The sequence below is a fragment of the Liolophura sinensis genome, chromosome 13 (genome assembly GCF_032854445.1).
Source record: "Liolophura sinensis isolate JHLJ2023 chromosome 13, CUHK_Ljap_v2, whole genome shotgun sequence".
Taxonomy (NCBI): domain Eukaryota; kingdom Metazoa; phylum Mollusca; class Polyplacophora; order Chitonida; family Chitonidae; genus Liolophura; species Liolophura sinensis.
The window spans coordinates 8,131,211-8,203,299 of record NC_088307.1 but is presented as its reverse complement, the minus strand read 5'-3'; the positions used below and the strand labels follow the sequence as shown (position 1 = coordinate 8,203,299).

Genomic DNA, 72,089 nt, shown 5'->3' with positions numbered 1-72,089 from the left:
ACCAGGCCACTCCCCACAGCAAGATGTATCACCCGGTGTGCCTTCTAAATCAAAATCTAATGAGGCACAAGTTGAGCAGGATCTCAAATCTTTTATACAGGAATCTCTGTCTTGTGTGACAAACTAGTTATAGCATTAGTGGAATATACTCTAAATAATGTGACAAGATGGCAAAACTTACTCCATGAACGTCCAGTAAATCTAGAGCATTCAGAGAGTGAACTTAAATCTAGTCTCGAGCACACGCACTCTGACCTTGCCGACATAAAGAAAACAGCTAATGGATCCCTGAAACCTGCAGTAAAAGCCCTTACACATTCCTTGAAATTAGTACAAGAAAACGCTGAACTAAAATCTAAACTTGTTGACCAAGAGAGATACAGCAGACGATATATCTTCCGGTTTTGAGGTGTAAAGTGTAATCCTACTGGAAGATAGCCCGTTTTATGTTATCGAGGACATAACTATGGCGGATACACTGTTAAAAGACAAATGTAAGCCCTTAATGCAAAACTGCTTTAGGGAATGCAAAAAGGTGAGATTTTCCCGTGGTAACGTGTATGTCAACGGTCAAGAGGTGACAGAAGGGGACATGAACGTGTGAGTTGTGCTCATTTCAGAAGCTCAGTGTTGCTCTGTGTGTTTCCTGTTCTTGCATGTGTTTTGAATCTGTCATTGAATACAACAGCGTACTTGTGTGTGTACTTCTGTATGCGTGAAATACCTTCTCCGTGTAACAGTGTGTGAAATCGCTTGATCTGTTCCTGACAGTCTTCTATTGTGTACTCGAGTCGGTACATCTACTTTTGTTGGAGGTCATGGAAAGCATATACCGTGACTCTGACGCATCGCTCTGTGTCGATCCCTAGGTCATCAGTTACATAACTGTGTGTGTTCCCTTCTCAATGGCGTCCTAGTGCTTTTGCTGCTTTGACAGGATACCGTATGCAGATTTCTCAAATCAGATCCTATTGAATATCGTCTCCAGTGTTTTGTCTATGCCATATTCCAATGAGTTATACTGCCCTGACTTCTAATGTAAGAATGGCAGTCCCTCTCTACAACTTTGCAGTCAGTTCACCATTCGCCAACATGTGACAAGATAGCTCTGTACTTATCTGATTACATAGCTCCGAAAGTTTAGTTAGAATAATGACATGCCAAATGTAGGCCCACCTGTTATCATTTCTACAATCATTGTAAAATCTATCTGTTGACGTTTATGGTCATATTTTCTATGTTGTTTCCCTTTCCTTCGTTTCAGTCAGCTATAGTACCACGTATGCAGTCCTATTTGTCACAATTTCCAGTAATTATTGTAAAATTACCTTGCTGAGACTAGTCACACACATGTTTGGTTTTCGTCTCACTCGGCTAATGAATACCCTATAGTCCCAGTTCCTCTATTTCTAATAATTATTGAAATCATATCTGTTGCCGCTAATTTACATATACGTGTTTTTCCGCCATAGTCAGCCTCTTCCCGCAAACAATGCCGCAGCATTTACTGTCTTGTTCTTTATATGAGTCTTCTCCTTCTCTGCTCTGCTTATTTTCTTTTCTATTTTTGTGATTTAACGTGCCTGTTCGTGGTATTTGTTTTTTTACCCCAATACATATATCTGCCTGGACTTACTTGCTACACAAAACTGACTTGTACCCGTAATGGATAATATTACAAATACCGGAAGTGCTCCACTCCCGAACCCTCTTTGCATCCTTCCTTTCCACAATGAATCTTCTCTTCCCGAATCCTCCTCTAATAACCAAACTCTGCTCTCACGTGGAGTTAGACAACATGTGCTTTAACCCCATTGGCCTCAGTGAATCACAATCATTACGAAAGATGATATTAGAATAAAATTGCCTATCGTCAGTGTAGTTATTTCACTCAAACTCAGTTTACTTCAACCTTTATTGACAGCAAAGGCCTATTCTCTGTCTCTCACTTCAATATACGTAGCATGAGGAAAGACTTTGATGAAATCGTTGGATTCTTGCAGAACCTTAATTTTAACTTCACTGTGCTGGGGTTCACATAAAGTTGGCCAACAGAATGAAATGAATCCCTGTATGAAATCCCCGGTTATGTAATGTTCTCGGAGTCAGGTCAAAATAAGAAAAGAGGAGGTGTTGTACGTTAGCAATACCGTTTCGCCGTGTATGATAAGACACGACCTGTGTGACAAAGCTTTTCGCCGTGAATATGAATCACTGTTTTTAGAAATTAAATCTGAAGTTGAGGGCTAACATCATGGGCATCATAGAGAAGGCCCCATCCCGTAATATAGGGATATTTACCGAGCTTCTTAGTTTAACGCTCAGAAACATTGTATTATAAAGGGCAATTTTAATATCTTTTTCACACTGATAAACATGTCGCCTCCAAGGAATTCTTGGAAACCATGAAATGTAATAATTTTTCCCTCTAATAACTAAACCGACTAGAGTGACAACCAGCTCAGTAACCTTGATCGACAATATTTTCCTAAACTTTCACGATTCTGACATCAGGTACCCTCTTGACTGATATCTCTGATCATTTACCTGTGTTCAATATTTTTTAGATAGGCTTAGATAGGTCATTTCAAAGAATTAATTAAAAACGTTAACTGGGATGAAGTCATTTCAAAAACAACCTTTAACGAAGCTCTTGACATTTTTGTAGAAAGGTCTGAGAAAGTTTCTGATGAAGTTTTCCCTGAGCAGACTGTCGCCGCTCCCTGTCAAAGAATACGCAAACGATAGATAACGCCTTCTCTCCTTACATCAATTGATGAAAGAAACTCTTCTGCGAGCAACTTAGGTCCCCCCCCCCAAAAAAAATAAAAGCTTTAAATAAATATACAAAATACAAAATAAGCTGAATAATATGATTAAATGCTCTCGCAAAACATTTCGAAAATAAGTTTGTACAGTCCAAAAAAGGCCATAAAGGCCACTGGGAAAGTTCTAAATAAAATACTTGGCACAGGTAAATCGCACTCGCTTCCGAAAGCTTTTATTATAAACTCTGGTGATGTGTCTAACAAAGAAGACATAAGCGACAATTAGTCAGTAATTATTTTTCCCCAATGGCATCTAACCTTGAATGAAATATACCGCATACTACATATGATTTTTCTCAATACCTGTTCCAACCAATCTCAAATACGTTCCATTTCTCTCCCGTCTCACATGCAACCATTTCTATAAACTATAAAATACCCCTGAACTGCCGTAACATGTTTCAAAAACAATCATTCATACACAGTTATCCAAACAGAACACAGTGTCTTAACCTATATAGACCCATCCACTCTTCCAGCGTGTCTCTCTTCTCCATTCGAAATATTATCCCCTGGGAATAGAACAGGCTACCGATTTTTCTCAAATCTATTGACTCACTTTCTATGTTTAAGTCCAAAATAAAAGATTCCTTGATGAAACAATTCTGACTTTTTTCAAACATATAAATTCTTATAGCCATGCACCACAGCATTTCTTTTGGCACCTAACAATGCTTTGTGTTTTTCTTAAACATGTAAAACGTTTACTCTGTTCTTATTTCCTTATAATTCACCTACAACCAGCGCCATATTACATACTTGTACTTTCCCAGGATAGATGAAGCCCTTTGTGACTTTATTCCTGGCATTCTATTTTTTTTTGTAAACATGTTTTCTAGTTATGCTTATGGTGAATAAATACAATACAATACAATACAATACAATACAAAAGTATGCATGGTGATAAATACACTGAATTGGTGCAAAAAGTGACACCTTTCATGTATAATTAATAAAACAGAAGACTTATTATATGATATAGCAAATGTTTTGGCATGTAGTATTGGTATTATCAAAGAAAGTTTAATGCTTAAAATTTATAGCTAAAAGAGTACCGGCTTTTTAGATAAAAGTGCTGTTGACCTGAAATTGTTACATTCGCGAAAATTACTTTTCAGATATTACAGCTAAGTTTAATTTACTCTGTGATTGGCAATATCATTATTTATCCTATTTTATGTTACATTTCCTTCACTACACTTGATTTGTGGCACATTGAAAGTTCCACCATGTTTTAAGCTCGTTTACTGAAGAGCCTCCTTTCGTCTGTTTGAATATTCATTGTGATTTCACTGTGATATTCATTGTGATATCACTGTGATATTCATTGTGATATCACTGTGATATTCATTGTGATATCACTGTGATATTCATTGTGATATCACTATGATCACGATTTCCAGTCTCAGCTAGATACGTTCATGTATCGTGATAATCGTGGATTTTAAAGTCTGTGAAAGCCAACACTAAAAATGCAGAGTTTGGGATGTACTATAGGGCCACATCTTCATGGTGGCTTCGTGGCTCTACGCTACCAAAATGTGTCTGGAATGCTATGAAGTAATCTGTTAAAATTGCGCCTAAAGGAGACTTCTAAGCCTTCCATGTTTAACTGTTAAATACTTAAATAACAAACACTTCTGGTCCAAAAACTGAGATATTTTATTTAATCTTAAGCATTGCTCCTTCGTCTAATGTATAGGTTGTATAAATGTTTTCTTTTCTTTTAGATCGCCATACCATTTCAAAATGTGTCTCTATATCTCTCAGTACATTAAATGTGTAATGTGTGTTACCTTTCTAATCTTTCTGGTCATTCTAATTAATACCAAATATAATATCAGTCTCCGTAGTGAAAGAGAGTGATACATCTCTTTCATGGGAAGATACTGGTTCAAAGACCAAACATCATCACAATCGATCATTCTAACTCTAATCGTCATCTCATCATTCCTGATACGTATAATATTCTTAGCGATTTCTGCTTGTATGTTTTACTGCACACATGTTGATGTCAGATCCTCTTCGCTTTTTCTTTATCTTGTGTAAATTATTTAGTATCAGATGTACATGTCATTTGAAATTATATGTTCAGTATTGAATTCAAACCTAAGGAATCTCCTAATTACATAATATCCTGTTAGTCTCATAGATTTATGTTTTTGTCCACACTTAAAAAAATAATGTGTTCAATTTACAGAAATTCTGTTGTCTGAGTGATGCTAGAATGTATTTTGTTATTGCCACATATTATTCTGTTATAGACAACACACATATTCCACATGTATTAATTCAGCATAACAGTTCTATGAGACTAACAGGATATTATGTTGAATATAACACAATTGTTTTATAATAACATAATACATTCTACTATAACATAGACAACAGACTTTCTGTTAAGGTGAAGAGAATAATTTTTGGAGTGTACGTACAATCCATTAAAGAGAGTAGCATTTATTGAAGCCTTACATTTATAATTGGAAACCTGCAGTCTGAACTATAACTTTATGTGTAGTTAACATGTCATGGGTCCTATGGACTATGCTTTCTGTTAAGAACTACATGTAGTGTACCAGTGTAATCCGTATATAGCAAGGACATAAATATATAATTACCAGTTTACATCTGAGTTACTGTGTTATTTATTTTATATATTTTATTGTAAATCTTTATTAACAGATCAGTAACATAATAGTCCTTCCGATGGATAATACTACTGTTCCAGTTATATGGTTATTTCTTTATTTTGTTGAATGTAGTTGCAGTGTAAGGTAATTAAACAAGAAAATTTATTTTGCTGGGCTGATTTTAGCAAGTGCTGGGTCTGGACATGTTCCATCCATATTGCTATAATTGGTGTCTTCATATTCTACAGTATATAGGTAAAAAAGATCCAGCCTATACGCATGATATAACATAGCTCTACTGAATAACCTTGAGCGAAATTATAGAACTTACACTAATTTAAATAACGCTAGTAATGTTCAATCAGGTATAAATTGATTTGTTCTCCAGGTCCTGTCTTATTTCCATGCCAATGTATTTAAATATTGAAGTAAATGATGTGGTACATAAATAATAATTCTATTCAGCTGTTGTATTTATTTATTTGTTTGACTGGTGTTTTACGCCGTATTCAAGAATATTTCACTTATTCGACGGCGGACAACATTATGGTGGGAGGAAAGCGGCCAGAGATCGGGGGAAAACAGCCACCATCCACGTTGCTGGAATACCTTCCCACGTACGGCCGGAGATGAAGTCAACGTAAGCTGTACTTAAACACACTGCGACCGCATTGGTTAGAGGCTCCTTGGTCGCTGCGCTTCACTTCAGTTTTTGTAGAAATAGGCTACATACAATCTATCCACATCCGTACGGCCCTTGCCCACACCTCTCTACGGCCGAAATCCTGCATCTTGTAAAACTTACACATGTGCCATTCCTTTTTTTTCTTTCCAATCTATGCGTACAAATTGTGCTCACATTTGGTGTTCTCACATTTTGGTGTACAGTTCGGCCCGCTAAGTTGTGTTATTGTTACATGAATTTTCGTAAGATAGCAGCAGAATGAAAGTGTGCCGAAATGTGAAAAGTAGTATAGCACTTTTATTCAACTTCTCTTGTAATTTTGACCAATTGACGGATAATAAAGGCAAGGTCATCTACTGAATGAGTCTAGAACTTGTATAAATTGGACTTTCCGCTCAGCAGATAGCTCTCTTGAGCTAGCGCAGTCCTGGAAGTTCAGGCGATAGGGAAATTATGTTATCGAGACATGTCGACAGTCAGAAGGATGTAAATAAACGCGTCCTGACTTCGTTATGTATTAATAGTCAGATCTCTAAACAGCAACAGCATATGGTTGAAAAAGATCCGTCTAACAGACCCAAATAAACGTTTTAAAACAGCTCAGCGAAAAAAAGTTATCGGACTACCTTGCTGTAAGTGAGCGTATTTGTATCATAACAGTGACTGGACTTGGCCTATGCTGGGTTTCAATCGCTCACGTTTCACGTTTCTGTTTATAAAATCCCTTCAAGCTGGTGGCGACATCTGAAGTATATACTTGTTCAGTATAATTAGATAATAACATCACTTCGTTTGGGGAAACTTCTTGTCCAAATAGTCCCTGTGTGTCCGTCGTGGATTTACATTCAATCGGCAGACATATGGTTGTTACATATCATTTCCACAAAAAAGTGGGCAAATATAATTTTAGTGTCAATGAGAAAAAGAAAACTATTCCAGCATAAGTTCATCAGTGAATTTTGGTTGAATGCAAAAGTTCGCAGAAAAGAATTAATATTTATTTATTTATTTATTTATTTATTTATTTAATTTGTGTTTTACTCAAGAATGTTTCCCTTGTACGACGGCGGCCCGCATTATGGTGAGAGGAAACTGGGCACAGCCCGGGGAAAATCCACTGCTATCCGCAGGTTGCTACAGATCTTCCCAGGTACGGTCAGATAGGAAGCCATCAAGAGCTGGACTTGAACTCACGGCGACCCCATTGGTGAGAAATAGATGTTTATGAAGTCCTTATATGGCCTCGGTTAAAACCGAATAAAAACTAACTAAAACTACATGTATAGCACTAAAACAACATACAGTGTATTTGAGTGGACAGGTACAAAGAAAGGCTAGATAAGAACTACCCTTGATCAACTGAGTGTGTGTGTGTGTGTTTTCTGATAAAATATTTTTATCAAACTATAGCGGAAGGCAACTGGTCCAAGCAAACTCCATAACTTTATTAATGCCACCAATGCCTCAAGAGAAGAACAAAATCTTGAAGACTCAATTTTTCTCACCATATATTACGGTGGGCGAAACTGTAGTGCCAGATTAGACTGACCTCTGTCACATGGGTCTGGCCTACTACAATTAAGGGGAAACCGACATGATTGTCATGAAACGAACAAACAAACACTCTTTGGATAAGAGGTTAGCGGGAACATTCAAAGGTTGAGACCAGTATAGCCCTAAGGAAACTGGCTATTATAGGAAAGAAGCATGATACGTGTTTCTGATAGTATCAGAAAGAATTTATTTATTTATTTATTTATTTATTTATCTGATTGTTGTTTTACGCCGTACTCAAGAATATTTCACTTATACGACGGCGGCCAGCATTATGGTGGGTGGAAACCGGGCACAGCCCGGGGGAAACCCACGACCATCCGCAGGTTGCTGGCAGACCTTCCCACGTACTGCCGGAGAGGAAGCCAGCATGAGCTGGACTTGAACTCACGGCGACCGCATTGGTGAGAGACTCCTGTGTCATTACGCTGCGCTAGCGCGCTAACCAAATGAGCCACGGAGGCCCCGGAGTATCAGAAAGAAGCTGGATAGAGCCCTAACAATTACAGGGGCGCCCAGGACGAGTCCATACAGGACCATACAATCCACTAACCTATTTATTATACACCCACTTGTCAAAAACGTAAGTAAATAAACTCGAACGCTAAACAAATTGGGTGAAACCGTGCTAATTATTTCATACCACGTAGCAATAGCGCATAGCCGGTTGCGGATGAATATGGAATACTGAATGGAGCACTTTCATTGGCTGACGGAAAACTGGGTCAGGCGCACGTGGCCGAAGCGGTATTTTACAAACAGAAGTGTAAAGAAAAGGCGTGCAGACGTTTCAGTGAAAATCAAAAGTGCAGTTACTGAAAACTGCGCCACCGAACAGATTAGTGTAATCTTTACAGGATGAGTACGAAAGAGAAGTAGAGTTTGCTGACAAAGTTAACTGATTATCCTCAGGATTCTGTGCGGAAGTTCATGGCATCGGAGTCGGGAAAACTTGGTTTGTGTGCACTTGAACTGACCAGCCAGGTAGTGGAAGCACAGGAGATGGTTGACTGAAGGTGCGATTGCCCTGAAGTAAACTTGACATTCGCTTCTGCTCTACGTGATCTAATTTAGAATCATACTCCTGGATGTTAGCAAGGGATTTGTGTCCGGTGACCTGCAAAATTTTATGTGGAGCGACGGCAGATTTTACAAGTGTTTGGACGGTTGTTTTTCGGACCGAGTGATTAGTTTTCCGGCCTTTCAGTCCCCTCTTCATTAGCTCTCCCAAACGATGCTCTCCCATTGGAGTGGGGTAATACCACACAGCTGCATCAGGTTTGAGGCGCCAATTGGGAACATGTGTGGGGTAGAACGGACTGTCCAAATTTTCGGAATTTCCAAAAAAGAGTGAAGACAGGTAGAGCTCAAAGGAAATCGATAAAAGCCTGAAGAAAAACGAGTTGAGGCCAAACAAAACTGAATTAAGCCCAAATGGAACTAGTAAGACCTCTCAGATCAGCGATAGACCACGCACAGGATCAAACGAAGACACTTGAATAAGTTCAATGCATAGATTTTGACAAACTATACAAATAATACAACTGACAATACCATACAAAACAAAACTAATAATTGCAATATATGTATAGTCTATTACTGCGTCTAAACCCAGATGGAATACCCCGGCCTCCAAACGCGAGTCAGTCCACGTAAATATAGAATCCAGGCACAGCACTCTGATGATAGTTTATTCCCCAACTGATTGTGAATGTTACACATTCACAGTCAGGGCGGACGGGTTGACAGTAGCGTCCGTGATGCCGAGCTGTCGATGTATGTTTCCTTCCTCGGAAATGTACACAAAGTCACTTTCAGGGTAAACTGGGATGAAATGTATGTTATCGCACAAAGAGACAATGACTGATACAAGCTCAAAAATAACGTCCCTATATAGAAAATGGAGTACAAAAAACGAATTTCCAATGGCCTGAAAGTCGATATCTCCAAATCCAGCAAAGTCCTTCACAGTAAATGACAATAAACATAACTGCTCTCAAATAAACTTCAGTAAATGAATGCTCACAAGTGAACTTTAACAATTGACAGCTTACAAGTGGACTTGAATGAATGACTGCATGGTTCGTTGCTCATATTTATATCCCCCGTGGGGTTTCCGTGGTGATAAGAATAGGACCTTAGCCCTCTATGCAAGTTTGTCGTAAAAGACGACTAACCTAGAGCTTGTTTGGTTTCTTGAAACCAACAAGGTACTCTCTAATATTCAGTGTGGTTTTCGGCGAGGTAGATCTACCACGGATCACCTTGTTCGATTTGAAACTTTTATTCGCGTTGGCTTCATCAATAACGAACATGTCGTGTCGATATTTTTGACCTTGACAAGGTCTACGACACCACATGGAAATATGGTATTTTAAAAGACCTCGCGGATATGGGGTTAAAAGGTCGATTACCAATATTTATATCAGAATTTTTATCTGATCGTCAGTTTAAGGTACGGGTTGGGTCCACTCTTTCTGACTCTCATGAGCAGGAAATGGGTGTACCCCAGGGCAGCATTCTATCACCAACTCTGTTTAGCATAAAAATTCATAGCCTGGCAAAAACATTAACATTTGGCACAGAGGATTACCGAGCTAAGAATATGAGTAACATCGAACGTCAGTTGCAGCTTTGTCTCAATAAAATCGAGAGATGGGCAACTGAAAACGGTTTTAGATTTTCCTCATCTAAAACCGTCGGGTATGGATTTTTGTAATAAACGGAAACTTCATCTTGGCCCTGAGCTTAATTTTTCTGGTGAACAGATTAAAATTGTTGGAGAAACAAAATTTTAGGTATAATATTTGATAGTAAGTTATCTTTTATACCTCATATTAAAATGCTTAAGCTACATGTACAAAGGTTCTCGATATAATTAAGATCGTGGCTAGCACCGATTGGGGTAACAGGAGAAACAATAGAGAGTTTTCAATGATGAGGTAGTACATTATGAATATTCCAGGGGCGTAATTTTAATCAGTATTCCAATCATTCTGATTTTTGAGTTAAACGTGCATGAAATATTTGTATAGCCTGTTCAATACATTCAACACGATGCATATACATGCAGCATTACAAGATGTATAGTAGCCTAATGGTTTTTCGAGTTAGCCCAGCACAATAAACAGGAGCCTCTCAATAATACGGTCACTGTGAGTTCAAGTCCACCTCAGGCTTGCTAAATACAAGGTGTGCAAGACACAACAGTCTCAATTTTAGAGCGCGCTCTTTCGTTTGGTCAACAGTTTATCGTAGCCCCACGTTAGTGCACATTTTATTATTGGTTTTATGTCTGAAATGCTCACCGGCGACTTATAAGTGAAATACTCTTGATTATGGCATAAAACTCAAATTTAATAAATAATTATTAACCAGAACACACAGGTTTTGATTCTGACTAAAGTATCCAAATCTTCAAATGTTAACTGGGATATAATTACGATAGATATATCAAAACATACTACATTTTCTTGCAGTCTGTTTATATATGAAACCCGTACGTTTCTTCGCATTTCCGTTTGAGATACAGATAGCTTGCATAGGCCTATGTGAATCGACAATATAATAACTGTACACATACTTGCTTTATTAGTGTAGTTTTGTATATTAAACAGTATCCTTAACAAAACGTGCTGATGTATATTCTGATTGAAGTGCAAAATCCAGCAGGTGTGAATAGAGAATATTTATTACTGATGGCACATGTACATAAACACAGCAAAGTATTAAACCTGTCCGCTTGCTTCAACGTAAAACGCACGTTCCATGGGATTCATTCATAATCATTCCATCAGGCTGTCTTCCTGGAAGACGGTGTGTAAACAATGGCGTTTGTCCACAATCCACAACCCTTAGTACAAAAGACATTGTACGGCTCGGATCTCCTGGATCTCATTCTGGCCCCGCCGTGGTAAAAAAAAAATATAATGCAATGTCATGTTTGGGGTTAATCGTCGTACTTAACGTGCAAAGTCATGTGTCAACCAGCAATCATTACCTGTGAGCACAAATACTTAGTTGGTAGACCGTCCGCGAGCGTCCGCTTCGGGGCGGTAGATCCAGCGTTAATCTTGGGTGGGGTCACACCTAAGACCTTAAAAGAGGAAGTTGTAGCTTCCTCGCTTGGGCGTTCAGTGTTAAGGGGATAGTACCACGACTGGTTGACCAGTATCGTATAATGGCTCGGGTGGGGCGCTTTGTTACCTTCAGTATGTCGTCTCAGTGAAGCAGCACTAGATTAGAGCGGTGGAAATCTCTGAAGTATAATCCTGAAGACGCCAGACCTGACACCCCACCCACTCACACCATACTAATACCGGGTCAACCAGACCTGACACCCCACCCACTCACACCATACTAATACCGGGTCAACCAGACCTGACAACCCACCCACTCACACCATACTAATACCGGGTCAACCAGACCTGACAGCCCACCCACTCACACCATACTGATACCGGGTCAACCAGACCTGACACCCCACCCACTCACACCATACTGATACCGGGTCAACCAGACCTGACAACCCACCCACTCACACTATACTGATACCGGGTCAACCAGACCTGACACCCCACCCACTCACACCATACTAATACCGGGTCAACCAGACCTGACAACCCACCCACTCACACAATACTGATACCGGGTCAACCAGACCTGACACCCCACCCACTCACACCATACTAATACCGGGTCAACCAGACCTGACAACCCACCCACTCACACTATACTAATACCGGGTCAACCAGACCTGACACCCCATCCACTCATACTATACTGATACCGGGTCAACCAGACCTGACACCCCACCCACTCACACTATACTGATACCGGGTCAACCAGACCTATATCCTTGTTCTAACCTCAGTATTAGGGGGAAAGTACTTCGACTGGTTGACCCGTATCAGTATAATGGCTCGAGTGGGGCGGCTTTGCTACATTCAGTAAGTGAAGCAGCACTAGATTAACGAGCTGTGGAAATCTCTCCTGCAACAAGGGGGCACATTACATGCACTCTAAAGACTCCTTCGTCGTCATATGACTGGAAAAATGTTAAGTACGACGTTAAAGTCTAAGTACCCAGTCAACCAGACCTGTATCCTAGCTCTTACTTCTCAATGACGAGCGCCAAACGAGGCAGAAAGGTATGTATAATTTTAAAGCCTTTGATATGACGCGACCCGGGTGGATCACAGAGAATATCACAGGGACAATACCACCGATAGTCATCGATTATCCAATAACCTGCGGATGGTTTTATCTTGAGGGGTCCCCCGACTTCGAGATGGACGCTCTCACCACAGGTAAAGCGGTCCAGGCAAAGAATAAGACAGTATGTTACCCACAAGGCAATGCATGTACAGATTAATTATCGTGAAATTCCATCAACGCAATTTCACGTTAGGTGGTTGACCTAATCGACATGAGAATATTTCCTGGATAAATTGGAACACATAGAAAAAACGTCCAGCTGTTTCTGTAACAGCCGATCTCTTGCAAGTGGAAACCCGCCGGCGTGTGTTATAACTTCCGGTTTGTCCCCTCAAAAGTTTATGTTGTGTATGTATTAACTCACTGTATATCCAAACCAAATAGGTATAGAGTATTATTAAAATGAATTTTTATTGTCAAATGAGATGGCAACAGGTATATTAGTATATCTACTCGGAGCCATAATTATTCTTTTCCTTATAACTGTAATAAAATACTAATAACATTAAATAGAATACAAAGACACAACATTGTAAGAAATATGGTTGACAACATCATCTATCTGAATACTGTACAGATATTGGGTATGTTACGTACCCGAAAGTCTTTAATATTAACAAAAATTCAATTTATACCAACAATGCTAGTTCACGGCATACAAGCCAGTTACCATACAGACACACAGATACAATTTCTAGTCCACGTGTGTAAAAAAAGTACTCAAACAAGATCACTATCTTCAGGCAAATGAGATAAGAATTTCGCCCAGTACTCTTCAACTTTTTGTTGCACAATGCATGTCCAAATGAGAGCGATATCATCGGTGTAGCAAGAAAATAATTTGCTAGCTGTATCATAGTGTACCCTAGAGCTAAGAACGCCACTGGCTTTTTACTCTTAAAGTTTAACGATGCAATCTAATCAAGTCAAAAATGCAACATATGTTTCTATACATATATGAGAAAAATCGAATAACCACTAATAGTACAGTTCTCTTCAAAGTATATACGTATATAAACATATACAATGAATGCACGAATTTTATAGCACAAGAACATACAGGCCTACATAGAAGCATCAGGTGATTCACTAAATGTTGAAATCAGTTTGACTGAGTAAATGTCAGAGTTAGTGTGTTTCTTTACAGGTAATTCATTTTCAAAAACTGCATGACGATGGCCTGCCATTCAATTCGAGTCATCCCGTGGGTTTCACACAAGAAAACGGTCAACCTCAGATCTCGTTTGGTCAGGTGATTAACCGGGTACCGCCACATAAAAAAGCAAAACACCAGTTACATGTGTTTAGTGAAGATAGGCCTTTCTTAAATACAAATACAAACACACCGTCGTCGCAGTTCCGGCTTTGTCTTCTAAATTACTGCTTGCCAGAATATACGATCGGTGCAACTCAGAAGTAATCCTTCAAAGTATTCAGTGTGACAGCAGGCAGATGTCTGGGAGTGGTGATGGTTGTCTTGAACAGCTATTTCGGTCTTCCGAAGAGTTGTCTCCCTTACTCTTAATGGTCAACTGCGTTCAGCTATCGTAACGTCAGCCGACATTACGGCATTCGACCAACATTGGTCGATAGTTCCTGGTCGTTCTCCTGTAATCTATGAATGTTGCTATGACCTAACCTCTATATGTGGTCAGTGTGGACCATTTGCATTGGTACATCTTAAGTGACTCTTTCACAAAGGAACTCATCGCGCTGCAGAATTATTGTAATGTTCATGTTCTTCGTGATTAATATTGTGGTGTGCTGACTTTATCGACAGAAACAAATCTTCAACATTTCGAATGTTTGATGTTGTTGTTTACTGCAGGGGTAGAGAATGAAAACAGACAATTCTGACATGCCACATGGCCATTTGCAGGCCCATTAACTATACCTTGCGCACTTCCTTACCATCATTCCTGATTGCAGGATTGCAGTGTAAAATTGGAGCCAGCCCAATCATGTCTGGGCCTATGCATCCCGTAATCTATCCATTATGAAAAAAACAATGCTTGTAAGGAATGTCCATGACGGTCTTGTGACCTGTTCACTTATTCATCTTTGCGTTAAAACTGTGATGCAGAAACTGGAATAACTCTAGTGACTGGTTAACAAGGTTGCTTTGTGATCAATCTGATGAAAATCAGATCGTATGTATACCGTTCAACTAACAACGATCTGATACACTTCCTATCCTCGGCGCGATTAAGGAGTGTGTCTCTTTCAGACAATCACAGGCGCGATGCTCGAAACAACGCAGCAGTCACGAAGAGAGCCAAAACTGGGAGCAACTTACGGAAAGTCACGAAAAGTGAAGCAACAGTCAAGCAACATCTGAGCACAAAGCAAATCGTACCGTTTTATTGATGATGTACTCTCATCTGCTAGTTGTTTCACTATGACGAACTTAAATCTGCAGAACAAACACTCGCTTAAAGGAAAGCGATAATATGTTTTCCTTGGCATGTCAATCATGATGCCGAGCCAAGCTACTTCCGCTGCAAGGAAATGGGAATTCCCCTTTTTTCCGAAAGACGTCGGCCTTTTCCGCGGAAAACGAGGTCTTTAGAAAGCCTCATATTGATTGGTCACTACTGACGTCAGTCACCTCTGGTTGTTTACGTCATCTCAGTTCATCGGGGGTCAGATCGTCGATAGCGAAGCGATATACATACGATCTGATTTTTATCAGACTGCTGTCAAAGTAGGATTGCCTACAAATGGGAAATACTTCATCAAGTGGCTTAGATCGAACTACCATGCACTGGACCAAGTTAAATATTGTACGAAATGGATGTTAGCCTCTATTTACTTCTCTAGATGATACTGAAGAAGTCCCAGAGTTGCATGTCAGGAGAAAGAAATGTAGATTCATGATGTTCTTTGTACAAAAAGCAAAAAGACTGGTCGAACTGGTCGGACTCGGAGTGGGTAAGACACAGGACCACTGTTGTGTGGTGGTCGGTACACGTAGGATACACACTGATAAAAACAACATGCCAAGATGCCATTAGCCCAAAAGCTGCCTCTTACTGACGGATAAAGGCCTGCATCATATCAATGGGCAGAGGAAAAATGATGGTGGAGTTCTTCTCCGCAGAGATGGCGTTGAGCGTCTGCAGGTAGCGCAGCTGGAGGGCAGCGGGCGACTCGGTTATGACGTCAGCAGCTTCTTTAAGGGCGCGCGAGGCTTTCTGTTCTCCCTCGGCAGCAATCACCTGCATTTAGAAATATGAATACCATGGATATTTAAATTTTCAAGAATATCTCACTAACTCTACGGCTGTCAGGATAATGCTAAATAACATCTGTAACAACGACGGAAACCGGCAAACTACGGATTTCCCAGAAATACGCTAATTGACCTAAACTGGTCAAGTTGCTCATTTTACCGGATTATGAAAGTTCTGCTGATCTCAGAAAGGTGTTGATGGGTTTGTTTTTTGAAGATAAAGAAGATGTAGAGGTAGATAACTTCAAAAACTTTTCATAACATTTATTTACCTCTAAAATAATTTCGTGCGAAATTTTAGATCATTGTAGCGTATCAAGCCACGTCGTCAGTGAAGACCAAATGTAGTTCGTTTTAACGTTTAAGTGTTTTCCTTCGCTCTTAAGAGTTTGTGTACCCTTATATATCATGACTGGTTTATGCTTATCCAGCCCACCTTTTGAGAAACTGAATATCTCTTGAACTTGTTCAGCGCTTGATTAGATGTCAGTGACTACATGATTTACCAAGTGACTTAATATTTTACTGGCTAGACCATTGTTCTTATTAGTCTATTCACAAATGAAATGAACATGAAATATAACGTGAAAGTTTGCTTTCAATTCCATGGTTATCCGATTATCACCTGTTGGGTGAAGGATAAGTCTCCTCTTTCCAGCATCATTCATAAAGGTTGTCTGCTTCTTTTTGCATGATTCCGTCCTATTTTCGCATTTTTATTTCTTTGGTGGTTTGTGTTATACGTCGTTTTGGGAACTGGTTTTGCCATTATTGACCTGAAACGTCCTTATTAGTTGAAGGTTGGTATACGAATGTCTGTTTCGACGCATAGATTCATTGATTTCAAACCTCCATGTCTTTTCTCAGAGTTATGTCTTGTCTTTTTTTAACATTCGCGTGATATCCATTCTTACGTTTGAATTTCAACACAAGTTGCTTCTTTGAGACCTTTCACAGTCAATTGAAATGGTGCATTTTCTAGCCTTTGGCATTGCTGATCCAAAAGACACAAGGAGATTTGAAAACCAAATGCCCGTTGCACAAAGCTGTCTCAAAGTTGCCTCAAGTGCATTACCGTGACGACGTATCTTTTCACTGTATGATGTCAAGGAAATTGCGTCAGGCCCAGTTTGCCACTGCTGTTTGGATCCCAGGAGCCTTCACATGATTACTCTTATGTATCCAACAACTCAACGTCACCAACACCATCTAAACAGTAATCTACATATTCCCTGACCAAGGCCAATTCTTACGTTGTGTGTTAGCGACTGCAGGGTATGCACGCGTACCGGCAAGACTACAGACCGTTCTCTCGTAGCTGAAAGAATCATCCGGAAAAAATTTTTTACCCACCTTGGCGCGGGCATCACGGGCCGCCTCGGCCTCAGCAGCCATAGCTCTCTGCAACTGAACAGGCAGACGAACGTCCTTACTGGAATGCAAACACAAGATGTCATATTAAGGTGTAATCTATACATGGAAACGTCATAGCTTAAGGCAAATGCAAACAAAATATATTTCATGTCAATGTATATGAAGTCATCGGACCTGAGGGTGTTTGCAAGCAGATGTTTTACATTAGGGTGCATGTCGTCAGAGCTTGAGATGACTATGTAAACGTTTTATACCCATGATGACGAAGCGACGAATCTGCATGAGCTGAAGATGACTTTACAAAAAATTGTTTTAGAGCACTTCCATATTGATGTACATGAAGCCGTTAGACATGACTTTAAAAAGAAGCCACATGAAGCCATCCGCAGTCATGGTAACTTCACAAAGAAATATCACATATTACGTACATGATGCCGTCAGATGTTCCAATAACTGACGCGCTACTTTGAGATGTAAACGTAGATAAACGGCCAAAGTGAATTTTCAACGAGGAGACAGGCAGAAGCACAGGATTAGGCATTTCATTTTTCTCACGACATGTATTTTGGTGAGTTTTGTCGCTGTCAGGGTAGGTTATCAGATTAACGCCTGGTTGTTAATGACAGTGGTATACTGTGTCATATGTAAAGGTTCATTTTATGTAAGCATACATCATGTTTCACAGAATAAATGGATGTTTCTCGGTGTACATTTTACCCTCATCCACCTCAGAATACTCCAATCTGTAACCTAACCCGCGGTATCAAAAAATTGCTAATAGTACAGGCACAATTTAAATTTACAAAATCTCACTTACACTTCTACTCGTTCCACTTTGATCCCCCACGGATCTGTTGCAACGTCCAGGGAGTCCTAAAGGGTACAAAAAAAGTCAGAAACTGTTATATACTAGGATGCTTGTATCAGTAGCGTTTTAGTGTCGCATACATATGTACAAACTAGGCTGGGTTTACACGATGGTTGAATAACAGCTGTTCAATGCCGTGCTCGAGAAGTTTTCACATCTTTGACGACAGATTATGGGTAGACAAGCCTAAATCCACCGACATAAAGCTGCAGGCCAAAAAATCAGGAAGCTCATGCTGGTTTCCTCTCCGGTCGTACACTGGAAGATCTGCCGGAAACCTGTGTACGTTATGGCTTACCCTTGCGGCTCTGCATGGCTTCCTCCCATCATAATGCTGGCCGCGGAACAACAAAATATTCTTGAGTACGGCGTAAAAACCCCAATCAAGTAAATAAATAAACAAAAGGCCAGTGTGTACATTAAGGAAACTAGGCAGTCCACAGATTAATGTAGAATTTCACCGCATACATGAACGTGACAAAATCCCATAAGGTCCAAGACAAAATGTCCACAACCGACAGACTGATTGGTGGAAATTCACCGTGTTTCCCAAGATCATTTATCATCGGGCACACGGCTTATGGAGATTCGAACCGTTTCCAGAATGTATTCTTCTCCCGACACACGGTTTACGGCGATTATGGTATATTTTCTGAGAACATCATTTTGGAGACTCAACCAATGTTCTCCAACATTTAGCACCTTCACTGAAAACTCTGGTATGTTTACAAAAAATGTTCTTCATGACAGAAATGGCTAAACAAATAATCCTCAACAGAAACACAGCCTATCGTGTTTCTTAATGAGTGAGTTTAGGTTTAACGCCATATCGGGCATTTTGCAGACCGTGGAGAAAACAGACACCCTGGCACGTTCTGGTAAGTTTTTAAAAAAAGCTACAGTTACATCTTTACACCAGACACAAAGGCACTTAAAGCCATAAAGGCTCACCTTTATTTAACTATGTAATATAAATTTCTCTGGCGTCAAAGACACCTTCCAAGTAATAATTTTATAAGGCGACGTGTGTTAATACGAGAAGAATTTATACGAAACTATGATTTTAAACTTTTTGTAAAATGGATCTCAGAGTTATACACGAACTTCCGATCAAGACAAACTTGCTCTGAAGTCCTAGGTTTTTACCTGCATCGAGTTGCTGATTTGTTCCCTATCAGATAGGATCTCGCTGAGATTTTTGGTACCGAGGACGTTGCGGAGCGTGGTCTGTGCCAGCAGGCGGGTGGAGCGGTTGGCATCTTCCACGTTGGTCACCGAGATTGTAGCGTTAGACACTCGGTAATAAACCACAGCATCCACGGCTACTGTCACAGAGTCCTTGGTCAAAACCTTTGATAAACACATGTTTAATGTTTAATTAACTGGAAGATGAAGGAGTTTATATACACTTATATACAGGTATTTTTATGATATGGTAGAATAATAATTAAGGAAAACTGTGAGCCTGTCTCTTTTTTCAAGATCTTTACATTCCAAGAGGAGGTTCGAAAGTGTTGTTCAAATCAAGGTATGGCATGCAGATGTTCGCCGAGCAATATATATATGGGTGAGTCTTCATAGAATTAATGGTCGCTTAGACAGTACCTGTCTTTTATTGACAAGGATTTTTGTGAAATATAACAATTCAGTTCCGTTTCCTTTAGAACTGTGTATGTGCTGTTTTTAGTCGAAGAGTGGATAATTCAGACGAGATTGGATTATAAATGAGCGATAATATAGCATTCCAGTGGGACAGAGACATTCACTCAAGAGATGCCTACAAGATTCTCTAACCATATTTTTGTTAATATTTCCTTTTAATCACTTAAGAATATCGAGTTTGCAAAATCTCAACAGAATGTAATAAAGTTGTAGGAAGAAGTACATGTGTATATGTGTGCAACTAGCCTCAGTAGTTTATGGATTTATTTTGGGTTATTGTTCAATAACCGTTGCTACTGCTGCAAGGCTGTAATGGGATATATAAAACGGCGACGGAATGGAAGCAATAATAAGGTGAATGGCAATTGGAAAACCAGCATTTGCCAACAGTTCCCCAAATCTGGGAGTAGAATATCATATATATATTTATGTCTACATGTAGATGCTAGTTACGAAATATGCTGTCGAGCTCGAAATCGTACTGAACGAAGAGCAAGTCAAATACTGAACGTATAACAAACTCCTGTTGTATTAACTGCAAAATTCTGGACTATTATTATATTTGAAGTAAAAATTGGGTGTGTTTAAGCTATGTTTTTCTGAAATACTGATATTATATTGACAATGTTGTTTGTTTTTTTGGGCTTACCTCTTGAGGGGGCACATCAAACGACACGGTCCTCAAGTCAACTTTACTGTATGCATCAACACAAGGGACGATGAAAAACAAACCTGGAAAAAACCGGCAGATTTTTTAAAGGTATGTGTATAACGAATGACAAAGAGTCAAGTGGTAAATTTCTTACATTAACTGACTTTATTGACAGTTTGGTTGCTGTTAAACGCCGTGCTCAAAATTTTTTTCTCTGGTCAGATTTATGACTGGATGAAACTTGAATACAACTACAACATTAAATATCATGAAGTGCGAGTAATGTTGCTAATATCAGGTGCTTGTCTTACGAGACCTTGTTTGGTCTTCTGGCCCACAAGAATAGCCAAGATATTATCAACCATAGTTAAGAAATATAAACAAAGTGATGACCAAAGATCATGTGGGCATTCTTTGATAATCGGCCTACCTGGGCCCTTGGCTCCGCCTGTTAGGAGTCGCCCGAGTCTGAATATAACCGCTCTTTCGTATTCTTGAACCACCTGGTGAAGATAAAAGACAGACACATAGTCGTCATATACAGTGGGGAGTGGGCGACGGACGGGGGCTATGTCTATATGGCAATACCGCCGATAAGCAAGGAGTCAGTTTACACTGTATGTATTTGTGTTTCGAAGTCGGAGGTTTCGAAGTCGGGGTCCCGGGATCAAACCCGGCTCGGGTCATACCAAAGATTTTCACGCTTAGCACTCAGAAGTTAGAGCATGGACACAGAACTGGTTGTGACTGGTTGGGTGGTCATGCCTGATGTCTTCGGCATGATGCTTCAGTGGGCAGCCGCACTTTGGTGTTATAGATTTGCCTTGCCACAAGAAGACTCAGTGTATGTACACACACACACCCCATAACTGAAACATTGGTAAGCACGACGTGAAACTCCAAGCATACACACACACACACACACATATTTATCCCTTTCTTATTCTTGAACCACTTAACGAAGACAAAACACACACACAGTAAACACACACAGGGTGGAGCATGTCTCCATGGCAATACAACCAGTTAGCAAGGAGTAATTTTATGTCCTGCGCATTCTTGAACCACCCAGCGAAGGAAGAAAGACACACACAATGTATCTGTAAGCACTGCTACCGGTTGGCACATAGCCTGATTTATATTTATGCCTTCTTCCGCTTAACCCATGGCTAGGGGACATATACAGGTATTCATCGTGTTGAGTAACATCACCACCATGAAAACACATACAGTAGTTCTCAAGCGCAACTGATATACCGAACAACGATATAATCTGATATATATATATATATATATATATATATATATATATATATATATATATATATATATATATATATATATATTCGTGAACTGTCGCTAAGGTTGCTTTGGAAATGTAGTGAGAAATAATGCGACAAAAACACTTAGTACAACATGATCCTATTTTACTGAATTTCCGAGTACTTTCCCCATCATCAGGTAAAGTGGCAACTGCAAGTGTGTACAGGACTGAAGAAATATAAAACACGCAAACAGATCTGCCTGTATGTACAGTGGAAATGTTCCTCGCAATTATCGACATGTAACACCCTTTCGCTAATTACCAGTGTTGCAAGAATGATAGACATATCGCTCAGACCTAATGCGAAATGGTGGTAGATAGTGCGCAGATTGACATATTTCGTCAATAAATGCTGAAACACCAGGAACAGATCTATTTATTTATTTGATTGCTGATGAACACTATACTCTAGAATTTCTCACTCATACGACGACAGTCAGAACTAATGAACATGCTGAGGATCAGTTATGCGTTGTGTTCTGTAAAACTCCCATACAAGTGTCATTCAGTACAACATATATGCCTAACACCTTGATATATGATCGATTTTGACACGAATTTATCATTTTCCCCTCACTATGAATGAACCAGCTGCTCATCTATTGACCAAAAACAGGGCGTAAAGATATTTGTTTGAAAGTCATAAGACGTTTCATCCATCATGCGCAATTTGAAGCAGTAGAAAGAAATACAACAAGGAATATATCTGGGTCGGAATCCTCACACAGCAGGGAAAAGTCGCTTCCGATTTTGTCTTCTAATTAAACGCTGCTTTGAATTAGCCGTGTTTCAAAGCTATAATGGAAGGCAGTATATCAGATCTGCATCGTACAATAGATGCAACCAAGAGGCCGCTCATTCTCCAACTGACCCAGCTCTCAATTACACAAAAGCACAAAAGGGTACTGCCCGTTACCATAATCCCACCGAGATGTTCTCCTAATGACAGACCGGGGATGTAATTGGATGCCTTCGATGTAATGGTGTCAACATAGGTTAGCTATCAAAGGGGAGATAACCCGTGTGAGCGAGACGATACATAACGTTATCGAGTGAAATCAACACGACAGGGTTAGAAAGCACAGCACATAGAATATGCGCATGGCCACGCTGGAGGAAGAGGGGAAAAAACTCCTATGATGAAATTGACCGTTGTCTTGGGAAATCAAGTGTGCGAGTTACCAGACATTGGGAAAATAAATCAGAGGGAAGAAACAATTGGAACTGACAGACAACCAGATATCTTAAACTGATACAGGAAATCAGAAATGCGGAAAATTACTGCTTGGTTACTGTATTACATGAACATGATGTCCTTACAGACACGAAAAAAATACACACAGCCTGCTAATTTAAATATAAAATGTCTAAGTCAAAAGACGTGTCCAAAATTCGAGGTCAATCAACAGCTTTAGCTCTAGAACGAACACTGAATACAAGTGTGTACTTCATATACATGTATTTCTATGCAGCAATTTATACGCATTACACATTTAGTACGAAACACACCAGATGTTAAAGTAAGAGGGGGAATCGTAGCAGCAATTCTGGATACACAATTCAGTTACGGTACTGAAGGCTTCCCAGTAGTATGTGTGTTGTTCACAATAACCATTAATATTGCTTGATAGATTGACTGACTGATCAAGTGATTATTGTTTAATCATAATCATTTCTCGCCTGTATGACGGTTTTCATGTTGGGTGGCGGAAACATCAAACAGAAACAACGCTGTGCGGGATATACTTCTTCAGTATTGCTTATACATTATCAAGTCGTGAATTCATCGTGGTGACATTACACATTTAGAAGCCATGTAGCACTGCAGAGCATCCACAGCAAACCATGTGGCAACTGCTACACTTACACCATATTATTATGCCGCTGTGGTGTATGTACAATGTGTGTTACTTGGCAATCAGCACAATGTAATAACTGCACTGTGGTCAGAAACCAGAGGCTTCATTATTTCTGCAGCATATTTCAGGCTTACCTTGATACAGAGGCAGAGTGAAACGGGGAAGGTGATACAGATGAGGAAGAGTGACAATCCCCATAGGATGTATCCACAGCATCCAATATCTCCATCCTGATTGCCCTCCTGACTGTCTCCTACAAAATATAGATAAATACACATTGAACATTTGCCGCTTCCTGGGACCATCCTCCGACGGCTCTTTTGATATATTTACTGCATGGTCACGCACATATTTTCTTAAAAGGATCATGACGAAATCTGCGCATCAACAGCGGTACGTGTACCAGTGGTACACAAATTACTCGATTCGTGTGTTGCTATACCACAAAAAGTTATGTCACAATGTTCTGTACCACTGGTACAAAGTAGTTTTAGAGAGTAATTCTGCTTGTGCGATTCTACTATGGGGGCGAGCAATTCACTACTATCTGGGCTTAGCCATCAAAATATAGAATAAATTCTTAAATCAGTTAAACTGACAAGGGGCAGGTGTTCACTAATTGCGTTCGATCATTTACCAACTTTCACACTGTTTTCGCTGTTCGGGATTTACTCGTTACACTGTAGTCATTTACACGACGGGAGAAAATCCTCTAACAAATTCTACCCTTTTAACAGGACCAGTGAATCTGAAAAAATTAACCCAATCGCTTTATAAATTGACCAAATCACTTTCACAAACGGTTAAAAATCTAATGCATTTATGTGTATTTTTTTGGAACTTAGAAATTTGTCAGTTTTTACGATGTCGTAGTTTTAAGGACGGACAAAAAGTGCCTGGGGTAAACCAATTATTGTGCGAAATTACCGACAAAAATTTCCTCGCGTGATGTAGAGATTTGCATGAATTATTGGTGGAAGACTATTATGAAAATCGTTTTCATCAAACGTAACACTTCGCAAATGGTCCCCACGAGCGTCACCGATCGCCAAAACAAACAAGAGAGCCGGCAGTTGTCCAGAGTCCACTCAAATACTAGTACAAATGACTATTGATTTGGTGAGTCTCCAGCAAGACCTCTGTATAATGCAAGGCCGCTTTCAGGAAGCTGACAAAACCACTGAGGATATTTTTAAGTCGGAAGAATAGTGTTCTATTAAGTGGGAGGTTCAACTTGCTTATGGGCCCATCCAGACAGTTATAAGAGGTAAGCTAAAGCTACATCAGTGTAAGTCTGAACAGTCTGTCTGCGATAATACTATACACGAAACCAGAATAGCAAAACAAAAGTCTAAATGACATAGGTCTGGTAACAAGGTACATCAACCAGATGCTTACGGCAAGGATTCTCTCAGGTAGCCTTCCGCTTACACGTAGTACTTTATACACACCTCATAGCACATAATATCCGGAAACATTGATAGAATCTTGGAAAGCAGAGCATCACAGCATCAGTCCAAATGTGGACTGATGCAACCAGAAATATTGATAGAATCGTGGAAAACAAAATAGCACAACAGAAATCAGAATCATGTCGATCCAGACACATTATTACCTATGCTGAAGCCAGAACATACGTTATACTGACAAGACAGTACAATGCACACCATTATAACAGATATGTATTCATTTTATGGTTACGCCATACTCAAGCAATTTTCACAAATATGATGGCGGTCAGGTAAATTTCCCCAGGTAAACCGGCGACCTTTTTATGGACACCTTTCAGAAACTATAGATTTCACAAACGGGCACACGAGCTTTGTTGACTGGGTATTATCACCAAGGCCTCATAAACTGTGTATTTATTTACTTGATTGGTGATTTACGCCGTACTCAAGAATATTTCACTTATACGACGGCGGCCAGCATTATGGTGGGAGGAAACCGGACAGAGCCCGGGGGAAACCCACGACCATCCGCAGGTTGCTGGAAGACCTTCCCACGTACGACCAGAGAGGAAGTCAGCATGAGCTGGACTTGAACTCACGGTGACCGCATTGGTGAGAGACTCCTGTGTCATTACTGCGCTGGTGCACTAGTGCGCTAACCGACTGAGCCACGGAGCTGTGTGTCTTAATGAGGGGGGTGGGGGGGATTGTGTGGGGGGATCTTGTGGTGGTGAGACGTGGGGGGGGGGATGTCTGTTTGCGTGTTTTATTGTTAAGTGCCTTATATGCAGCAAACCAAAATCTCCACTAAAGTATCAAAACATTTCTGTGGTTATACATGACGGAATGTTTGTTGTTCCGTGGCTCTCTCCCCTATCATACATGCTTTAACAGCAATCAACGCAGGCTAGTAATGATAAAAATGCATAATTTATGAGACTGTACGCGAGATTTGTGGCAAAAAAGTTGATCACAGCAAATTCAATCGAACGTTCAAAAAATAATCGTCCCGTCTGTGGACGTGTTACCGTTAAAAATGGGTATTAGAGTACCTGTAGTTTATCAAGCGGATCGCATTTATAAAGTTGATATACAACTCTTTCAAACTTTAAAATCATTTTAACACTATAAATAATACGGGTTGGAATCTCCAGTTTCTTGAAAGACAACAAAATGAGCTATTCAAATACAAAAAAAAATTGATTAGGCTAGAAAATATGGACTTTTCCTAAAAATCTCCGGTGTAGCCTCTTTAGGTAACAGGAAATCGCATATCTGAGTTAGCGCTGCTCTTTGTGGGTGACCCCAAAGAGACTGATTGTCAGAGCGATGGTTAGAAGGTGTTTTGTTTTACATAATTTAGTAAAAGTCACAAGCTTATATACTGTCTCAGTGGATGCGCTATATGTCATGCTAATTATAAAATGCACAGTAGCGACGAATTTCCGGTTAAGTCCAATCAGTCCTGAACAGGTGGTCAGCTATCAGCCAATACGTGCTGACGAATGGCTTGCATAAGAACTCTGGACAGAGAGGACCGATAGGCAACACAAACGATCACACTCTCCGCCACGTTCTCTTGCCGTCTAAATCAGATTGTGCATCTCAATTACTCCGTTTATTCAGAGCTCAGGCACTGACAAAACACCGTGGTTTAGGAGATAAATAATATAACAGACTATTTGCTGAAGATCTCGCGGATAGCTGGAGCAATAACGAGTTTATTTTCGATGCTGCGCCGAGATGCGTCAAAATCGCACGGTCAAGTCTAAAAATAGACCAGCCTGAGCTGATCCGGGCCAAGAGCACGGGTTACTGACAAGTGCTATTGATGGGCAGCCATAGAAGCCGCGGCGTGTTAACGTGAGAGTGATCTAGCCGTGCATCGCTAACTAATCAGGCGACAAAACCTCGGTGAGCACTCTACAGAGGTTTTCACACAGACAACACATGCCAAAATGGCGATGGTCAACCGCTTGGATTGACAACCCCGGACAACCCATGTAATATATGAGGTCATAATCACCAAACCATGCAAACTACACGGAGAATAGAAGTGCATCATCCCAAAAGTGTGCTGATAACTGATTGAGTAACTGGCGGCAGTCTGGTTAAAATCAAAGTGCTTAGCAGCGCCATACCATTAAGGTAAACACACACACATCCCTGTTTACATCAAAACCTCTAAGCAATGGACATATATCTCAATCTAAAAAGGACTTACTTTCTGGTCTTCAAGAAAACGTTTTTTACCATTACGTCTGTGTTTTATTTAGTTCTAGTTTGCTGTCATACACACATACTCACGCTGATCGTCTTTTCAGAAGAGAAAGGACGTAAGGATATTTGCGGTATTAACCACTACAGTATCATGACTAGATTTGGGAAGACTGGCATATATGATTTAACAGTTTAAGAACGCCGCGTGCTCTAACAGTCATCTCCGTATACAATAAAAAGACAGCCTGGCTCTTCAAGGTCAATGTGGTTATTCTTCGTAGCGGACAAAATCCAAGCTTAAAGCCTTCTGCAGGTGTACTTTCGTATCAGGTAAAATCCCTTTCCAAATAACACAATCCTTTTTAAAATAAAAATTACGTGTAACAAAATATTTTTGTAACAAATGATTTCTTGGCAAATCATTTTCGAAACGAGCACAATTTTTTATGAGAACTAACATTATTTTCAGCGAACAAAATTTCTGCATAGAGCTCATAAGCATCTGCTTATAAATTTGTACTCACAACTTTTTCTCGTGAATTTCTCATAAGACGATATAATGAGAAGACTATATTACAAACCCACCACAGAATATGCCCATTGCATAATATACCTTACGTTTCGTTGAAATTGCTATGTTAGACTATTAATTTACCTTCAACAGCAGAAAATCGCATTTTCGGTTGTGCATACGTGACATTCATGCTGTCCAAAGACATTGTGTTCTGGTCGTCACTTGGGCGCATATCGGCGTAAAGTGGTTCGTCAGGAAGACGCTTAAACTCGTTAAGATTGCCCTCGAAGCCGATGTCCTGTGTCCAATTCTCTAGCTCAGATGTGGACACATCAGGCCCTGGATTTTGTCGAGACGTAGGAGAAGACAACAACGACCTCTGGGCCGCACACACCTGACTGAATTCAGAAGCCTTGTTTTCTTTCATGCTCGTGCATACCACGCCTGACTGATTCGATCTAACACCTCCCATGACGTCATCACTGTGCGGAACCGCGGTGGACGAGTTCTGAGTGACCTCAACCGGAGGCCACATATCTTCGGTTTGAAGGAGAGAGTCTTGACAGGTGGAATGTCCCCTTGTGGCGGACGCGTGAGATTCCGAGTCGACACGGTTATACTGCGACATTTCTTGACAATCGGTAAAGACGTCTGCGTAATGACCACTCTTCACCCTTTTGAACAGATCTCTTTTATTGCCCTCATCAGCATCGATCACACACTCTTCTTCCGATGTCAGATGGTTATACTGATCTGTTGGAATTGCGTTACATCTTTCGTTGATCCTTTCCACAGACCTCGTAGGTTTGTAAATATTCTCTGTACGCGCAACTTGTTCCTTGGTGATGTTGCTGACATTAGCGTACGTTGGTGTTTCCGCGCTGCCGTCGACGTCTTGATAGGAACCTTGTTGTTGATGGTTTAATATCTCAACCATACCATCGCCAACTACAGCAGTTTCATCCATCTGTTGGTTGACCAATTCCCGTCCCTCAAAGTCGGGAACATCACCTGGGTGGCAATGGGGAAAGTCCCACACAGGGACGACCTCTGCAGTAACTGGCTCTTCGGTCTTGGGTTTAGGTAATGGGTAGTGTTCCGCATCCTTGGTCGGTAAGGTATCGCTTAATCCACTGGCCATGGACAATTCGTGCTCACTCGGAGCCTCCGGAAAGCCTTCATTGGGATCCATGGCACTCCTATCACATACAGGAGACTCGTTGGTTCCCAAACCTGCTGTGTTATGTCCAGCAGAGGTCTCCGTGATCCTTGCTTCTTTGTTCCATACACCGGTCATGAACTCTCTATCTACCCTCAGCCCGAGCGAGACCGCAGGAATCGTCCCTGGTCCCAATACCTCTGTATCACAGAGACCAACGGTGGGCTCAATAATCCCAATTTTTTTTTCTGTTGACTCCGGTGGGAAAACTTATCACCTTCACATGTGAGCGGTGGTAGACATCGGTGGTAGATTTGCGGAATCCCTGTTCTGTTCGTTCAATGTTCTGGTTTCCAGAACACAAGTTTCGAACAGGTGTACACAGCTGTTCTTTTAAGCTGTTGCCACCAACCTCTCCCAGTCCATTTATACTCGGCTTAATCAAATTTTCCCTCTCGTTTTTGGCTATATAACTGTCTGTTTAAACGAAAGGAGATTTGTCAGCCTAAATGACGTTCACAGTAATAAAGCGTTTTCAATCCGTCATCGAGGAAACTTGTTTCCGCCCTGTCACTTCACGATAATGACTTTATCATTTCACAGGCGCTCGTCCTATGATAATTTATAGACAGTATGAAATGTTCCTGGAATACCGTGAATCTTTCGTGATTTCGCCACCGCTGAAACAGGAACGCGGAGAATGTCTTGATTAAGACAAAGCCACCCAAATAATGTAGGATTCTTGTCTTCTTCCGATGTGGAGGAATAAAATTGCCTTTCAAAGAAGATAGGTCTGGCTTGGTTTTTATGACAGTACTAACGGCGGTGTCATAACCAATACTTTGACACATTTCCCACCAACTGCAGGTAAAGTTTTAGTATAAACTTGACATATATTCCAGTACACCATTCACAGAGTTTCGTTTAAGTAAATCTGGAATTTACTTTCCCGATTGGTTCTAATCATCAAATACATTCAAGTCTTCCATATCTTCAGGCAAAGGTTCAGCTCAAAGGAGACCAAAACATAGTCAACTAAATAATGCAATATAAAAGAACTACAACTGTGGTTCAGGCTTGCTGTACGTCATCGTCAATGTCGTCAGCAGAATAAATAAATATATATATGTATATCCAAGTGCTTTGATGTTTGGCGATAGACAGTCGCTTCTAAACCAGCGTCCGATCAATCTCATATGCTAGTCTGATGGCGAAATATTTGGCCCTAATATCACAGTGCTTCAGATACTGAAGCTAGACAAAGACGAACGCAGATCAAAGCCTGCAGTTCTGAGATGAACGTTGTGTGGTTCTCCACGTCACTTCACGTCAAATACTCGAATAGTCTCTGAATTAGGCAAGATTCACCCACCTATCCAGAACCGGTGATGGCCCAATGAGACGTTTCCATGACCACGTGATACACTTCGGTTACCAAAATGAAACGTTCCCAGAATCACAAAAGATTTGTCAGAAATATGATATAAGACTATCCACATAATCTCTTGTATGATTTCGGCCAAGGAAAATGGAAATTTGTGTCTTTGCATTCAAATATATTTGTTATGCAATCAAGGATAAAGGGATAGTAAAGGACGCCGGCCGTGCTATGTTATATGGCGTAACAACTTTACTTTTTCACTTAATGCTAACTGGGATTCTGAGCACAAATGCTAGCCGATTTCCTAAAGTAAATAAAAAGGGACCATAATCCTTAAACTTAATCTAAATGATATAATTATGTATTTGCTTTCCGCCTGACGAAGTCAGAGAATCCACATCGCCGTGATTACGAGTTGTTCTATTCAGAGACAAAAGCCCGTCGGATTTTTCAGGGATTTCGTTTCTCGCATGTCCCTGTTCCAGTATCTGCCAATCAATGTGGTTAACTGGGTTACCGATTAACAAAAGCCTTACGACTTCACTAAAAAAATGTCCCAATTTTAGAAACGTCTAAATGGAATTTACGTCAATCTAGAGCCTGGTTTTGTGTTAGACATGCCGGGATCTGCTGGAGAGTTGAGTAATTAAGAGGCAGTGAGCGATGAGAACATTAGCCTCAAGCCTAGAAGCTCGTTTCCCTTAATCCGCATAAAATTAAAAAAGTAAGAATTCAGACGAGCTGGCTTACAAACTTATTTGTATTTATTTTGTTTATTCTTTTGGCGATATTTTCTGTCTGAGCTTAATTACGACAATAAAGGCGTTCTACTTTTCTGTGTGCTATAGCAATGATTTGTTAGCACTTCATACGGCAGGAAAACACAGGTAAATGCCGTTCTGTACAATCTAACTTCGCCCAGTTTATTGCCGGGTACAAAATAATTTGCTGCTGTTCAACAGTGAGATGCTAGGGTGAGAAAAAAGGATTTGTAGACCCGGTGTCAGTATAATGGGACTGTGTGGACAATGTCAGGTGTCTTCGGCGTGATACTTCGGCGTAAATGTAGCAACGTTTTGCCGGCATACAATTTCCCTTCCTTAAAGATACGGTTTATATACACACACAGAACGACTTCTATGCTGAAAATCTGTCACTATATCCTCTTCGTCATATGACTAAAAATTTACGCCACAAACCCCCAAAGCATACACAGACATCCATTAAAACGTATGCACTCCAGCTTATAGAGTTTCTACCTTAATTTGAAGGTTATCACCTTCCAAACTCGGTGTACCTGTAAATGTTTATATGTTTCTAGCAACAGATCCATAAATAACAGTGTACAATTCCAGTATTTACCGTCTTTGGTCAGGGTTTTAGTCAGGGTTTTAGCCAGGGTTCTGGACATGTTAATGCCAAGGTCCCGCTTCATTAAACCTCACACCTCACCACCTTCATGCAACTGAAATATTGTTTGGTATGGTGTAATAGTCCATAGCTGTGAGATTCCGTACAAAGTCCATTTATCTTTGTTCTCAGGCCCCAGGTAAAGTGAATGGTCCAAGCTGGGAAAATTGAACGTCGGTCACATGACATACCAACTGACAGGCCAACAGAACAGGTAAACAGAGAGATGGACAAACAGACATATCGACTTATCGAACCACGTGTCTCGGTTAATAATATGAACAACTGTCTTTCTGGTCGGATTGCTTATGTGGAAAATACAACCAAACGTCTTGTGCTTTCTCGAAGATGAAATATCATCCGATGATCAATAATATAGTCGCAGCTTTTCTGTAAACATAGAAATCTATATGTAGCTTGTTTCACGGGGCGCGATGAATAGCCGTCTCCTGCAGCGTTAGCATATGTATGGTAAAGCTCCAGGAAACCGAATGTTGGTATCAGTACATAGATGCTTAGGGTACCGTTTTCGGATTCACGTAAAGGATTTCGGATTCAGGTTTATTTCGGATTATTTTGATTTATTCGATGTATTTGGTTGGTGTTTTACGCCGTACTGGGTAACATTTCACTAATTCGACGACGGCAGAAGGCTTTATACGCGAGAAAACTCGGGGGTAACCCACGACCATGGGCAGGTTACTGGCAGGTTCGAGGCTGGGTATTACGTGAATACCATGAGGTAATAGGAGTTATAATTTGGTAATACTCTTATAATGACCCAATATTAATGACAAGTATTTCTCCGGGCTCTGCCCCCTTTCCGCCCACCACAATGCTGTCCGACGTCGTATAAGCGAAATATTCTTGAGTACGACGTAAAACACTAATCAAATAAATAAATCAATGGCCAGTAGCCCGGCATAGCTATTATCAGCCAGATGTCCCAAAAGGCCCTTGGCTACTTAAGGCTCTAGATCGCTAATAATATTGCTGCTGGTTTAACTTCTGGTCGTTGATGTTGAGCACATAAACAATGATATCAGCGCCCTCAATAACACGTCATCTCGTCGTTACATGATAGTACTGGATGAATTACACGATTGCATTGGATGTCTCGTAAATTAATTCGATAGCCCCAGATATTTTTAGAGAATTTTCTGTGAATGTAAAGATCTGAGTGCAATGAGTTTGATAACCTAACAGACAGGTAATAGTAAGCCTAACAAAATGACTTTCAGTCTTTCCGACAGTTATTCATTGACTGATTGATTAAGTCAGCAAATTTATTCATATCCTCAAATTATTTGTCCTTTCACCGCTTTTGAGAGTCTCGATAATGTCTGTGATAAAACTGCTCCATTACCCGCCACAATTTGTAGTTCATTCCTCAAAATTTAAAAAGCAGATGTGTAGTCTTGTACGTTTGTATCCACTCTGATCGTGGATCATTGGTGGCAAAACACCATCGACGGCGCTCGAATGACCGTTTCTATCGTTTATCGTTCGTTGAAGACAGTTGCCTTCTATCACCAGTACGGCTTGCACACATGAGGGAGATCTCCAGTAGCTTGCCCAATGGTCGATGGTTTATCCAACGAATCTCGGTTTTCTTCTCCGATAAGAAAAAACAGACCGTCATGGTATATATTAAACTAGAGCAAGGTGTATACACAACAACCAAATAAATAAATATAGACTACCCTCGCCCACACTCAAATCTAAATCTTTTACATTCTCCTTCTACATCAACAGTATCATGTACAATCAAGAAGATTAACCGTGCCATCTTGAACAACATCACTTGTAAACTTCACCAGTGATCGACATTTCTTCCCCAACACTAGACAGCTCTCACGACTGCTAGTAGAGATACACTAGTCTTGGACACACAAAAGCCACTTTGGAATGCAATTCTATATAGTGGGCAAATAGTCTTTATCTATCCACTCTAATTCAAATCCCGTTGCATTCCTTCCCTCTATTGCCCTTCAACAAAACTGTCTATTCAAATAAATGATATTCGCAAAAGTTGACCTTGGTGTTCCTAATTACCACCAGACTCCGTAACGGTAAATTATACGCGCTAATTCCAGTTGTAATGTTAGATTGCAAATCGTTAAGAAGTAGTTTACGTTGACGATTCAGTTTAACCGTTCCTATTCGACTGAAGGTTATGAAATGCAACTGGCAATGGGCGTCATGGTGATAAATAGCGTCGATCGACAATTACGAGCCCAGAATCGGTTTGACTTCAGATTACTAGGGCCTGTGTAAATTAGTCTGGAACCAAAGCTGAAGAATAAAAATCCTGTCCTGTGACAGGTCATTATTAACTCTAATTCAAGCTTAAAACCAATCAGAAATATTAATAGCTGTTAAAAAATCAACTTAGTCGAAGTTGAAAAAATAAACAAACGCTAATGATTTCCAAAATATATCAGAAATGAATGACAATTATACCTTATACAGAGAGTAAAAACATCAGTTAAAAATCCTCATAAAATAACGAGAGTAAGCGATCAATATATCCTGATTTCCCTGGCAAGTCAAGCTTCAAAATATTGTCTTAAGACGTCACTTTTTTGTGATTGCTAATGCAGATGTTCCACTATAATCTTGTTGCTTTTCCCTCTGCCAGCGTGATCGGTCTGTAATAACATCAGCTCTCATTATCAAAATCCCCACAGAATAGCCGACATGGCTTAAGTTCATTCATAGATTATACATTGTACATTCAATAATTCGACGATTCCACAGCGGTACTTAATCCACATGAAATCCAACGAAAATTCGTCTGTCTCGGAAAATTTTTCCACCGTATGTTCCCTGGCCAGAGAACACAGTCGTCTATATGCTCACTTCTCTAAACTGTCTTCGTATTACATAAAAAATAAGCATTGCTATTGGGGATACACAGCAAACAAAAACCCGACCCTGCCACCACGTGGTTACGTGATGTCTAGTACTAACTGGTGCTTTTAGTTAAAGTTACCAAACTCACTCATCCCTCACACTTCAAAACCTTACCGAGGCAGAGGCCACGAGAATAGCTTATTTCAGTACAACTCACCACGGGCAATTTCTTATAATTCCTCATGTTGTTTACGCGCAAGATGTAAAACATACATGTGCAATGCCTCCTGTGTTCCAGCTGTCATAGCTCGGCTAGACCTTGACTTGGTCTGAAGCTGCGATACTAGCAGGCTTTTCAGTCCGGCTGCCGTGGACTAAAATAGCGTTGTCGAGTCAGACGATGCTATGATCTTTCCGAATATGCTGTGTTCGGTTGAAAATGGCGGCTGAGAGAGATCTAATGCGTTTACCGGACTTAAGCTATCAGATAATCAAATGTGGAGGAGAGGTTATTGTCTTCACTGTCACAATGTGAACCTGTGCAGAAGTCCAATTTTGCTCATAATTACTTCTAATTTAACATTCGCCCTAACAACCCAACGACCCAACTGCATGCTCACGAGAACTCCTATGGACGAGACGGATATAGCTCTGGGCCGCAATTACGTGGCACTGGCGCATGAATATTCTCCACAGAAATGGTGTGGCAATTTTGAAAGTCGTCAATAAAATATCCAGAATTCTGGCTTCAAACTACCTTACGAATTGTACGTGGAAGAAAGGTGAACGGTTTATCAGCTAAGGAAAGTGAACGTGATTTACACAAAGTGGTTCAAAAATTGTGGCATCCAATAGTTTGACAACGACAACATAGCCGATCGTTCCTTGCAGGTGATCGAGTAACCGGTTGGCATCTGAAAGAAGTCCCACAGAAACAAATAGATTGTATGTATAACTTGTACATGTAGCTGACATCTTCACGTAGTCTTAACAGAGAAAGTATGAATATTTCTATTTTCGAATGTCCAATAACCTTTCCTGTTTCGTATAGTGTAATGACGCGAAGTTTCAAAAGAGATCTTGTAAAAGAGGGTCCACCAATAAGTCATTGTGCTAATGTCGGATTAATACAGTTTGCATAAAAAATATCTACGACGTACGCTTCAGTGGACAAAATAAGGGGCAAGAAAAATAAGCATTTCCAGCTAGAACTTGCTATACACGTGCGCTTAGAAATGGATTTGATTTATTTATTTGTTTAATTATTTATTTGATTGGTGTTTTATTTGTTATGGTGAGAGGAATTCGGACAGAGCCCTGGGAAACCCACGGCCATCCGCAGGTTGCTGGCAGACAGAATCTGCGTGTAATTGCCCTTTCAAAAATGCATCCCACGATCGAGAGGGCCTCAGCCACAAGACGGATAGCAATAATACCGTCCTCCCATAAGATATCTTGTCGCAGCCAAAAAGTTATCATAACCTCAGCGAAGCACCCACAATAGTACGAAGAGTTTCTGTTGGGTCAGACCAGTGTCAATTGTCTACCCTTGCCCATTAGTGATACGATTCGCCTACAATTGTTCAGTTAAAACCAGTTTTGTAGCACTGATCCTGAGAGGAAATTGGGTTATGGGTGGATCTACATTTATATATTTATGAATAACGTGTGTAGAAGAATAGTTCTGAGTAACTGAATGATGCATGAGGTTTGTCATTGTACACGGCATACATCCGCACCCACAAATTTCTTTTGCATTTGTGCAAGAAACAATGGCCATGTTCTTTCAGTCCCCTGGGAAATGAACAGAAAGAGGGGGTTGCGTTTTGTAATTCGGCAGTTACATACCCAAACGGTATTAAAATGGCAGGGACGTTTGGGAGTTGGTTATTCCACATAGAGTAGGCCTCCAAATTGTATATCAAGTTTAACCATGGCTACGTCTCCAATTAGTACGCATATAGATTAGTATAACCGAGTTCGTTTGTGAGCAGTTTTACCAATGATAATTAACTACAGGGGAGATTGTGGCTTTGGCAAATTCCTTGTAAATCCCAAAATGTTGAACCAAATGGGGTTTTATTTTCTACTTGTTATCTATACACAGACCGTAATTATACCCCCCCAAAAAATTAGAATTATGGTGGCGAACTGTTCGGTAGTTTTACATTCGTACCTACAGAAATGAACTGGAAGGGCGTCTGGACCGTGCCAGTTTTGTAGTTGTAGTCATACTGCATGGCATGTTATGCTTCAGGAACTGCTAACACAAAGGGATTGTAGGCCTAAGTTGATTGTTAAACTACTACTGTTAATTATTGTAACTTACAATCAGAAATTACAATCGAGTCGAACATGTGGTAAACATTTGTAATCGCCCCCAAAATCAACATTAAGTGCAAATACTTGTCTTAAGTTCCTTAGGTTGACTATTAGTTATATACAGACTGCCCTTGGACCCGGGTTTAGCGGAATTAGACACAATCATGAAGCAGAGCGCTAGAGAGTCTGGACGCTCTGTCCATATTTACTTACACAAGAATTATACTCATTATAAAACTTAAGAAACTTCAAATGAAGGCATTTGACACACTATTTTTTGCTGTGCTTTAGTAGTTTCATGGTTATTAACAAATATAATAGCGCTGGATTGGAGGAGTAGATGGGCCATTGAGGGTATCGTAGTTTGACCAGTACATTTGGAGTAAACGGAAGGATGTGTGTTAAGTAGTTTTATAGTTATTCCCAATATGCTAGACTTGAGTCAGTCCTGTAGTTATACACGTATAAATCAACTAAAGAAGAATTTGGCTTTTGGTAGTTGCGTATAGTTATACCATTAGTAATAAACTGGATCCCAGCTGCTATCATCTTTAGAAAATACCTCATTGAGTACATATATATATATATATATATATATATATATATATATATATATATATATATATATAAAGAAACTTCAAGTGAAGGCATTTGCTGTGCTTTAGTAGTTGTGCTTTAGTAGTTTCATGGTTATATATTTCATGGTTATATATATTATTTGAGCGTCGGAAAATTACATGTATAATGAAGCGAGCCCGTCGTTACTGCATACAGCCTGATTTAATGGGAAACTTACTTTGGTTTAGCCTTTAGATTATGGGCTGCGGATCAATTCACACACAGGGAGGAGTACAGCATGATGGAAATGTACCGTTATCAATTCAAACAAAGTTTAGGTCAAGTCACAACCGATATATCTCCCACCAACAAACATGAAAACTAAACAAAACAAAAACGTGAAAATGTAATTTGCCAGCCGCCAGAGACCCACAGTCGGAATATCAGGCTTGTGACATATAATATCGATCCTATTGTAGAGAGGATTTACTACTTCGTATGGATGGAGCAAATATTACAACTAAAAAGCGTTTAGAGCTAATGGATTTTTGAAGGGAGCTGCCGTTCTGATACAATCTACTAACTACACTTTCAGGGGTCAACCCAAAATTACACTCGACACTCCTGCCTATTGGAAAAAGTAAGCCGACGAATATGACTTTGGATTAATGAACAAACATGTTAGGTTGGTTAGCACAGAGATGGTAGGATGGTTAGGACGGAGTTGTTAGGTTGGTTAGAACAGAAATGTTAGGTTGGTTAGGGCAGAGATGGTAGGCTGGTCGCGCATGTAAATAGACGGCAAGAGCAAGCAGTTGCTACAAAATGTTAAAGTTTAGATTTAACGGCGCTGCATGTAAGTATATTCATGAATATTCGGTGCCCCCAACATCAAGCGTATTGCAAATTAAACCAGTAACAAAAAGAAAACGAGTACAGAGTGAAATTCATTTAACAAATCGACTGTAACCAGTTCCACCCTTTCTTCCCACCCAAGTTAGATCTAATGTTAAAATACGCTTATTGTGTCATCATGAGCTTAATTTATGTCAAATGCTACTCTCTAAATGTCAAATGCTACTCTCTAAATGTCAAATGCTACTCTCTAATGTAGGTGCAAATAAATTATAACAAATTTGCACGGGCTTATTGATATGCATACTGTATGCTCCTATACACATGTTAACCGTGTATCAAAGTGTGTACGTTTTGTACACACATCCGTTTACACCGTGAGCTTCACAAACACACGCGTACAATGCCGCACACATTTGCATCCTGGCAGTACATATACGTTAAACGCGTAGTTTTACTGTACTGAGGCTTGGGTATTGGTGGATACATCGTGTGAGAAGAGTGTTTCAGATATTGGTGTTTGTCGCCGCACGCTGCAAAAATTCCCCCAGAGAGCCATCTTCGGTATGCCCTTATTGTTCTAGTCCCATATAAAATACAGGAGTTTGCACCAACCGATGAAAAACGTGATAAAACGTATAGTTAAAACAATCACAAAATGTTTTCAGACAAACAGACCAAAAAATGTATATAGTAAATTTAGCTCTCTTTATGTCAGCTGGTCGGTCTGTCAGTCAGTCGGTCGATCGGTCGGTCGGTCCGTCAAATTACTGACAACCTATCTTTTCACACGGGCACTTCATGGCCTACGAGTGGTATACCAACGTCGGACTTAATGTATAGTTTCACTGAACCAGGGACTTGGGTGCAAGACGACATGCCAGTGAGATTAAATGGAATGTTCCCAATACTGTGAACGTGAGGTTGCTTATTTTGGAAACTGGGTATGTGATATATATCACCAAAGTTTGAAAATAGATTCATGCCCCACGTATAAATGATACATAAAGTTTGCAACAGGAAGCAATAGGAAGCATTAATATCCCCAGTAAAGCACAGAATATGCTACACTGATTCCAACGCCACCCAATTTCACTTCCAAATCAACAAGCAAGGACAGATAAGAATCTATAGCACGTGAGTGTATTCAAAGCTATTTTTCTTCCTTTTTCCTGTTCGGAAAAAAGGGGGAGGGCAGAGGGAGGGTCGGGGACCATCAGCACTTAATATTTACCAAATGTGAATCTTCCGTGTGAGACTATTTACCCAGTCCGAATGTATTAAATACGCCTATCAAGCCCTATCGTGGTTCAGGCAGCCAAGTGACTGCCTGTAGAATACAGAAAACTTTATCAGCATCATTTTCGGCGTAAAATGTTGTCGGCGTCGCCGTTGCTGAGTAGGCGAGGCTCTAGGGGCAATATAGGATAAAATTTTTCAACTGAGCGACGACAGTGTTAAGGATGATGTTTTATCTCGTTTTCTAAACCACTGTAGCGGAGAGCGTGATCAGCTTTTATGACAGGTCCCCTCAGGTAACGAGGGAAAAAACACAACGCGACCGACCATAAATATATTGGTCCAGGAACACGAGTAGTGATGGTTCTGAAGACATTCTGTGCCTATTTCCTCTGGGTATAGCAGGAAAAGTGAGAGATGCACACCATTGTCCGATCGCTCTGGCGGATGCTGATTATTGGAAACTCTCCCCTGCACTCCCTTATACAACCTCAAATACCATCATGGTATAACCTATTGTAAAACTGGTCACTAAATGATTTCGGTTTGACTACACTTGTCCTAACAAGGAATAATAACTCACACGTTGATCGACTGGTTGCTAAAGATGCTGACTTCACCAGTAGACTGGACTGGCTTTTAGCCAGATCCGTTCTTTTATTTGTTCGCTGACTAATTGACAGACTGATAGACTCTCCAGATAGCGGGCGGGTCCGTCAAGCTCTTCTGGACTAACTGATTGACTAGCAAAACTCCCTCACTGACGTTCTATCCTACTGACAACGTGCATAAACTAAACTCATCGCCAGATAGCCTGCTGTACTGACTCGCCAGTAGAGATACAAATGGTAAATCGACAGATTCATTGCAGACCAACCAATCATACAGAGTCCTCGACTTACGGACAAAACGACACACTCCCCGCACTCAGCTGCATCCTGGCTAACTGATAAGGTGAAATTCTAACTGCAGACCTATCCGGACAGAATCACTATTAAACTGAATGACAGATCGATTCACTCACTCACCGAGTTGCTAAGTGTGTGAGTGAGTGCTTGGGGTTTAACGTCGTTCTCAACAATTTTTCAGTCATATGACGACGAAGGAATCATTAGGGTGCATGCACGTGTAATGTGCCTCCTTGTTGCAGGACGGATTTCCACCGCTCTTTTATTTAGTGCTGCATCACTGAGACGACTTACCGAAGGCAAGTAAGCCGCCCCGCCCGAGCCATTATACTGATACGGGTCAACCAGTCGTTGCACTATCCCCTTCATGCTGAACGCCAAGCGAGGAAGTTACAACTTCCTCTTTTAAAGTCTTAGGTGTGACTCGACCAAGGATTGATCCTGATCTACCGGTCCCGAAGCGGACGCTCTACCAACTGTGCTATCCGGGCCGGTCCGAGTTGCTAAGTGACTAACTGGTAAACTGACCTACTCACTGCATCAGACGTACTGTTGATATACGTAATAACTTTGGTTTAACCAAAGACACTACGCCTGAACCGACTGATGAACTGACTGGCAAACTAGCTGAGCATCTTGCCAGTAACTAACGTCAAACTGGGTGATTTCCTTGTTTATTGTTTATGCCCGCGATATCAGCCACAAGAGCCGAGATGCAGGAGACATCAAATCTAAGACGAAGTGCTCTGTGTAACAGTTATATGGGCTTCTGTCTGATACAGTCAAACAATCAAAGCTGATAAATTACGGCGCCAATGAGAGAAGGCAGACGGTCCTTGAATTCATGCGCTTTCACTGTATTAGACATACGTGACCTGACTTTTTCATAAAGAGACCGAAATCGCATGCCTTGGGCAATCATCGGGAAACAGCGCGCCCGGCTCTGTTTGAAGCTTTTGTGATTTAACCTTACTATCCAGTGATGTCCTGGAACTCCGTGTAATTTGATCCAATCACGCTCAGCCTTTGGCTCACGGTTAGCAGCGCAGATAATATTTATGAACTCGATTCGCTTGCCATTATGACAACATCTCAACGGGGTCAGGGTTTCCGCTTCCTCTGGATTATTCGTTTTCTTATGAATCTTTCCAACTTCGCTTCTGTTTCCAATGTGTCTGATATCTTGTTCTAATCTTTATGAAGCGGCCCGGTGCAATTGTCTATGCAAGTTGTTCTTATTTATATTCCAAGATAGAGAGAGAGAGAGAAGAAGAAGAAGAAGAAGAGGGAGATATAGTCAGGGTCGTTTTTTCTGCATTGATGAGCTGTATTCAAAAACGTGCTCAATGGAAATATTAAACCAAAAAAAGCGCTTAAATTAATTATACACCAAATGATCGACCACTAAACACTGTCCAAAGAAATATTTGGATTTATTTTATTTTTTCCAAACGAGTGAATGCTTTGAAAACATTGGATACCACGATGGTCTGCTTGGACGCAGAGAGTATAAATGTCACATCCATATTTGTGCTTCAAGTAGTTAATTTCAAGATACACTTGGAGAATGCATCCATAGCTCTATACGCATATATATGCTGAGTGATAAAATTTAACACTGTTTTACTTTTACCTCATAAAAACCTATCGCTGGTCCCAGTATAGTCCCAACGCGCAACAGTAATGTCGGCATAGGTTTGCTGTTTATGCAGCTGTGCAGCAGTGGGAAGATGGGTTATCAGCATGTTACATAGCTTTACACTGTACACCATCACCGCTGGCAGTTGGTATGTTTTCAACAAACTTAAAAATGTAATAACCCGAGTAAGATCGTTTTTCACATCAGATTTACCGATAAACTAACGCAATAAAATAGAATCCACAGGCGCCATGTTCTGTGACGCCATGTCTACACAAGCCTCTAACAAATCGATGACTTACAATAGTTCATCCGTCTGCATAAATAGAGTGCCATAAAAAAGGTGAAATTAACAAAAATGAAGCAGATATAGAAAGGTACAGACACGAGCTAGATGTCCATAGTAGATTACTCAACAGGAAGACTGAGCCCCTTCATCGACTTGTCCCACACTATAATACGCTGTATCATTACTCGTAACCTCGTTAGCAACGTACACAAAGGGCGGATTGAAAAGTTGAGCAAGCCTGGACTGCATCAAGCGCACTTAATGCTAATAGATTCAATGTATACACAGGGCAATGTAAATCAATTCTGTCAGAAAATTTCTGTTCAAGTTTGCTTCGCATTGTGAATTCCATCCAGCATTAATTGCTGGTTCTCATATTGATCAAGTTCTCCCTTAATGCCAAGCCTCTGTGGAACCGCAGATGACTGAAGAATGGTGCATGGTATACTGGACACACCATATTGGCAGCAATCACCGTTATATCTACACATATGTATGCTCAATCGATTCACTAAAACAATGTGGTAAATTTAATGGACTTATTATATTCTTTACTGTCCAAACCAGAATCTAATGTTTACTGGTGGAAAGAGTGACAGAGAGTTCAAGGTCATAGTGCGTAACCATGGTTCCGTTTAAGGTTAAAGGTCTCATACTGAAAACGAGTTGAGGATGATGTGTTGAACATCGCTTTTTTCCAGTATTTAAGTCTTTTTTTTACTCCTGAATGACATGGGAGTTTAATGGTGAATGATTAGAGAAAACTAGCACAAAGTCTGTTAATATTTTATATTTTTTATGATTTTGTAATAATGTTTAATACCCTCCAGTGTAACGTCCGGCAATATCGATAGCGCATGTAAGGGTAATCCCAAGCAAAGCTTGCTCAGAATGTCGAAAAAGGATCCCAATTTTAGTATCTTTGTTAAACGGATTGCTCAAAACATATATAGGGTTTGCAACAGTCCTGTTATCTGCATCAAATCTATGCAGAACCCCATCCGAGTGTCTGTAACGTGTATGTTGTGTAACAAAGTAAACTCTACCACTAACAAAGAAATCATAACTTTCTTAGACGGAAATGCCTATCACGCCAGACCTACGTGGTGAAATGAAGACAGTACTCGACCAAACCGAAGATTGCACAAACCTCAGTGTCATGAAACCATTGTCGTGCGTTTCTAAATGTGTCCGAAGTCGACTGTCTCTATTTCGGTTCGGGTTAGACACGAAAGCACCCGCTGGGCAATGACTAGAATGCTGTGTTATACGACCGTCGTCAGTACGGTGGCATTGACATTGCGCAATTAACACACGCCTGAGGCATAATGCTAGTTGTGGCATGTTTAGGAATGTGACAGTTGTTAAGGTGACACAGAAAAACAATACTCGAGTACAGCTCAGAGTTCCAAACTCAGCGATTATCTTTTAAATAAGACGTGTTTACCGAGACATGAAATACTTGAATGCATTCTAGACATTTTTCACCTGGACATGCAGAAGTAAGGCCCGTGTAAACCATACAACACTGCAACGTATGTTATGAAAGCGCAAATCGTCTATTCTACTCAGCGTAATTTTAACGTTACGAGTTGAACTCCGTCCTCTGCATTAGTTTACGTATTGCACTGTTTCCAGGTTTATGGCTGATATAACCTCTCGCCTCGTACTTGACGGAACTCCTATATTAAAGCTGGTGCCGATCCAAAGAGGGATGAGGGCCTATATTTACCAAACGTCTGAAGACTGAAGTCCACAATTCAAACACATCTACAATTAAAATCATTTGTTTCAGAAAGCTTAACATTTATACACTGATTTTCCTTTTTGGCAGAACAATGTACCAGTCACATTGGGGGCTCTTTTTGCTATGAGTTTGGTTTCTTTCAACACTCGCAATTTATGACTTAAATCTTACTTTTCTTAACAAACACGAGACCTGGTATCAAGCACTTCAGCTGCGTCGAAAACAACGTTTAATACGAATATAAGCAAGCGACTGATGTGTAAATGTATATAAAACGTACATATTGACGTTCGCATTTTCAGTTAACAACAATATTGTCTCAAACGAACTTAGAGAAGAGTGGCCAATAAAACTGCTCTTTTTGAGACTGGCACTGATCCAACTACTCCCTTGTCTTAGCCATTGAAAGACATGGGCCTTAACTACATGTAGCCTGGGTTCAGATCCACCCATTAAATATGAATAACAGAACCGTGACAACAGCATCTTCATAGCACAAACGACGCCCTGTGTAGACATGGTAAGGATTGAACTAAGCCGTCATCATTCTATTTTTGAAAGCCGCCTGCAAAATGTCAACATACAGCCTACGACGGGCACAGAACTGAGTCTTTATTAGGAAAGATATTATCGAGTGACATCACCACATATTCCTGGCGCCGCTATTGCCTAGATCTGGCCTTCGTTCAGAAATGCTATCAAAAAGCATTGCGCCTATTTTTTGGGACACCTGTAAGCCAATAAGCATTTCGTAAACTGCATCAAAAGCTTAAATCCATACTGAAGGCAAATGCTCGCGCTACAGAACAACTTGTGTACGTAGAGCTGTCAGTGAGTTAGCTCGCCAGAGTAGGCAAATAATAATGGGTGTACCAATGTCTTTGAACAGGCTGATAAGCAAACACGTATGTTGGTCTATATATCAACACTACATTGGTATTTCACAAACAGGAGAATTTCGCAATAATAGGTATTTCTAAAGCTTGGTTATTCCGCAATACCTTCATAGCTTTACTTCGGCTATTCACACTTGTCTATTAAAGTGTTTGACTAAGGCTATTCTATGTCGGCAATTCAAAGCACAGAAATTCCGCAATAATCGGTTTTACGTATTTCGTAAGACCTTCATAGCTTTACTTAGGCTGTTTAAACTTGCCTAAGTGGTTCAAGATTCGGTGTCGTATCTATACACGATGTTTCTCATTGTGTACATGTATCTTAGTTACGCTTTACATGGCAACTGTTCATACATCCAACGTGACGATCTAATTCAGTACCATGAATAGACATCCCCTACCTCCGGGTTAAAGGGAATTAGACACATTCATGAAGCATATTTACTTACAAGAGAATTATACTCATTGTAAAACTTAACAAACTTAGATTGAAGGTTTTTAATGGAATAAACCTGTCACACTAGTTTTTGCAGTCATAATTTGTGACGTTGATTGAAATCGTCGCACAACACCCAGGATGTGCCAAATGCTATAAGGCGAGATATGTACACGCCTTATGCAGGACCCTTCGGTATATTGCTATCCCAGTTAGGATAACTTACAATGTAAAAATTGAAACTATCCTTCTCGTCGTAAAATCTGCCAAAGAGGAAACCGCTTTGGTCTTTCTACAAATATAGGTCCAGATAGGATGTACCATCTTGTGAGTCTGTGGTTTCCTTTATATCTAGCGAAGATGGGTAAATATCTTTTATAGCCTTTGCTAGCACGTCATCAATATACTGTTTAGTGAAAGAAAAAGATCGGGCCTGGTGAGGATTACTCCTTAATAGTTTCTGCATAGAGTTGTATTCATATGAGAACAGGTATACTCAACTCAATAAGTCTGTTTGAATAAAACGTGACGGATTTGACATCACAAAATGGTGGCGCCGTCGTCGACAATCAAGAACTTATCCCACGTAGCATAATCCTGAAAGCGGAGTGGGTAAACCACTGATCTTTGGCAAGTTACTGATAACTTTCCCACAAGTACACATTACAGATATGCACACCATATCTGTGAAAGACAAGTAGTCTTCAACGTACGTTAGACATTGCAAACGGCCGTACGACTGTCGTTAACAGCTTATTGTAAACGAGGCCCCAGAGGCAGCAAGAGCAGAGTAAACTTACAAAAATTCACTGCCCGAGGCAGATTCTAAACCCGCACATGTGCCCATCGACTAACAGAAGCTATCAAGCATTATACCAACTCCAGCTCCCAAAGTGACAGCTGAAATCGTACTTGCGTATTTCGTGTATAAGTAAAAGCTAATGTTAATAATCCCAACAAACTAAAGTCATGATATGTAACCACAGATGCTGGGATGACATGGAAGCAGCTATTCCCATCCATAACTGGACAGGGACGTATCTACTGCATGCACTCGTAGATAATCAAAGTGGCGTTGCCCACACATTCGAATTAGGGAACAGTCCACTTATATTATCATTGGGTTGATTCAAACTGTGCAAAATGTAATTGATCTAAACTGCAATATTTCAACTATATTAACTGATTAATATGATAGTAAAATTTTATTTTGTTGCCGTTCAACTTATACCCGTTATTGTACACACAGGGAGGCAGGTAGCCATAGGTCAGGGTATACTACTTCTGTCGTATATCTTGGGTGGTGACCCGAACACGGGAGCACATTGTAATAACAAATGCTCTATTTTGGTCTAAGAAAATGTTGCTGGCGGTTTGAGCTACAGATGGACAGCTCTCTTCTGACTAAATTTACAGCCATTTGTGTAGTTATAGACCTCCATCCACAAGGTGTGGTAAAACGGCAAATGTTTTTGGTTTGTTTTTGTTCGATAGTATATGTCTATTGTAAACATAAGACAAGAACTTGATTTGTGTCGTAACATTAATAGATCTAGATCTTGGAGATTTAGATATATTAGATGGGGTTTTTTTGTAAAGGATTTACAGTCCTTTTCATCGTCATAAATCACAGCCATTTATTTTGCATGCTTTTAGACATTTTAAAGTGTCGGTGAGACCAGTTTTTAGGAACTATTTTTAACTATACCTAAGAAATGCTAAGCGAACATCGTCGTGTACACCTAATTAACAGATAAAGCTATATGTACAAGTATATGTATACGTACAATCTAATAGTACGGTAATCATACAAGTTGTTACACCTGCCCATCAACAGTACAGGACAAACACAGATCAATCGATACACCTGTACCCTGTTGGTCAGGTAATGTCATTAAGGCAGGTGGCAGTGGAGGGAGCTTAACTTATGCCCAGATACTCGTTCTTATTTACGCGCTCATCTCCCTGACAAGCCTGATAATGAATAATATATTAGTCCTACGGAAGTAGTGAAACGGCCGGACGAGCATAGAAACCATGGCTGTGTTGGTTTGTGTAACTGTAGCAGATATACCTGCGGCGTATAAGATCTATCGCATTGGTGTTCTATAGGGTCCCCGTGGGCATAATGTTGGGGACACGGGTGTCACTGATTCTGTAATGAAATCTGATATGTTAACATCGATATGCATGCATTACTGTAGCGTAAATCGATCGAGTGTCTGATTGATATTTCAGGCTTAGATGCCACAGGAGGCCAGTGCGAATTTGACCTGACATGCCTTCAAGGGGAAATCTCCGTTATTATCGGTACGGCATCTGGTCTGAGCACCACCTGGTGTAAGCTCGAGGACAGACTGAATTAGGAGTCGACTGAGTGTGTCCCACTACCTGGAGGAACCATTCTAAATAGTTCCGCGGCGTAATGATTCCACGTCGCTCATTTAAACCTATTCATTATATGACTGATAAGGTATATTATTCCCACCAAAACTTATTTAAACAGGAAGGGAACTGTCGATCTTCGTTTGGGATTTTCTAGTACATATATATTAAACCTATTAAAGATCCTACGAGCACTGCCTGGTTTCCCCCACCACAATGCCTTGCGTACGGCTTAACACAATAATCAAATAAATTAGCAAATATTAAAAATGTGCTGTCTGTTGTGTGGAAATATAACTTGAAAAGGAATAAGTCATATTAATACAATCGTGGGGTATTTGCTTTAAAAAAAATTGTCAAATATTGCCTACAAACACTCGCCATTTTGGATCGCTATAATAATCGTTAGTGTGGTACAGCCCATACAAATTTCCGTATGGCGTATGTACATACAAGTAAAACGCATACATACGTATAGGTAAATACAACATATCTTATGCTACGCATAGATGTAGGCTTACATGCACTAGGTAACCTGTACAGTAGCCAGAAATACCGTCCACGGTAGTCTACACAGAACTGATACTAGCATGCTTGGGTCCATAGCTAAACGGACTCAGATAATTTAAGGAAGTACCCAACGAGACGCCGCCTATTGTATATACATATAGCATCACGCTTGGCGCTCATCTGAATTCCCCACACAAGACACCGACATCAAGACGCAAAAGAAGCATGCATCATTTAAAAATATAACAAAAGAATAACAAAAAATAAACAACATGAAAAGAGGAGATTGGAGATGAGTGACATTTCGCTTACTGTAGGATACTCGAGTCTCCCTGCCTGCCATAACGGGGCAGAATGATGATCACTAGAGCAACCACATTGCCGTACACTTCTCATCGACCGAAAGCCCAGCCCGCTCTTAATACACAGCTCGACGGCTTTCACTGCGTCAATATCAGCGCTTATATTCGGAAATAGATCGGTCACGAATGCTTTTATTACGCTGAAGACGGTATTAAGCTATAGACCCAGTCTCTCCCCAAAATGGTCCAAACCAAGCCCATCTTAGCTCTTACCTCGTTTTCCATCCGCGTCCATGTTTGCTGAGGAAGATCCTCCCGTGCCGTTCGGCTCGCCGTCTGACACTCGGTTCTTCGACATGAACCGCTTGCCGCTCGTATTCGGCGAGGCCCGTGCTCAGTGTAGCGGAGAATCAACCAGCCTTGAGCTCGGCCTCCGAGCAGGCAGTTCTTAGCTGGTGTACAGCACAGGGACAGAGTATGCTACACTAACAAACTATGCACGTGAGCGCTGGCAGTCGTGTTTGCACTGTTTAAACACCGTATACATAAGCAGAATACAGTTCGGGAGTTGTGGTAATGGACTGTTAACACCAGTAAAAACGTCTTTCTCGCACGGCACCTCACACTTTTTGGACACTTGTCTGCGGACTGAAAATGTTTTGTTGCTCTACTACGCCTTCTGACAGTTTGGGGGGTCAAAGGTCGTTACCATAACGGCGAAAACGCTCGCCTAATAAAACTAAACAAAACATACAACCAGGTTATACATTGAAATAGTACAACATGGAGTTGCGACATACGGCACTTTTTATAGACCACCCTATCCACATGCGGTAAAAAAAACTCTTTACCCTACAGAGCTTTATTATTTAAAACCACCAATCCCAAAGCATTTTTCATAAGCTTTTCCTTTCATGGAACGAGTGAGTGAGTGATTGGGGTTTAACGTCGTACTCAACAATTTTTCAGTCATATGACGACGATTCATGGAACGAAATGTCTTCTTTGTCCATATAAGAAAATATATTCTTAAAAAGCTTTTTCTTTTTCCACGTGAGTGTTCTAATAACTACTAATTCACACATCGTGCCATTGAGAGATCGCCTTAATTATGCAATTCTCTTGTTCTTGTCGATTTTAGTTTCCATAACAAGCTGTTCGAGCTCCGTCGGTGGTCATAGCAGTCAAGAAGTAGCAGCCATCTGTAAAACATCTGAACGACTGAAACCCACCGCGCTAACGTCTGAGAGACATTGCCCACCGTTTATATCTTCATTGCAACAATACATACCGGTGTTGGTGGAAATATAAACTAAACATTAATCAATTAATTAAAGTGTACACTTATCAGAAGGGATTTTCAGGCGTTATTGCGTTGCATGATATTGGACGCTTCTAACAAGGCATTGGTGATAACTTTAAGAATTACCTGATGTCCGTATACTACCACTACAAGATCCGGCATGTCAAGAGAACAATGGCAGCAAGGGAATCTCGAACGTTCGTTGCCTGGTGGCGAGACTGAACTCACCTCAAGAACCCCATTTACTAATAACTATTAGCCCCTTAGAGAATTGAAGCTTAATCGTTCCCACTGCAACTTAAATGTTAACTAGGACCTAGATCCATAAGGTAGCGAGTTCGAATCCAGCTCCAGCTGTGTTTTAAGTCAGATACCTTGTCGACCGTAGTCTGTTCTAGGCATCCCAGTTTCCTCCACTCATAAACCCCACCGCCGCCATTTTGCGCATTTAATTTTAGCAAGACATTCAACCAATAGCTTGAAGAAGAAAGAGTATAAATAAGCTTAACCTGAACCTTGTCTCGCACAAAAGTGCAAATGGTTTTCGGGACACTAAATTAATGGACACCTGTATCCGTAATGTTCCGTTTAAATTGTCACGTGACCAGGCTCCATATGTTTCGAGCTCTACCAGTTGTTTTTCTATCCAATAACCCGTGAAATGAGGCATACAGAGATATATCGTTGTTTTCAAGCTTCACCGGTTGCAGGTTGGCAGGATCACATCTTTGACGAATGTAAATCTCAAAACCTCACAATGCAAAAGGTGGCAAATCGGTTACAAATTACTTAATGACGTTATTGTTTGCTTTGGGTGCTGGTCCAGTTTCGTGGGACAGTCGTGGGGAAATGCATGAGCATGAGAAATAACCTCAGTTTCTTGAAAGGAAGCGTTTTTAGTAGAAAACAGTTTGGCTTCGTAAGTTGTGTGTAGCAATGATCCATGTAACACTTTTTATGTCGACTAGCAGTCTACGAAAAACCAGGGATTCGGAGCGATCAATTTAAATTGCACCCATTCAGAACTAGAAAGACATTTGTCCGCTTCTCCTTAATATTTTCTTATCACACAAGTAGATCAATCTTAAGTACCCATTGGTACAAAGACATGGTAGAATATAAATTAGTAAATATCTAACATTAGGAGGCGCGTGAATACCTTGATTTCACCCAGGCTATAGGGTAATATCTAAATTTCAAAGCCTAAGAGGCTGGAGAGGTGCGTGTCTGTTTTGTGCGAAAGTACATATCACATGGCACAGAATCCTAGTTTCAAAGGTATGATTTGAACTTGTTAATAGGCGGTGTATAACTCCCTTATACACTCGTGTATAGCTCCCATATGTACCCCCTATCACGGCTCCTGTTCTAAGGATATACAAAATAAAACACTCACAGGCAACATTGGCACCAGGATGTGTGCCAATAGGCATAGATTAGTAGTTTATTGCGAACACCACACTTTCCTACTATCTTGGAAATGAGAGCCGTTGTATATGTGAGTCATTGTTATGAATGGCATTCAACAGGAATCTATCCATCAAGCAAGTAATGGTTCAAGATAGAACTTAACCATTTATCTGCACTATTTCTTGAATAGAGTCTTAATAAAACCAGTGAAAAATTATAAGAAGATATTCAACGAAGAACCCCAAATTTGGAAAGCGTATCAAAAATGGGTCCAATAAATTATCAAAACGCTGTGGTGTTGCATCGTGGGTTGAGATGTTAAAAAATGCTATATGGTTTCAGTTATGAACCATAAACAACGATGCCATATCTTTAAATTCTTCACGTTCCCTCTTAATGGCACATTCGACATTTGTGAGCTAGGCCTGTGAACGACAGTGGGCGACTTCGAGATATTTCAATGCTTCACCCATCACTACCTCAACCTTAGGGCTTGATAAACTTTTTAAAAGATCGTTTGGTTTAAAACTACAGTTACATAAAAGGAAAGGTAACCTGAGATATGAACCCGCAAGAGACCGACTAGACGCCCTAACATTCGATGAAAAGGAGATTGGTTCTCAGGGAACATAGAACGTATAGTTTTCGCCTGATGTGTTGCGTACGCGGTGTAAAAGTAAACAGTTTGTACCTTGGTTATAGGCACACTGATGCATTTTTGGGATAGGTTTATTCACCTATTCCAAACCTTTGTTTCTTATCAGACAGACGCCTCATTGATTAAACATTATTCATGCAACCCTTGACGTCAGCAAGGCACTAACTGAATGGTGTTTTATTCGGCTCTGATATCATGTAGTAAAGGAATGTAGAAGTTTATGTATAACTAACTACCAGATTTCCTTCAGGTGAAAACGTTTAACTTACAGCAATTACACACCTTTGTCGTGCTCGGAATTTCTTCCTTGCTACTCAAGTTTGCGCTCGCCCGGTTGCGCGGACATCCGGAAATGTTCTCCGGGCGGCCTTCAGTTTCAAATGGGGTGGCAGACCGTTTGTCATCTCGGACCCCCTGTGTCTGTCGGTGAAAACAGGAAAAGGTCATTTATTTGAGTTTGGTCAGTTTAATATCTCTGGACACGTCCAGGGGAACTGTTTTCATGGCATCGATTTAAGTAACCGCCCTCGCATGTACTTGTTATCATGTGCTACCCGGTCACCAACTGCCAGGCCTTTGACCAATTTTACTAAGGTTTTAAGTCATTATAGGTGCCAGGTACCTAACAAAGGGTCACTTATTATTCTTCCGCCCATAAACATGACCACGGATTAATCAATATTTGAATCATTCTTTTCGGTCTGTCGCTTGTATACACGATTTATAAATTTGTATGTGTTTTTGTCTTCTTTGCTTGCTGTTTGTACAATTTCACTTTTAACTAGTTTAACCTGTTGTTTGTCACTCTATTAATGCACGTGACCAAAATCGCTCTTTACTGACAACGGAATTTTGCATACTCTAATTCCTAGTCCGGTCAATTGTGTTTATTCGTAACCATGTCTGCACCACCTTTCCTTCCAATATTTACAAAGCCTCGTTGTCGATCTGTGAAGCATCGCTCTTTACTGACAACGGAATTATGCATACTCTAATTCCTAGTCCGGTCAATTGTGTTTATTCGTAACCATGTCTGCACCACGTTACCTTCCAATATTTACAAAGCCTCCTTGTTGATCTGTGAAGCATCGTAGAAATTATAAGCCTACTTTTTCTTCCAATAGTCACGCACTTTTCCATACAGCGCATGCTCTAGAGAATGACAACTCTCATCTTTAGGGACCGGCCCGGATAGCACAGTTGGTGCATCCGCTTCGGGACCGGTAGATCCAGGATCAATCCTTGGTCGAGTCACACCTAAGACTTTAAAAGAGGAAGTTGTAACTTCCTCGCTTGGCGTTCAGCATGAAGGGGATAGTGCAACGACTGGTTGACCCGTATCAGTATAATGGCTCGGGCGGGGCGGCTTACTTGCCTTCGGTAAGTCGTCTCAGTGATGCAGCACTAAATAAAAGAGCGGTGGAAATCCGTCCTGCAACAAGGAGGCACATTACACGTGCATGCACCCTAATGATTCCTTCGTCGTCATATGACTGAAAAATTGTTGAGTACGACGTTAAACCCCAAGCACTCACTCACTGACTCATCTTTAGGAAAAAAGTACACTGATAAATGTTTGACGATTTGTCTTGAGGTTGGTGCCCTCAATCGTTATCATATCGCTGTATATTGCCAAAATAAGAATTTTATTTTACAAACATACACCGTAGGCTACGTAGCTAGTAATTCAGCCTGCATTTGGTTCTGTTAAACTGTTTACAGTTTCACACGTACATATAGGATTTGTGCTATTCAGCTTTTTTCTTTCATTTCTTGTCTTCGTACAATCTCGTTTCAAGGGAGGAAACTCATGTTTTTTATTTAATAGTCAAATAGCACGGATTAACTCCCTTATTTGTGGACAGTATCCGATTATTGCATATCGTTTATTTATTTTTTGTTTTGTTTGTTTGTTTGTTTGTTTGATTGTTTTTTTCGCGTTGTCTAACGACTATTCCTTGTTCCCGTTGCAAGTTGGATACTTTCAACCATAGGTCACCTTCAGCAGGACTGTCGACAACAATTGTTCTTCCAGTAAAAAAACAGTGGTTAAGTTTGTTAGTAAATTACCAAAGGTCCGTCACGTAGTCGGAGGTCTTTCGCTTAATTATGACGAGTTCATTCAAACTCAAGTGTTTTATGTACCTGAGAACAGGCACTGTGTTCTCCGTAGTGCCCAGTGTACTTTCTGGTACGTTATGGTGACAACTAAATGTGAAAGCTGGGCTGCTGACGGGCATCTGTTCTATTGTGTTTCTGCACGGTTTGCCCTCCTCGCTTGGATTCTTGCACTGTCTGTGTGCTCTCATTGTTGGTGTGTTTTCTATTAAAATTGATGAGGCGATGGACCCAGGGTGAATCCTGGGTTGGGCACCTATCCACACCTAAGACCTTAAAAGAGGAAGTTGTAACTTCTTCGCTTGGCTTGAAGGGCATAGTGAAATGACTGGTTTAGCCGTAGCAGTATAAAGGCCAGGGCGGAGCGGATTATTTGCCTTCGGTAAGGCGTCTCATTGAAGCAGCACTAGATAGAAGAGCGGTGGAAATCCGTCCTGCAACAAGGAGGCACATTAAAGATTTCTTCGTCGTCTTATGACTAAAAAATGTTTAAGTGTGACGTTAAACCCTAAGCAGTCACTCACTTTTAAAACTGATTAATATTAGAAATACATAAATAAATAAATTTCCTTCTGACTAATATGACACTTCATTCTCCTGTACTCAATCCAGTGTGACTGGCCACTGGGACAATGTTAACACAACACGACACAGACAAGTTATAAGAGAAAAATATTTCTTTTTGTTGTTGAACCCTAAGCTTGGATGTCACCTGAGTGCCCTGGGTACAGGTGAAAGTCGGATCCTTTATCTACATGGTTTACTAGGAAGGGCTCGCACTGGTCTTTTTCGCCACACTACTCCTTTCCCATACTCCTTACAGCGCATGTACTGCTCTCTGTGTGCGCTTGAAATTATTACCACCACTAGACAAGTTTGACCTTAGGGACCTGTGCAACACATATAGGCTTGTCATAGGCTTAGTCTCACCACTGGTATTCTAGCGAGGAAATATTTAATGAACATTCATATACAAATATGTTTCACATGTTGGCTAGAATGATCTTGTGAATACTTTGGATGAGGAGAATACAAGTGTATGTTGTATAAGTATAACCAACGACTGGGGCAGACTTTTAGTGCTTTCTGACATCACTTCCTGCCTCATCACAAAATTTGCCGGTGGTAGCAGTGATGTAACGCGAACGCAGAGAGTGGCGCATGCGCTGTAACGTGTATGACTATTTCCATGTTCTGCCATTTTCTTGTCACATTGCATCAAGTGTGCGTCGCGGCACGTTTGTCTATAAATAGAATTGTCTTCTCACAGGTTCTGCCCGGTTTTACCCCGACCTAAATCCTGGCCGCTGTCAGTAAGTGAAATATTCTGAATCAAAGAATATTGAACTTATTCTTTGATCAATGGAAGGTCGTTCTCAGACCCCCGAGAGGATGTCTCATGTTTTTTTTTTATTTAGGTAAGTACCAGGCTACAGTATTAAATGAAGCTGTGAATCATTACTCTAGATGTAAGACGATATTTGAGATCGGGTTATGAAGTTTTATCTCATTTTGTGACGTTTTTGCCTCCTAAGAAAAAGTCCCTTTAAACAAAGTTACCAAGTCTTAATTTGATAAATCAATCACATTTATTAAATCTTACCACATATTATTAATTAGCTGGTAAACACACATCCCGTTATTAATTTAATCCTATAGTGCAATGACATAAAAGTCGTTCAGTTATGAACCAACAAGAAAATTAATACGGCTGAAATTCCTTTGAGTCAGTCAGCACGTAAAGACAAAATAGTGAACACGTATGATACCTAACAATAGACGCAGTCTGATTATTTCACAGATACCAATTTCAAGTTCCTCACAATCCCTGCGTTCATACCCTCTGTTCGGTTACGGGAGTAATGCTGAAATGTTATAGCAATATTTATTTATTTATTTGGTTGGAGATTCACGCCGTACTTAAGAACATGTCACTTAAACGATGGCGGCCAGAATTATGGTGGGAGGAAATTCGGCATGGCCATATGTAAAAAACCCACGACCACCCGCATGCTGCTGGTAGACCTTCCCACGTTCCACTGGAGAGGAAAGTGACATGAATACAGAGCGATCGCATTGGTGAGAGGCGTTTGGGTTATTATGCTGTACTAGCACGTTACATGTAACCACAAGGATGCTTTTAAACTGTACAAATATCAAAACGCAGAACCAGTCTGGACATTATTAATTTGTAAACATAAATAAGTAAAGAACCCTAACAAACTACACATAATACCATGGGAACCAATAATCGATATAAAACTGGGCATACATACACAAGTTATGTCAAGATAAAATAAATGATGTAGTATTTAAGGTGAACATACAGTAAATTGCGATTATGGTAATTGTCCGCATAAAGCAAATGACTGATAGACGACATTATATCGGCATGATACTGTACTGAATGCACACAGTGTTTCAGAAAGAGTTTGCAGGAGCGGGAGCCGGCGTTAATACTAAATACATTGTACAATCTAACAAATGTATGAGATTATCAAGTTCACGACACACGTTTATTACGTAATATCAGATTTCTCTGAAATACAAGTTTTAAAACCGCCAGTTTTGCGTGTACATTAGCTAAGGCATGGTTTCAATTCAGATTTACATGACATTTTTCTAATAGAGAGCGCGTGGAAATCAGATGCATGATGGAACTGTTCCAAACAAATATACAATGGTCGGTTAATTCTTCGCTTTGATGTCCAATCTTGTTTATTTGCTAATGTACTACCCAGAATTGCACATTCGACAAGCCAAAAAAGTGACATAAATGCCATTGATTTGCCACTCCATAATGCTTTTCAGACTGGGTAATTTAGAATGGCGCGCATCCTAAATGGTCGGCATCTGGCTTGCTTTCGGACAAAGTAGAACGAAAACACCGGCCATCTTTTCTGCCTTCTGAAACTCACTGATTCAGTGTATACAAAAAAAATGGCACATTGTCTTTATCGCCGTAAGCGGGTCCGCCCATTGTCTAATACAGGCCAATCCTGTCACGGCTATAAGGCATTAGAGCCATGCGACAGTCAGGACACCATTCATGCATGCACTGATCTCAGAAACACGCCATGCCTAGACATTCCTTTTCCCCAACTCTCTGGCTGCTACATACATGTACTGTGGACTGTGCACCGCCAGAAACCTCAAATACTATCACCGTTTTACCGCCTCATAAAGCTCTGAACAAAATCAATGGGCAATGGGAAAATGATTGTAGAGTTTTTCTCCGCAGAGATAGCAGTCAGCGTCTGGAGATAACGGAGCTGCAAAGCTAGTTGAGACTCGGAAATGACGTCAGCCGCTTCCTTGAGAGCACGTGATGCTTTGTGTTCGCCTTCTGCTGCCAGCACCTAGTGAATGAATCGAACAACATTTAGGTCGTGAATCTGACATTTATGGTGATGTTTTGATGAGCATGGCCATGGATTTGCCGGTGATGGTGATGTTAATGAATGCTTATAATGATGATGTTAATGGTTACAACGATGATTATAACATCGATGAGTGACAGTTGCGTAATTACAAACCTGTGTGAATTCTTTTTTATAAATTGTTTCAGACATGAAATATCTAAAAAGCTGAAAACTATGATGTCATATAATTAATTTCTGAGGGTATTATATGGCCTAAGGACATGGGGGATTGTACTTGTTGTAATTCATGTGTGTTTTTTTAATATCACGCTTGGCAACATTGGTTAAACTCATTCCCATCAACCAGCCACACACTTTAATTACACCACAGATTCCTTTGTGTGATTATATCACTATTTATTTAATGATTTTGGATTTTAAAACTACCGCACACCAGCATAGTCTATGCCATTCAGTCTACCGAATATCCTTTATTCTTACATTCAAGGGATCCATGAATCCATGTTTCAATCTGTACCTGGCCAAAATCTTTACCTCTAGCTCAGTAGTCATTCAAAGTTTAGTTAAACATGTAATAATAATCTAAATATATTGGGAGCTCAGGTTGTCAAACTTGTCTTACAACAGTAACATCTGTTCTAAGGTTCTTTTTTTCTCAAAATGCCCCCATTTTGCAAGGAATTTTTAATAATCATTCTGTACACAGTACACTGGATACTTTCTCCGGATCTTAATTCGTGCTTGTTTTATACTGTAAAACATGTTTTATCCCAAATGTAATTATTGTCAAATATCTACTGTTCATTGCCTAATAACAGTGACATTACCCTAGTAGTATTCTTGTTTATTTCTCACAGAATAAATAAAGCGTAAAAATAAATTACGTTTAGTTTACCTTTGCTCGCGCATCTCTGGAGGCTTCCGCTTCCGCTGCCATGGCTCGTTGTAACTCAAAGGGTAGACGAACATCTTTCCTGCATGAACATACGAATTTAGACAGTGATATTAGTATATAAAAGTGTTTGGAATTTAGAAACAACACTGTAATTTCAACAGTTGTACTTCAACGATATAACGGACAGGAATTGATGCTTTTAGATGTCTGTATGCAGGGACAGTACAGGTTTGCTTCTACTATCCCTTTAAAATGTACCGTAAACGTTCAGTACTTAATGTACTTGAGAACATGAATAGATCCACAATACAACCTGTGGTACTTGAACATAGAGTGTTGTATCTACACAGTAAAATACTCAAGAGTCCATCGTCTCTCGGACCAGGATTACGTAAACTGCACTTTGAAGTATTTATGCTTATATGACTGAACACGTTGAAGTACTCAAACAACATCAAGTCACACCTTTATTTTGAAGCAAAAATATAAGCATAGCATTTGTCTATACACTTGGGGCAACGATAAGGCTGCAATATTGCACTTCATTCGCATAATTGTTTTTACTTAATTCATCTTTGTTTAAAACATTATTCAAGTATGTTTCACTTACATGAGGGTCATCAGGTTTATGGGTGGAGGTAAACAGAGCACCCTGAGTATACTGCCCATCTACCTGACAAACCTCTTAAATTAAAACCACACTTAAAGCAACGAGACTAACACGCGGCCGTTGGTCTGATCGTCCCAATGAGTCAGTGCTTTAACAATCTGAACGACACCCCCTCCCCCTATTATCGCTACACCCTCGGATGCACACATCTCCGGAATTTTACATCCTGGAATGTCCAGGTCTTCACTTTCCCTACACACCGGAATACTCACACCTCAGCTACCTCCACAGGTCAGGATAAACGTTGGAATAATAATATGCACATCTTAACTATCTCTATATCTTCTGATATCGAGAAGTCCACTAGTTTTACATGGAATACTTACCACACTACCAGCAAGTCTAAACGTTGGGTATGACGCAGTTCCTCTATCTCCATACACCAGGGGATTTACTTATCTTCAATTTGTTTTACACTGGACATAGTTCACCACTTCACACATGGGATTACTTAAACCTCCATTACACCTAAAACCTAACAATGTTCCACTCCAGTCCTGTATACACATTATTACTATACAGGTTATTTAATAATGGTACCGCCATTTTCTGTACAGTCTGCATCACCTATACCTCCAAATTCCTTACTCGCTGGAAACCTTACATTTTCCATATCAGTGCTACCTGTATTTGAATACTTACACTTCAACTCTTTCAATTTTCACACCCCACTGATCAGTGGCATTGTCCAGATTTTCCTTGAATCAGAACAAACAGTTAGCATATACAGGTGTTAATACTGATCAACTTGTACAGAAATCATCGGTCTAATGAAGCTATTAAAAGTGCAATAATTGGCGACTTAACAGTATACAATGTACTTATTTCGTACTGCGAATTCTGACCATAATATAATAAAATGAGTTATTTACCTATTTCACGGCTATGCATAGGCTCAGGGGGTCTATTATCTGCCTCGTGTAGAATATACAGTCTACTTATATCCCATAAACATGTCCTAAGCAAGCAGAGTGCCTCTAATTAACTTATTCCTCATGCATTGCGCCAAGGACATGTATATGTGATATCAGGATTGGGCGCCTCCTATAACACCTTATGTGTGATTATTCAGATATACGGTCTCAGGTATTAAATATAGCAATTCACTCAAATACTCATACACTTTAACAAATGCAAAAATCATCTTTTACTGAGGCGGAAGCAAACCCGGCTTAAAAATATCTACGTCTCTCATTGGTTTATTAGGTTGTGTCAAAAAGTGTTTACCCTACGGACAACTGGACACTGGTGTGAAACCATTGCAGTAGCCAATCAAAACAGATGCCTCTACCGACGTGATGGTCCCCAACGAGATAACATCGAGGTTGTGGAGACCGTACCTGCATTGAGCAGCTGATGGTCTCTCGTTCCGATAAGATCTCTGACAGGGTTCTGGTACCAAGGATGTTCCGTAGCGTGGTCTGGGAAAGAAGCTGAGAGGCTCGGTTGACATTGATGACGTTGGTGATAGAGATGATGGGATCCACGATTCTATAATACACCACAGCGTCCACAGCCACCGTCACCGAGTCTTTAGTCAGCACCTAGGAGATAAAAACGGTGTTTCCTCGTAGTGTACTACATAGCGCCACATCTTAGTAATGGTCTTAATAACTTGAAACTGTGGGCCTCTGTGGCTCATTTGGTTAGCGCGCTAGTCCAGTGTAATGGCCCAGAAGCCGCTTACCAATGCGGTGGGGTTGAGTTCAAGTCTAACTCATGCTGGGTTCTTCTCTGGCCGTACGTGGGAAGGTCTTTCAGCAAACTGCGGATGGTCCATGGGTTCATTCACACTGTCGTATAGCTTGCGTAATGGAATGTTTCAGATTTCTAGCTGGAGAACTTAGGATATAACGGCAAAAACGGGGAAAATATTAAGTTTCAGACAATATACTGCCTTCCCATTAGTGCCGTAGAGACTTCCACATCGCACTGTCAACGGTACTACCGGTAAAAATGCAAACACCGTCTGCCAAGGATTGGGATCGACCCGTTAGTCGTGAGCTATATGACCTATACTTGTGTTTGTTACCACTGAGCCAACGTCAGATTCATTATATTATATCACCTGCTTTGTAATATAACATACTGATATATGCGTCAATATATGTTCTAATTAATTACTTGGCACGTGGGTCTGTTGTTTCCTCCTCTTTTTACTAAATAATCCCATTTTGCAAAAATTTCGTATCACAACGAGCACCAAACTATTACAGGGTATCATGATGGCTGCATAAAGATAACGGCCGCTTTCTGTAACTGGGGCCGATTCCAAAAAAGCCATTTCTGACTTAAGTGAAAATTTACAATGTAGTCTTAAAGCTTATTTTTAGGGATGATTAAAATGTTGTGGATCTTATCGATCTTATCTCAAAACAAAAGTGTGTACATTTCAGCATCCAGTACCAAAAACTGAGCATTGTGAAAAGGTTTTAATTTTTGACTTTGCTCACAAACGTCTTTGTGGAAACGTCCTTGGGTTTGTTTCTCAAAACGCGCTTAGCGCTAAGTGCACGTATCTTCCATGGCGGCCATTACTGTAGGAATTACATCAAAATGGTGGTTACGTGAACGTGGGACAAAAAATGGGACAAAAGCAGTATTGATGCTCATTTGATTGCTTACCTCTTGTGGAGGAACGTCAAAGGAGACAGTGCGAAGGTCAACCTTGGTGCAAGAGTCGATGAAGGGCACGATGAAAAACAAACCTGATGAACAACATGAGACAAATCATGCAATTAATCGGTTTAGTGGCTGATTACTCGTTTGGTCGATTGATCATTTGATTGGTGTCTGCAGAAGGTCTCAAAAAGTTTTCACCTAAATGAAGGCAGTCAGGTTTTGAGTATCAGGTGTAAGCCACCACTCTTGACAGGTAACTGACAAACCGTATTTCATGCAGCAGCAAGAGAGGCATTCGGTCTCATTTGTGAAGAGCCCGAATGTGGCAAGAATCACAAGCGCCTCCCCTTGTTGTTGAATGTCTTCCTTAGTGTAGCATTACTGCACCGTACAACAACGACGTGTGTACAACAGCTAGAATACAGGCTACAAGGGTAGGCGCCTGTGCAAGAGCCTAGCACCTTAAAGTAAAAGGAAGCTAAAATATGAAGAAAGGTTTATCATATAGACAACTGAAAATTATGCGTAAAAATACTTTCGTTTATATATTCAGATTTGAAGGCATTCAAATATATGAATACTACAGTGGGTTTTATGAGCCATATTGACGGTATCAGGAACTGATGTCACATCACCTTTTATTCTGATGTTCACCATAAGGAAGACATTTTTGGAAGCATTATTTCAGTAATCCTTTACATGTAGGTAAAAACGAGTTATTCCAACATCCAGTGACATGATTAAAACTGGAAAAACTCCCCGTGTTGCCAGAGTTCTTAAACTCTGATAGTATGGTCCATAAAACCCACCTTAGAATTCAAATGTTTGAACATCTTTAACTCACTTCACAAAAATCTAAAAAAATAAATGAAAGTGTATTTATGCATATTTTTAAATGGTGTATTCAGTGATGACTACTTTGATCTTTAGAGGTTTTTCCCTTTAACCATTTGCCCCCAACGAGGTAAATATTTGCAGTCGATTTGCTTTTCAAAGGGAACGGAAAAGACTAATTTGCTTAACCTGGTTCTTCATTAAACATATTAAAAGTGGAAGAAGCTATGATAACACAGGGAATAGCGTAAATATAACACAATGTGTTATTGGTCAATGCGATGTTTCCAGGCTTATACATTCCCACACACTTTCAGAGGCAAATGTAAATATTGACAACATTTTCTCCTATTGAAATGGTACAACAAAGTTGTATACTATAAAATTGCGTCACGCTGTAAAACATCATCAAATGCTGTACTGCTTAATGATTGTTTGCATATTAGTTTTACGATAATTTAATACTGATAATGTAAAATACGTTACGAATGTGCAGGACACAACATTTAAAGGTGTTAATCTGACATGTACGATAGCGTTCGACTGCAACGGGGAACGGGGTTCTTTTAACAATACAAAAGCTTGCCCCCCTCCACCACCGTCAAAATAATGTAAGGAAGTTATGGATGACATACGCAATGTAGTAAGGGTCTATGCGGGATGTAAATGCCATGCAGGAACGAAACGTTAACTGTTTGTAGAACTCTTCACATATTTTATCCTTCTTTCCTCAGCGAATGGCGATGTCACTCAAAAACTCAGAGTTTCAGAGATTATAATTGGACACACATAACTCCACGAATGATTAAATTTAGAACGTAGAAGATCATCTTACCTGGGCCTCGTGGTCCACTGGAAGTGAGTCTGCCCAAGCGGAAAATGACGGCCCTCTCGTACTCTTGAACAACCTGGAGAGAAAAGAGAGAGCGTCAAACGATACGAATGAGAACCCTTATTTATTTGTTTCTGTATAGGTGAGTGGAGGAAACTGGACCGCCCAGAGTAAATAACACTAAAAAAGGAGAGCTCCTAACATTAAGCCACACCTGAACCAACGAGATCGGGGTTCGAACCTGCGGTTTCACATGGCCGATAAGTTTTACTGACGCCATGCTTTCGGCTTATATATCACTATGACATGAAGTGTGGACTAGTATCATTTTAGGTGTAAAATTATTAAGTTTTGTAATTAAGCCTCAGCCTCAGATGCCTGTAACGGGATTCAAGATAAAAGTTCTTAAAAAATGATCCTCATTCAATATTCACAGAATTCAGCATGGTACAAACTGATTTTTAAGTTTTATGGTAAATTAAAATAGTCATGTCAGAAAAACCCATAAATAAATAAAAGCAAGAAAAAAATTTCTGAAGTATATTTCAAATCTCGAAATAGTCCCTCTAATTTATGGACGATTTTTAGACATATTTCACAATTGAGAGTTTTAATCGTAGTTCAGAGACACAGATAAAAGTTACCATCTACAACGAAGACGCAGAAAAGCATTGCGACGTTACCTTCATGCACAGGCACAAGGAGAAGGGGAATGTCAAGGCCACGATAACGACAGAGAGTGCCCAGAGAAGGTATACACATAGCGTGGCACCGCCCCCTTCAGTCTCCACCGTCTCGGGATCTGAAAGCCAAAATAACATAAATTAATTAGTGCTGTTGATTACATTTTTCGTTAAAAGCACATTAATTTTTTTTCATGTATACGATGACGAACAGTTTTATGTGTAGAGGAAATTGAAGCGTCTTGGATTAACCACCAGCGTTTTACAAGTTACTAAGGTACTTTTCTCCAAAGTGTAGATATGTGCATGCACACACCATTGGTGAAGGGAAAAAGGCTGTGCTCACCGAACGTTAAACTGCTTTCTTCGTCTACCATTTAGTGTCACCAATGCCCCAGGAACAGTCAGAAAGGTGACATTTGCTACGCTCTTTGCACAAATTTAAGTTTAAAACGTGCATCTCGTGTGTCCACCTAAAATGACACAGGGTTTCTGTGTAGCTTCATATATGATCAATGCGCCTAGCCGGTTATATTGCTGTATTTCTCGGCTGCTGCTGTTTTGGTTGTCATGTTGCAGGATTTCCTCAGATTTTGGCACTAGTAACTTCCAAACTGTCAAAATTATACAGGTTGGCTTATTTTTACTTAAACAAAAGATACCCTTGTTTTAGCATGCTGCATAAAAATCAGTGATAATAAGAAAGGCTTGTAATTGGTTTTATAGATTAAGGATTTTGCTAATCAGGATTATGGAATTAAAGTTTGGACCTGATGGGTATATAACTTTAGTCTTGACTGGAAACAAGATGGCCATGTTAAATGTTAGGCTTGCAGTCTCAACATACTCAGTCGGGACTCAGTGGAGCGAACTATTGGGATGGGACAGCATATGAAGTTACGTAAGCATCGAGTGCACAAATCGTTTCATGCATTTACAGCTTGCAGATCTCGCCGGGGTCTATCCCCATTACTAGTCAGCAGGCGCCAAATATTCTTGGGCAATGAGGTCGAGTGTTAGAATCCAACTGTTGTATATTAGGCTGGGGTTATTAGTCAAGTGAGTTGGCAGGTTCCAGGTTCTCCGACCATTGATAAATCTAACGGTCATTATGCCCCCGCTGCCTTCGCTGAGACCGCAATCCAGACATTTACGACAAACGATTTGTTTTTCCTAATAAGTACATGCAGACGTATACCACTGACAAAAGATTTACATAAAACTAAGACACTGGGTACTCCATATATCTATTTTGCCTATATGTAAGTGGAAAACGCTTAAAACAACAAAAATTTGAATGTATGAAGACATACAAGAAAGTAAGCTGGTAATAGACGCCCGTGTGTCCCCGGTCATAATCACCTGTGTAAAGCTATAGATAACGCTTATTTATGATAAGTGGACGCTTTTCATACAGCTTTGATAATGTGATAATATTAAAACTTGCCTCCTGTGAAGGACTGTGTAAGCGCAAACTGCATCTCAGGTACATTAATTTATGTATTTACTTATACTTGAACATGTACGTATGTACTGACTGTTATTGTAAATTATTACTATTTCAAGAGAAAATGCCTTAGTTCATCTTATAAATGTGGAATGTTTACTGTAAACATTTACACAACCCAACAAATTATATACAGTAATCACTGAACGTTTGCTAGAAATTCCATCAGTTTACATGTTGAAATATTCCATTTACACAAAATTTCAAGATAAAATTCTTTCATAGCAATAAGCTATATCATGCTGAATACACAATGCAGATGTACATGCTAATATGGTGCAAAATAAAGGATGAAATAACTTGCCCTTGTACCTCACAGAATTTCGTCTACGTGAGAAAATATTGTCTTCTCTCCCAATTTGGTGTATTTTTTTTTTAAGTTTTCTTTTTTGTGATAACTCATTTCAAGCTAACGAAACAAGCAAGCAAACGTAATTTTAACTTCTTAATAATGAACAAACCCATGAGAGGAATATTAAGCACGATATTCATGAACACCAAGTACACTCATCCGAAATTCGTTAATTGCCAATCGACACGTACAAGGTTGCTACATAGTTTAATTGTTTACGCACATTTGTTTTTAGAACAGTACAGTAGGAACTTGTTCGTTCATTAACGCTACTTATCATCAGGTGTATATGCATCATCGAATTCATCGAAAACACGATACAGCTGAACAAAACAACTGCTGATAAAAAAACAAATAACAAATACCCACACAAAATATTATGGGGGGGAAAACTGTCATACTAAAACTATGAAGAGTGTAGATTTGCTGTTCAGCAAAATGGGATAGTGATACTGAGATAATAATTGGTTGGAAGATGTCGAGTGAAGTTGGTGGGATAGCGATACCGAGATAATAAGTGGTGGGTGGATGGCGAGCGGAGTCCGCGGAGAGCCAACAACAATCCGCAGGTTGCTGGAAGATCTCACAATACAACCGGAGAGGGAGCCGGCATGTGCAGGACTTGAACTCAAGTGCAGCGGTGGCATTAGTTAAGATCATTGTGCTCCGATAGCACGCACCAGATACATGTATATAGGATAACTGGTATATATGATAATATATTTATTTATTTATTTATTTATTTATTTGATTGGTGTTTTACGCCGTTCTCGGTGAAATCCGGCCTCTTGTCAGTTTACCTCACGATGCATGACATTGCAGAAATATCACATAATACCTCATGCCAAATTCATTATATCAAAAACTATATGACACAAACCAGAGAGAGTTAACACAACTTAAATTTGTTATTGAATAACCGCCATCCCTTGACCTAATTATTTATTTATTTATTTATTTCATTTGACTGGTGTTTTGAGCCGTACTTAAAAAATATTTCACCGATACGACCGCGAAAAGAATTATGGTGGGAGGAACCCTGGCTGGATATGATAACTATTATAGTGACGGTGATAGGCCGTATATAAAACTGGAACGGTAATGTATCCCAGGTACATTGGTATTAAAGGTTAAATCCGAAAAAATGTTAACACAACACTTTTCCAAACAGGAAATTGTTCAATTCATGATTGATTCTGTTGACATCCTGAATTATTATGTAATATCTTTGTTTGCCTGTTCCGGTATTTGATCCAGTGTGTTTTTTGAGTATGCTAAATTTCCCAAAAAATTGTCCCAAATTTATGCCTTGTCTGAATGGGTTACTTTCTTACACGATTGTAACTGGTTATACTGTTAAATAATGTTTGCAGTGTTACTCCACTTAGGTGATTTTTTGTTAATATCAATACTGCTTAGCTGGCAAACAAAATCGCGTCCGTGACGATTTTAATAGCAAATTTTGCAGTAGCAGTTTCAGTACAGTCGTTTTCTGACCGTACATGAATCTACATACACGTTCGATTAATTTCCTTTTATGAGGAGTAGAGATAAGTGATGAGCTAATACAACATTATTAGTATAAATGCATATACCATTAAGCCCAGTCGACCTTGTTTATCATCTGGCTTTGTTTCATATCATGGCATTTTATAGCGATTTGTATAATGGCAGGGCAAATTTGAGCAGAGTAACTCCGTAATGTGTTATGCATTGCGGATATTGCCTCATACATGTCGCTGGACCCAGGCTTCACCTAGCCACCCATAATGACGGATTATTCTATTGGCTGATACCAAACACGATTTTCAGAACAGAGCGCACTACTCTGGGCAAGAGTTCATAGCGTGCGCTTCGGTTTTAGCCGGAAGACTGGCCTCAGTGACAAGTTATATATTATTTTTATACACATACATGTTTATTAATTTATCTGTTTTTTTTTTTCATTCCGTCGATTGGTGTCGATCGCCACAGTCAAGAATATTTCCCTTATACATGTACACAGTGGCCTAAGTGAGTTCAAGAGTAGCCCATGCTGGTTTCCTCTCCTGTTATACGTGGGAAGATCTTCCAGCAACTGTGGATGTTTTCAGCCGGGCTCTGGCCGGTTTCCTCTGACCACAATGCTGGTCACCGTCGAATAGGTGAAATATTTCTGAGTACAGCGTAAATCAACAAAAAAAAAAAAACGGATGTGTACGCCAAATTCGTGGTAAACACACATTTTTCAGCGAAAAAAAAAAACAGCCCTTGGATGTTGTGGATTATCATCTTATTGCCACAAGGCCTCAGGAACAAAGGGAGTGGGGACATCTAGCAATTCCTTGTCAAAAACCGTAAATGAACTCGTACCTCGTGCGGTCCATTTGCTTCAATCGATGGGCCACGCTTCGCTTTAAGGTTCTACATAAACTTAAACGTCGTTGTAACTGGGTTAAGCAGTACGATGAATACGTGTCTGTCAGCTTATTGACGTAGGAGGCACCATATGACCGAAATAAGTAGCTCTTACTCTGTGTAATAAGAAGTTTTATAACGTACGTCATATTGTATGCACAATGTATCAAGAGAATTCCCATATTCTGGGACGATGAAACATAACACAAACAACCTGTAAGTTTTATAGGCGCCACTGGGTCTGTCATGGGACGAATGATACGGACGTTTGTTCACCACGTTTAGTTTCGTCTTGCAATAAAGAATTGGTGCCCAGTCAAATTGAAATTGGAGATAATTAAAACTTGTAGAGGTTTGCCAGGCATAACTATGGAACAGTTTCCATCCGGAGGGAACGTGTTCCGCACGCTACGTATGCCTAACTCCTGATGGGGCATGACAAACACGATTTGCATGAAATACGTTGCATGAAGTACGAAATACACACACTGTTAATTAAATCATAACGCTGGAGCAGGGTGTCCAACTGATTACTCAGTCGCCATACATAACATAAGGGCCACATAAGCAAGCGACCCATACAGAGTTGAAAATGGCTCTCTTTCCAATTGCACATTTGTACACACTTTTCCAGGGCGTTTATTGGATTCACAAAATTAAGTTAGCCTGGCCCCAAGTTCCTTGACTGGTAACCCAGGGATGCAAACTGGGTGCGAATTTTAATATAGGATGCCGGAGAAATGCCCGCGGACATGGAATCGCTCAGAACAATTGTCACCGCCGGGCGGAGTTACGGTTTGTCTTTTCCTTAACTTAATTGCTTTATTTAATAAAGGCTGTCAGGGAAATCGATGCAGGAAAGCTTTGTGTAACCACACAATATACTTGTAAATGACTAGGGCACAGAGTAAAACCTCAGCAGCGACGTCAACGTGTTAGCTGGCAAATGGTCACACGAAACCGGTGAAATCCGGCCTCTTGTCAGTTTACCTCACTATTCATGACATTACACAGATACCACATAATACCTCATGCCAAAATTCACGATCTCAGAAACTATATGACATAAACCAGCCAGAGATAACACATCTTAACATTGCTATTAAATAAACGCCATCGCCTAATTATTTATTTGTTTTATTTTATTGGTGTTTCACGCCGTATTCAAGAATATTTCACTTATTCGACGGCACCTGCATTATGGTGGGAGAAATCTGGGCAGAGTGCTAAGCCTAACACCTTAATCCCGATCCTAATACCTATCACAGATCATCTCCTAATTCTCAAAGAATTATTCGGTGGCAACAATATAGACTTTGGCCATTTTGTAAAAATAAAACATGAAATTTAAACAAATCTTTTGACAATAACTTTTGTAACCATTTTCATTGTGATAGTACAACATTCACACGGGTGGATTTAATCTAGAAATAAAATTTTCCACAGATACATTGTCCAACTTAAGACGTTTTCCAATTTTACGTATCCCAAGGCATGGAAGAAGTTTGACCACCGTCATCCAGATAAGTGAGAGATTATAGAGTACCATGTTACACACTAATCAAATAAATAATAAATACATTGAAAGGCTTGGGGTAGCTCCCTCATAATCAGTATTAACTGTCTTGTATATTTAATGCATCTGTTAGTCTTACGTTTGTCAACAAGACTACAATAACCCAGTGATAAATGTGTCTGTCTTCAAAACCTTAGTTCCGGGTTCAACGCAGAGTCAGTTCCTGCCACGGGCTAAAATTGGCAGTCTTAGGTATTTCCTCGATTTGAACACAGCACAAAGGGACAGACCAAGAACTGCTCTAGTAATTGTTGTCGTTTACTGTGACAGATTACGGGGCCATTGTTCCTCTCTTAGGGAAAACCATTCCAGGGATGGAATACGTGGATTGTTGTTACTTCAGGTGACGTTAAAGCCCTTACAGCCCAAGGAAACGAAAATTAACTTATCACGAACGTGGTAAATATTGTTACCTGTCACGTAAACCACAGCAGCCCTTTATGCTTCAAGAAACATAAAGTAGTCGACCATGCAAACCCTATCACATATATTATCGTGCGCCTTTAAATCTGTATTACATAACAAGCAAAAAGATAAACCGACTGATCATACTTTCACGTACCACGTATCCTGAGACGGGTTCTGAGACGAAGTATGATCTTTCCATGGGTGCATCTATCTTTTCATGTTTCTTTGTCTCCCTTCCCTGTGTCTTTTTTTAATGAATTATGCGCGGATTTCACGCGAGAGTCTCGCGCCTCATGTACTTCGTTATTTACAAGTCTATGTCTTAGCAGCATGGTGTACAGTTAAAGACTAGAAACGCCATCAGTATCGCCAATCTCAGCATGAGCAATCTCTTCCCAAGTACATCCGCTTGGCAGACAGCCGATCCCTTTCTATCTTCAGACGAAACGTGAGTAAACAATATAAGATACTCCCCTAGTAATATTACCGACCAAACCATACATTACTTCGATATCCCTGTGCAAATATAGCTGAGGAGAAATCAATGTGTTCCGGGCTATCGACTTAGACTGAGGTCATCTTGGGACGATTCCACAGACACTAATTGTGGGGCCCAGTCTTGGGCTCCTGTTTAGTGATTATGATACATCGTGCATGTGGCCTCAGACCCCCATTAATTTTCCACAATTGACAATGTTAATGTTTAGCGCTGTTGCTCAATCCTAAACATTCCGTGGCCAATAAGCTTTGGTGCATACTGTGAGAAAGCAGCCATAAAAATCTTGACATAGGTTGACCATCAACATCTGGACCTTCCCATGCCGGCAGCTGGGAGGGGTGCCTAGCAACGCAAAGGGGACGTCACTCGCAGCCTCACCTCCACCTCTCCCCTTTTGTCCCCTCACCCAGAATTTCAAACTTTCATCATTAAAACTCATACCTGCCCAAAGCTGATACAATTTGCATCATTCTGATACCAAGCATGCATCTGAACACCAGAAATGACAGGCTGCCAGCGAAAAAAGACTTTACACCCTAAAATACACAGAATTACATTCGTAATTCGAAACGGAAGTGCTAGTGGGGCCCTGATTCCACACTAACAACTTCAGTCATTTAAATGTAATCTAGCGATACACGGAAATATGTATTAATTCGATTGATACAGAACGCTATCCCCAAGACGATTTTTTACTTACACGATAACAGTTTTTGCTCGGCAAACACCACCGACCTTTGGCAAGATACTGTCGAACTTTTCCTATATTTGACTTATAAATACGCACATCTTATTGGTGGGATGCTAATCAGTGCTAGTGATCTTCGATGAACGTTAGACGACGCAAACGGCCACATCAGGGTCGTCATTTGGGCTCACATATGTACGCTGAATATGCATGTAGCAGGAACACATGTAGTGTTAGCCCAGTCCCAAACTGAGGCGGAGAATCCTCGATGCTCCCATACCCCCATTCTTCT

General features: G+C 40.2%; 2 protein-coding genes across 3 annotated transcripts; both read right to left on the bottom strand.

The window, feature by feature from the left end:
• Window positions 1–13,301: 13,301 nt before the first annotated feature.
• LOC135480148 (mechanosensory protein 2-like) lies at window positions 13,302–49,587 on the bottom strand. 2 transcript variants are annotated; one of them, XM_064759911.1, is made up of 8 exons: window positions 49,236–49,587; window positions 24,020–24,138; window positions 21,133–21,205; window positions 20,700–20,782; window positions 19,535–19,738; window positions 18,338–18,393; window positions 17,500–17,578; window positions 13,302–16,132 (listed from the first exon to the last, which is right to left on the bottom strand). In XM_064759911.1, exons 1-8 carry the CDS (start codon window positions 49,318–49,320, stop codon window positions 15,944–15,946), a joined length of 888 nt encoding a protein of 295 aa, XP_064615981.1. In that variant the 5' UTR covers window positions 49,321–49,587; the 3' UTR covers window positions 13,302–15,943. The 2 variants fall into 2 exon arrangements, with proteins under 2 accessions (XP_064615981.1, XP_064615982.1); XM_064759912.1 differs by lacking the exon at window positions 49,236–49,587 and adding an exon at window positions 48,973–49,100.
• A 7,948-nt stretch (window positions 49,588–57,535) lies between these two features.
• On the bottom strand, window positions 57,536–64,447 carry LOC135480127 (band 7 protein AGAP004871-like). The gene is made up of 7 exons (XM_064759889.1): window positions 64,371–64,447; window positions 63,691–63,763; window positions 62,025–62,107; window positions 60,740–60,943; window positions 60,042–60,097; window positions 58,730–58,808; window positions 57,536–57,810 (listed from the first exon to the last, which is right to left on the bottom strand). The coding sequence occupies exons 1-7, from the start codon at window positions 64,374–64,376 to the stop codon at window positions 57,622–57,624; spliced, it is 690 nt and encodes a 229-aa protein (XP_064615959.1). The 5' UTR covers window positions 64,377–64,447; the 3' UTR covers window positions 57,536–57,621.
• Between the last annotated feature and the right edge of the window lie 7,642 nt (window positions 64,448–72,089).

What these genes read in the sequence shown, in the direction of transcription:
- LOC135480127 (XM_064759889.1), bottom strand. An exon ending in CCATCAGCTGCTCAATGCAG is followed by an intron (nt 60,098 to 60,739) that starts GTACGGTCTCCA and finishes TTCTGATTCAAG; the next exon opens with GAAAATCTGGACAATGCCAC. An exon ending in CCAGAGATGCGCGAGCAAAG is followed by an intron (nt 57,811 to 58,729) that starts GTAAACTAAACG and finishes TTCATTCACTAG; the next exon opens with GTGCTGGCAGCAGAAGGCGA.
- LOC135480148 (XM_064759911.1), bottom strand. Translation starts at nt 49,320, where the DNA reads ATGTCGAAGAACCGAGTGTCAGACGGCGAGCCGAACGGCACGGGAGGA. An exon ending in AGGCGGAGCCAAGGGCCCAG is followed by an intron (nt 20,783 to 21,132) that starts GTAGGCCGATTA and finishes GGTTTTTTCCAG; the next exon opens with GTTTGTTTTTCATCGTCCCT. An exon ending in TTGATGTGCCCCCTCAAGAG is followed by an intron (nt 19,739 to 20,699) that starts GTAAGCCCAAAA and finishes TGTTTATCAAAG; the next exon opens with GTTTTGACCAAGGACTCTGT.